The sequence below is a fragment of the Amblyomma maculatum genome, chromosome 8 (assembly GCF_055883805.1).
Source record: "Amblyomma maculatum isolate TAMU_Amacu chromosome 8, ASM5588380v1, whole genome shotgun sequence".
Lineage (NCBI taxonomy): Eukaryota > Metazoa > Arthropoda > Arachnida > Ixodida > Ixodidae > Amblyomma > Amblyomma maculatum.
In genome coordinates this window covers 83,505,462-83,577,550 of record NC_139351.1, presented here as the reverse complement: position 1 = coordinate 83,577,550, position 72,089 = coordinate 83,505,462, and the positions used below count along the sequence as shown (strand labels likewise).

The 72,089-nt window shown below is 46.0% G+C and overlaps 1 protein-coding gene and 1 long non-coding RNA gene across 21 annotated transcripts; one reads left to right on the top strand and one right to left on the bottom strand.

Annotated features, from left to right (window-relative positions):
- Positions 1-25,941: 25,941 nt before the first annotated feature.
- On the bottom strand, positions 25,942-67,377 carry LOC146181662 (uncharacterized). Of its 20 annotated transcripts, none has more exons than XR_014700255.1 (5): positions 66,763-67,054; positions 49,141-49,208; positions 30,071-30,100; positions 29,849-29,897; positions 25,942-26,218 (listed from the first exon to the last, which is right to left on the bottom strand). XR_014700255.1 is itself a non-coding variant. In XM_084576672.1 (5 exons), the coding sequence occupies exons 1-4, from the start codon at positions 67,334-67,336 to the stop codon at positions 29,893-29,895; spliced, it is 186 nt and encodes a 61-aa protein (XP_084432798.1). In that variant the 5' UTR covers positions 67,337-67,377; the 3' UTR covers positions 25,942-26,213; positions 29,849-29,892. The 20 variants fall into 20 exon arrangements, 10 of the variants coding, with proteins under 10 accessions (XP_084432798.1, XP_084432796.1, XP_084432794.1 ...); XM_084576672.1 differs by lacking the exon at positions 66,763-67,054 and adding an exon at positions 67,241-67,377 and having other exon boundaries at positions 25,942-26,213; positions 30,084-30,100; XM_084576670.1 differs by lacking the exon at positions 66,763-67,054 and adding an exon at positions 67,241-67,368 and having other exon boundaries at positions 30,084-30,100.
- Positions 42,431-48,539, top strand: LOC146181663 (uncharacterized). Its single transcript, XR_014700265.1, has 3 exons — positions 42,431-42,833; positions 44,773-44,866; positions 46,626-48,539. It is a non-coding gene; the product is annotated as an uncharacterized LOC146181663 (long non-coding RNA).
- Positions 67,378-72,089: the final 4,712 nt, after the last annotated feature.

Genomic DNA, 72,089 nt, shown 5'->3' with positions numbered 1-72,089 from the left:
TGGAAGTTTGTCAGAGAGCCGTTGGAGATGTTCACCAGCGGCAATACGACGGTCAGGATGGAAAGACCTTATCGACCTTCTCAAGAGGGGTCGTGAAAAGTCAAAAGGTGTGACAGCCTCAGTGACTGGGGCGCCGTTGTCGTGCGCCGCTTTGGCCAGGGCATCCGCTTCTTCATTGCCCTGGACTCCAGTATGTCCTGGAACCCAATGTAGGGCCAGTTGATACCCCGAGTCCTGAAGGGCTAGGAGACGGGCTCGGAGAATGTTCACCGAGAGGTTGGTGCCGTGGTAGATAGTCAGGAGCTGCAGAGCAGATCTGGAGTCGCACAGAACATTCACAGGCCCAGGAGGGACACTGGAAGCGATTAACTGTGCGGCTAGATGTAGACCGGCCAGCTCAGCAGCTGTTGAACAGGCAGGGAATGACAGGCGGCAGGACCTAGACTGGTCTAGCTGCGGTGCTGTCATAGCAGCAGCTGCTTGCAAGGTAGCTGGTCGAACCGAGCCATCCGTAAAGAGGAGTGTAGATCCTCTAAACTCCTCAAGGAGGGCTGCAGTTGTCTGCTGGAAGGCAGCTGCAGGGGTGTGACGTTTGGTGTGACCATCCGTATCCAAAAAGACAGGAATTGGGGGTCGATTGGGTGGAGGGGGTAGGACTGAGAAACCTGGGACAGGACCGATGGTTTCTCTGTACACTGTATACAGCTTACCCATACAGGAATGGGATTTGCTGTGCAGCCGTGCTAGGAGTGAGGCACCATCTGGAGCATGGCTGAGACGATCAATGTGGGTCAGTCCCCTCTGGGCGAGGAGAAGATCCAGAGGATAGATACCAGCTTCCGCAAGGGTAGCGGGAATCTGTGAGGATTGAGGGACTCCGAGGAATCTTCTAATCCAGCGCCTTCGAATCGTGTCGAGACGAATGACTCGAGTTGACCGAAGGGAGATGAAGGGAAGGGCATATAGGATGACCGATGTCGCCGCTGCCTCGAAGAGCTTGATTACCCAAGTGGAAGAACAGCCATTGCCATTTGCAAGGAGACGCTGGACTGCTCTTCCCACACGATCAAGATGGGGAATGAGGGCTTTGTCAGCTGGGATCCAGGTGAGACGGTCGTCAATTGTGAGACCTAGGTATCTCACCTGGCGTTTCCATGGAAGAGGGGTTCCTTCGATATGCAAAGTTGCAAGACGGCGGGAACTCCGTGCTCCTCTGGGATGGTAGACGAGGGCCTCAGACTTAGTAGCCGAGAGGGTCAATCCCTTGGATGATAGGAAGTACTGGACGCCGTCCAGTGCCTGTTGCATAGCCTTCCTAGCGGAGACAATACGTCTCTTAGGAGCTCGGATCCAGAGGGCTATGTCATCTGCATAGATTGAGCAGGAAACTTTGTGGATCCTGATCTGCTGAACGAAGTTCGGTAGCCCAGCTAGGACGAGGTTGAACAGCCAAGGACTGAGGACTGATCCTTGAGGAACCCCAGATGTAACAGGACCAGGAGAGCTAAGTGTTTGCCCAACTCGAACTTGGAAGGAGCGATTGGAGAGGAATGCCGAGACAAAGCGACGCAGTTTCCCAGACACTCCAAGGGCATCCAGAGCCTGCTCAATGATGGTATGGGGCAGGTTGTCAAAAGCGGACTGGACATCCAGAAGAACCAGGAAGACAACGTCGCCTGCATATTTGGCTTCCTCAAGGGTGGAGACCACATCCGCTATAGAGTCTGCAGTACAGCGGTGCTTCCGAAATCCTGTCTGCACCTCTGGAAGGAAGTTGGTTGCTCTGGCGATCCATGTGAGTCGTTCCAGGGCAATGAACTCCATAGTCTTGCAGGCTGCAGATGTGAGAGATACAGGACGGTAGGAAGATAGTTGTTTAGCCGGCTTACGGGGCTTAAGGATGGGAACAACAATGGCATTTCTCCAGTTGTCCGGTAGTATGCTGCTGTCCCATGTGTCGTTGAAGACTGCGAGGAGGCGCTTCTTCTCCGCGGCATCCAGATTACGGAGCATCTGGAGTGTAAGTCCGTCAGCGCCAGGAGCTGATTTCTTCTTCGAGCGGTTGAGGGCACGGTGAAGCTCATGAGGGGCAATGGGTTCATTGCAGAGGGCAGAGATGGTCTGTGCCAAAGCTGCTGGTGGTGAAGGGGTAGCCCGAAGGGGCGAAGGGGGATTCGCCACTGGAAGTCCAGCGGATGGAGGGGGCGTGACTGACTTGGAAAGGAAGTCGGCAAGTTGCTCTGCCAAGTCTTGAAAGGAAATGCCTCTTGCGATGGCTGCTCCCAGGACAGGTTGTCGATTGGCGGCAACCTGCAAAAGGGATTTGAGGATACGCCAGGCAGCAGAGGACTGTCTGGTTGACTGTATGGACCGGCAAATGCTGGCCCAGCTTTCCCGGGAACGACGATTGGCCTGACGACGGCAGCAAGCATCGATCCTGCGGAAGGCCTTCCAATGTTCGGGATGGTGGGTGCGCTCGGCCACTCGCTCAGCCCTTCGTCTGGAGGCCCTAAGTCCGAGTAGACGTAGGTCCGGGACTGGTGCATGTAGTGGTACTGCGCAGGTGATTGTGGAGTTCTTGGCGCAACGTCCAAGAAAATCCAGGAAGTCACCTGCAAGTGGGATGTCTTTCACTCGTTCTCTGAACTCGGCCCATTTGGTAATGGGGTAGAGCTTTTCCCTCCTCCTACCCCTCACAGAGGGGTTAAGGAAGATGGGAAAATGATCCGATCCCAAAGAGTCAGGTGCTCTGGCCCACGAATAGTGGCAGGCATCAGAGATGAGAGCCAGGTCGATGAAAGAAGATCGTCCTGGCCGAATGAAGGTTGGGGAGGTAGGCTGTAGGAAACGAAGGCCAGCCGCGTTGATGGCGTCCAAGAGCTTTTTGCCTCGGGTGGTGCTGGACTGGTTGCCCCATGCCCTGTGGTGGGAGTTGAAATCCCCGCAGATAAGGACATCCTTACCTAGACGGGAATGAAGGGCAATGAGGCAGGAGGGGTCCCAAGGAACTCCTGGAGGGACATATACTGAAGCAACTGTAGTGTCCGTGTCACCCATACGGACGCGCACGGCACAGATCTCCAGTTGTCCTAGGTCAGGTTGGGCAACATCCATCAGTGTGTGGGGTATGTCACTTCTCACATAGATGGCTGTGCGGGGCCTGTGTTGTGGATGCGAAGGATCCAGGCAGGGGGCATCATTGCAGTCCTGGTTGGAGCAGCATAAGCGGCCAGAGTACCCGGTGAATCCTGGTAGTCGGAGGTTCTCCGCTGGGACTCGGGTCTCCTGTAAAGCAAAGACATCAAATGCCAGAGATTTCTGGAGGATTAGATCTTTGAGGTCCGCGTGTCGTACTCGCAGGGAGTTGGTATTCCACTGCAAGACACGCGGTCTTCTGGGAACAGGGTTGCGTCTGTTCCTACGTCTGGCCATGATGGCGAGTGGTAGGGCTCCCAGTAATGAGAGCAGCAGCTTCTCCCAATCGGCGAGCGCCAGAGTTGGGTGGGAGCTGGGTCATGAGCGCTTGGACAGCAAGTCGTAGCGCTTCGGTTACCGAAGTAAGTGTGGCTTGGATATCCACCGCCACAGGTTGCTGAGGGGGCTCCCTAGCTGGTTCGCTGGGGTGCTTGGGACTCCGTGACTGGAGGGCCTTTGAGTAGGATTCGAACTGGGTAGACCCAGACCCAGTGGGCTGAAGAGGGCGGAGCTCGTTGAGCACTTGCCGCCGATCTTCTGGTGTTGTCTTGCGGAGAGCCGTGGTTAGCTGCTGTTGATGTCGCCACTTGGGACACGAGGGATCAGCAGCCCGGTGCCGACCTCCGCAATGAGAACACTTGGGAGTGCTAGAAGTGCACTTCCGAGTGTGGTGTGATCCGCCGCAGATGGAGCAGCGATCAGGCCTGGTGCAAGCGGCGGAGACATGATTAAAGGCTCCGTAGCGTGTGCACTGGAGAGGACGAGCTTTCAGTGGTCGAACAGCAAACTTCATCCCATTGATGTAGACATGGTCAGGTGGAGGGGCAGCGAAGCGGACGGAGACAGGGCGGCCTCGACGATGGACGCCGAGTATCTCAACATCAGCCTCAATGCCCTCGGCAATGTCCTGTTCCCGGACCTCGCGATCGACGCCGAAGATAGTGCCCACATGGAAGTCCATGCGGGAAGCCTCGAACGAGCGAACGGGAATATCGAGGAGGGACTTGAGGGTCAGGAGGTGATCGCGGGCTTCATGCGATGACACATCAGCAGCCACGATGTTTCGTTTCCGGTTGAGCCGGACCTCGATGACCCCTGGCTGGCCATACAGATAGGCACTCATGTGTTCCTTGATGGTTGCCCTGAAAGAAGTGTTCTTCTCTCGAGGGGTGAACAGCACCGTGGACACACGAGTCACCTTGGGGCGGTTGATTCGGCGTGTGACCGTAGTCCAACCACCGGTATCCCGATCGTGATCAGGAGCCGGATGGTTGGAGCGGGAAGGCTGTTGTGCCGTGGTGGAGTTGTTTGCCTGGTCCTGAGTTAAATCAGAGGAGGTAAACCAGGGAACCTCAGGAGGCGAACCGGAGGATGGTAGGGCAGCGGTCTTGTCAGAATCTTGATGTTCACGATCCTCGGCTAAGGCTGCAAACGAGTTATGCAGAGTTACTTCACCTTGGGAAGTGAGCTCTTGCGAGGGTCCGGAGGAACGAGGCTTGCGGAGGCGGCTCGCAGTTGCGAGCACATCGTCCAGCGCGACAAAGTGCGCTATATTGGTACCAACAGACTCCTTCGCCATAACATGTTCCACACGAGAGCGGACACCTCGGGTGCACGCAGGAGCACGCAAACCCACAGGCCCACACACTATTCCTGAATAATAAGAGGTGAAAACAAAGACGATAATTGAGCAGTGCACCCCAAAACTACAATTTGCCACAAAATACTTATATAGTGTTTTGCGAAAACAAGGAGTTGGTTGCAGTATTTTTGGCTTATTAAAATACCAAAGAGTAACTCACGTCTGATCAATTGTACGCGTGGTAGATATGATACAGTAGCGAACCTTTACTCGCTGTCTAAAATACATCATCCACTTCGTTTTCGGCGCACTGTGTCGCTGTAATCTTATATCTGGGGAAATGAAGTACGAGAAAATTTTCCTGGTTATTAACTTCTGAGTACAAAATTCTACTTACCATCGACATCATGAAGCACGGTGCCCAAAAGTCTCCGGTTTCGTTATTGATGGCTGCGTGTAATAACCATATTTGCTGCATAAGGAACGCCTTCGCCTAATTCATAGAATCGAAATCACCGCCCACCCACTAGGCTCCCTCACCATTGCCGCTTTCATGCGATATGCGACAGTGTTGGATGGAAGTTTGTCGGCCAAAATATACTTCGTACGTACCTGCATTGCGGGGCGGTGATGCCGCCCATATGATGAACTGCACAGTTCGAGAATAGCGCGCCAAATACACGGAACGGCTTCTGACGCAGTCTCTTCGACATGATTTTGCTTTCACCCTTTCCCCGACCTGATTTCTTTTCTCCCAAAATACATATTTGTTTTACAAAAACGTGATCAAGATGAAGTCGTCTCAAAAAATTAGTTATATTTAAAATGTGCCTTCAGCGACTGATGCGATAGCGACGCGTGAACACTGCGTAAAAATAAGATTGCTAAGTGCATAGCAACCAGAAATGTGGCGCGACAAACACAACTGCGCCACATTTCTGGGTACTATGCACCACCAACTAGCCCCTCAAGCTGGTATTGCTAAGTGCGTCGATCCGCGCCGCCTTTCTTCACATTATGGACAACCGAATCGTTTGCTGCGGAAATCATCATTCTCGCTTCCCCTGCAAGTGGGCAAACTGCTCGGGAGTACTGTTTCTGGTTTAGTGCAATCTGTGAGTGTCTAGATTACGAGGACAGAGAAATGTTTTGCTCTGCAACTTTTGATCAAGGACAAAGGAACGGCACGGGACACTTCCTTTGCCGAAACGTTTTCTTTGAAAGAAGGGCAAAGCAGAGACAAGGCACTGACAACAAAAGCTATCTTGAAAGCACATATCCACTTCACGCATCATCGTCAGTAATGACGACTGCAGCATGCTAGAATACGATAGACGTTCTGATAGTGTGCAATGCAGTTTGCTTGCATGCCTTAGCTGCGCCGAGTTATGTTGCACGAGAACAGAAAACAATGTAGCTCTAAGTTCCCAATCTTACAATGTCGGCGACAGCTGTTCCGGCCAAGATATCACTGTAACTTATGTGTAAAGCTGATGTGAAAACCTGATTCCCAAAGGACACTTACTACGAGACTGCCTAATCACTGAAATCTGAGGTAACCGTGGCTTCGCGTAATAAATCTACTAACCTCAAACTGGACGGTGCCCTTCAGCCCGCCTACATACCTGGGCTGTTGTCGCTCCTTTGGCGCAGATATGTTTTAGTATAATGGATGATAGTGCTCTCAGTGGACAAGAGATATACGACTACCTTGCATTTCAATTTATACATTTATTGCCAATTCGGTTTACGCCAAAATTGAATTGCAGTTACTGCGTGTCTGGGAGCCTTTAACGTTTAGAAAACGCAAGAAAGCAAACAAGACTTATTGATGTGAATGGGAACATATTTATGTGCACGTGACCATACGAGCGTAGACTCATGCGATTCTGCAACCTAAATGAGAGTGCTTGTAGTTGCTAAGACATGGCAAGGAACACCACAGCACAAACGACAGGCCCGGTGTTGTCTTTCTGCCTCTGTCTTGCTGTTTACGTAGTTGCTGTCATCGTGAACACGGAAAACACCCACTGCAGGGCGAAGTCCTTTCCCACACTCCTCCAATTAGACCGGTCCTGTGCTAGTTGCAACCACTTGACACCTGCGAACTCAACTTCATCCACCCACCTGACACTCTCCCACCCCTTCCTACGTTTTTCGTGGTGGTGTCGTACCATTTCTGCATGACCCCTCATTCTTGCTTGCCTGTAATCGCGTACGTAGGCGATTTCTTGCTTGCGTGCATACTTGTGTTTGTGCTCACGTAAGCCTTTGTGTTTGCGTGAATATGTGTGAGCGCGCTCGCGTCATGTTTGGCTAAGAATCGTTGCATAGGGCATGTTCAGAGCTGAAAAACCTATGACAATATCTCCACTTAAATCTGAAAATGCTCACGAGTAATAGGTATGCAATCAATTTTGACAGCAAAGCAAAAATATTCAAACTACGTTCAATAACACCGAACATGTGGGCGATCGAAAATGATGCTCATCGTCTCTCCCCTGAACAAGGCCACACAGGCAAGCAAGGCAAAGAAAGCAAGTCACGACGGCGCCTTGCCACGGCCGATCGCGACCTCGTAACGTGGGTGTATCCAATGAGGAACTGCACCCAGAAAACCTCAGTGACCTCGTAACAGAGGTATATGCGCGGTGGGGGAGGGAATTTAGACTTTTAGATTGGTTGAGCGCGTTTGCCATGAGCACCTTTCAAGATTTTTTTTGTAAATTGTCTGCTACACAAAAACACTTTCAATTTTGATTGGAATACTCAAATCTAACGCTTTTATAAATTTCTTACATTACATAATTCTTAGACCATTTTCGTGGCTCCATAAAACTTTTTACTCCAGACCGAGCCTATAAATTTTCTTTACTTGGACGTATAATTTGCTGTACCGATCCAAGGGCCATGAGTGACACTATGGTATAATGTGCCTCGAAATGTTATGTCACGAGGCTATGTCTAAGGTGTCCTGACATCAAAAAAGTGGTATTTATTATTTATTTTCATTTTGTGACGGTTTAAATGATGCCGTTTCAGCAGAAATTCTGCATCCCGCGATTTTGAAATCAGTATCGCTGCTTGTAGCGACCCTTGCTTTGTAAGCTGGGTGTTCATATAACGTTTATAAAACGCTTGAGATCAAGATGGTGGAAATAAATAAAAGAGATGAGAATTGGAAACATCGTCCAGGCAATATGTTCCTCACATGCAAGTGACTATATCCTCCTGGCATCGCTAGCACTACAAAGTAAGCAAACACGTTTTAGGCGATTGTAAATATAATAAATGGTGTAATTTATTCTATTGGTTTTCTTTTCCCGATTCCTGCTGGCGCTTCACACATTGATATGTGTGCAGCAATAGCAAGAAAAAAAAACTATGCAGGGCACATAAAGGAACAGTCTACTGATTTTTTTCAATAAATTTTTTCTTTGTTCACTGGAAACCTCCATCCCGAAATGAAGGAATACCCAGCTGGAAAGGTGAGAAACATGACAAAACCACATAAATTTCATAATTTTAAAATTAAACTTTAGAGCACCAAAATGGCTTGAAACAAAATGAAGCGAATAAAGCACTGATCCAGAACTAGTCACCCGGGTGACATCTGCCGCAGATACCAAAATTCATTAGTGCGTATAGCAACGCTGCCGATGGAACCACTCAAAGATGCCGCCGTACGCCATCGTATAGCGGCGCTGCCGATGGCAGCGCCGCTATGGCAGCGCCGCTGCCGATGGCAGCGCCGCTATACGATGGCGTACGACGGCATCTTTGAGTGGCTTTAACTTTTGATGGATTTTGAAAAGCGAATGAAGCGGGAGAAATTAATAAATGTAGCTATAATCTACTGAGAGCAAAAAAGTGGTTTCCTTAATGAGGACTAATGGACAATAATGAGGACGATGAAGGATGGTGATGGTGTGACAATATTGTAAAAGTACGGAAGAAGATGAAGTTTAGAAGACAAGTGAAGGAGAAAGACGTTGAAAAAGGACTCTCGTGCCGGACGCGCTGCCGTTGACCAGCTGAGCTCCCTACCCTATCGTCTTGTAGTTCAGCGCTCCGACGTCTTACCCCCTTCGTAACAAATTGGTGGAGGTGCTGGGCGCGACTACCCTCAAGACGCATCCTCAATCGCTGGAGCTTCGTCGGAGCCGTCGCCTCGCTGGTCTCCCACCCTTTTCAAAGGGAATGCAGCAGACTACCGAGCAGCCCCGAACATCAACACGGGACCCTCTACCCTCGTCTCGCGATGCGCCGCCGACCACCACGAATGCGACGCTACCATTTCGCGAGCCTCGTTCCTTTGCCGGCCAAGCAGGGGAAGATGTTGATGACTGGCTCACTCATTATGAACGTGTGAGCCGCTATAACCGCTGGGATTCAGTGGCTAAGCTAGCCAATGTAGTCTTTTTTTGACGCAAACCGCCTTGATGTGGTATGAGAACCACGAGGACTCCCTGACAACTTGGGAAAGCTTTGTCGAAGCCATCAAGGAATGTTTCGGTGACCTAGCTGCAAAGAAGAAACAGGCAGAGCAGACACTTGCTCAGAGGGCCCAGGCAGCCGGAGAAACCTGCACCACCTACATAGAGGCCATACTCAAGTTGTGCAAGACCGTCGACAGCAGGATGACTGAAGATGATAAGGTCGGCCATCTGCTCAAGGGCATTGCGGAAGATGTCTACCACTGCCTAATTGCCAAGGAAAACTTGAGTTCGGTCTCTGACGTTATCCGGCACTGCCGAACATTCGAGGCCCGAAAGACTCGCCGCATTACACCGAAATTTGGACGGCTCGCAAATGTGACTACAGTGGCTAGCACTGAAGAGTCGCCATCTCAAAGCCTCCTGTGCGCCATCCGTGAAATTGTTCGAGATGAGATGTCACGACGTGAGCAGCTTGTCCGGCCCAATGGCTTCGGAGGGGACGTATATGCTCGTCCAACTTGTGGGGGTGCGTGCCCGCCGATGTCCGCGAATGTCACCGACTTTGTCTGCCGCGAAGACCTATACACTCCGCGACCAAGGCCTGAAGAGAATTTCCAACAATTCTCTTGCCATCAGCGTACAGATCCTCGCTCTTACTCCAGTCGTACATTGTGCCGACCGCCGGACAACTACATCGTTCCGGAACCACCATCCGGATATTCGTCGCGGCCTACCATGCAGGAACCAGCTGACACGCCACTTTTTCAGCGACCTCTTCCGGTGTGCTACCGGTGTGGCGCCGCGGGTCACATTTCCCGCTACTGTAATCGGCGCACATCGTTTCGGAATCCCCCGACGGCACCGAACCGACGCATCGTCCAGCCCTACATCGACAACTATCGGCCAGAACATCCTTCCCGGAGGGGCCGTTTTCAAAACGAAGGGTACCGCAGCCATTCGCCAGCGTCTGACCGTAGTGTGACACCACCTCCGTCATTTCGTGTGCGCCGCTCCCCGTCTCCACGGCGCTGATCTCCACCACCAACGCAGGAAAACTAGCCAGCGCGGCCAATGGAGGTGAGGTCGCTGGACAATGTGCGCTGCTACCTATTATTCCTCCGTCTGTGTTCATGTTAAAGAACAAGGTCAATGTGATTGTTGATGGTTTGCCAAAGATGGCGTTGGTAGACACTGGTGCTACAGTTTCAGTAATGAGTTTAAATTTTAAGAACCTTTTGAAGAACAAAGTTATGTTTGTTTGGGACAAAACTTCAAATTTTTATGGAGTAAGTGGAGAGTTATTGTATCCGGTTGGGGTATGCAGCGTTAAAGTTTCCTTGGGGGGCACAGTGTTTCCGGCGGAGTTTGCAGTACTGCCCCTATCTACACATGACGTAATCTTGGGAATTGACTTCCTGCGTATGTGCGGCGCTACAGTTGACTGTCGAACGGGAGAGCTATGTGTTAGTGGTTCTCTTCCTCGTGAACTTTTGGAAGAGACATCAAATTATGAAGACGTTTTGTGTGTGTGTGATGAAGTCGTCATACCGCCACATTCAGCAGTGTGTGTCCAGGTGTCCTGCTCCCGTCCTATTAACGACTCTTTTGAGGCTACTGTGGCGCCTCTTAATTTACAGTGCGTAAAGAAAAATGCGTTAGTGCCGCATTGTTTGGTTCGCGTGAAAGAGGGCCGTACCGGACTGTGGACTATAAATTGCTCATCGGAACCAGTTGTTTTTTCAGCGAGTTCCAAACTAGCTTCATGTAGCGCAACTCTCCCGAATTGTGTAGCTCTCGTTACTCCTTCCCTAGACAACCCCGCTACTAACTCACCTGCTGACGAAAAGCTTCTTCCGATGATCAGCGCATCGTTGAACAGCTCACAACGACAGATATTGAAGAACCTCTTGTCCCAGCACCTATCCGTCTTTGATTTCACGCAGTCCAACGGCTCGCAACATTTTCCGCTGTCGCGCGCACGCCACAGGATTGACACGGGATCTGCCCATCCGATCCGTCAAAAGCCGTTCCGTGTGTCACCATCAGAGCGTAAGATCATCACTGAGCAAGTCCAAGACATGCTGAACAGGGGCATAATACAGGAATCCTCCAGTCCTTGGGCTGCTCCCGTGATATTGGTGAAGAAAAAAGACGGAACATGGAGGTTCTGCATTGACTACCGTCGCCTCAACTCCATCACTAAAAAGGATGTGTATCCTCTACCACACATCGACGATGCCATATATTGCCTTTTTTCCGCGTCTTATTTCTCTTCAGTTGATTTGCGATCGGGTTATTGGCAGATTCCGATGAATCCTGCTGACAAGAAAAAAAACTGCATTTGTTACCCCGGACGGCCTATTTGAATTTAACGTGATGCCCTTCGGCCTATGTAATGCGCCGGCCACATTTGAAAGATTTATGGACACAATACTTCGTGGCCTCAAGTGGCAAATCTGCATGTGCTATTTAGACGATGTTGTTATTTTTGGCCGGACTTTTACTGAACATAACACGCGACTCGCTGTTGTGTTAGATTGCCTACAGAAGGCTGGCCTTGTCCTGAATTCTAAAAAGTGCCGTTTTGGTGAACGCCAAGCGCTGGTACTCGGGCATCTCGTCGACCGCGATGGAGTTCGGCCAGATCCACAGAAGACAGCAGCAGTTGCAGCATTTCAACGACCACAGACTCAAAAGGAGCTCCGCAGTTTTCTGGGCCTGTGTTCCTACTTTCGACGATTTATTCCAAGGTTTGCCGACGTCGCCTACCCTCTGACATCCCTTCTACAAAAGGACGTCCCTTTCGACTGGACCTCAGATTGCGACGCGTCTTTCCGCCGACTAAAGTTTCTGCTAACGTCACATCCCATACTACGGCACTTCAACCCCTCCGCTCCGACTGAAGTCCACACTGATGCAAGTGGGATTGGTGTTGGCGCTGTGCTTGTGCAACGTTCGACAACAGGCGAGCATGTAATTGCGTATGCAAGCCGTTCCCTCAGCAAACCTGAGCGTAACTACACTGTTACGGAGCAGGAGTGTCTCGCTGTAGTTTTCGCTGTTCAGCGGTTTCGGTGCTACCTATATGGACGCCATTTCACGGTTGTGACGGACCATCATGCCCTGTGTTGGCTTGTCAACCTTCGTGATCCATCTGGTCGTCTGGCACGCTGGGCCCTTCGTCTGCAAGAGTACGACTTCACTGTTTCGTACAAGAGTGGCCGCAAACACGCCGATGCAGACTGTCTTTCACGCCTTCCTCTTCCTACGACCGAATGTGACTCTGGTGATTTCGATCATTACATCGCCTCCGTCGTGCCCGAGTTTCCCGACGCCTCGGCTCTGCGGACTGCGCAAGAGACCGACATAAGCCTCGAGCCCCTGCTTGCGGAGGCGCGGGATTCCACTGCTTCCAGCCCATTTTGTCTCCGTGATGGTCTTTTGTACAAAAAGGCTTACTCAAGCACCGGTACGAATTTTCTGCTTGTGGTTCCCGAGAGCTACCGCTCGTGCATCTTACGCGCCATGCACGACGACCCCACTTCCGGTCACCTGGGCTCTGCAAGAACGCTCCATCGTGCCCGCGACCGGTTTTATTGGCCAAAGATGCGCCAGACAACTGAGCGATATGTGGCGAGCTGCACTGAGTGCCAACGACACAAACACCCTACGTCCACGCCACAGGGTCTGCTGCATCCTGTGACTCCACCACGTGGCGCATTTGAGAAAATCGGAATCGACCTTATGGGTCCCTTCCCGAAGTCATCCGACGGAAATCGTTGGATCGTGGTTTGTGCCGACTACTTCACCCGCTACTGCGAAACGGCAGCTCTTCCTTCAGCCACCGCTCACCACGTGTCCCTGTTCTTACTCCGTTCTGTGATCCTCCGCCACGGACCTCCGCGAGTGATCATCAGTGACCGAGGTCACCAGTTTATGGCAGATGTTGTGGAAAAGCTTCTTCGTTTGTGTGCGTCGCATTTTAGGCATTCCACACCATATCACCCTCAAACCAACGGCTTGACGGAGCGCACAAACCGCACACTCACAAACATGCTATCTATGTACATCGCATCTGACCACAAAAATTGGGATACTATACTTCCATTTATAACGTTTGCATTCAACACCGCAACCCATAAGACTACTGGCTACAGCCCATTCTTCCTGCTATATGCCCGTCCTCCTCAGTATTGTCTAGATACCATTCTTCCTTACTCCGTCCATGATGAACCGTGCATTGCGGAAACTCTTTGTCGAGCCGAAGAAGCTCGCCGTCTCGCCCGTTTGCGAATTCTCGCTTCTCAAGAGCGTTCAAAAGCTCGGTACGACAGCCGGCATAACCATGTGTCTTACGCCCCTGGAGATTTAGTGTGGCTTTGGTGACCTCTCCGAAAGCGTGGTTTAGCGCAGAAAACGTTGGCGCATTACGCTGGCCCTTACGTTGTGCTTGAACGCGTCAGTGAAGTGAACTACCAAATAGCACGTATGACAGCAAGTGGTCGTCGTTCAGTCAGAACTGAAGTTGCCCATGTCGCCCGGATGAAGCCGTGTCACTCTCGTGGAAACGAATAACTACCTCGCCCGGGGGGCTTCGTCTGCAAAGGGGGAAAATGTAACAGTACGGAAGAAGATGAAGTTTAGAAGACAAGTGAAGGAGAAAGACGTTGAAAAAGGACTCTCGTGCCGGACGCGCTGCCGTTGACCAGCTGAGCTCCCTACCCTATCGTCTTGTAGTTCAGCGCTCCGACGTCTTACCCCCTTCGTAGCAATATATATGATCACAATGATCTGTCTCTATAACGCTGAAGTATAGTGCTAAAATGCAGTATATTCGCTACAGAATACCCCAAAAAGATGAAATATAAGTAGCGATGAAATGGCACAGTATTGCGTCATCACGTTTTAAACCCTCACATTCCTGATGAATTTAAAATGTAAATTTCTAGTAATACCGCTAGTTCCCCAAAAAATATTACCACAAAGTGGGAAGAACTACAAGAATATGGAAATATTTTTAACTTGCTCCAGCAGTAGACTGTCGCTATAAGTACCTTTGCGTGTGTGAAGGCTTAATAATTAGGTGCTACTGTTGCGCTTCCACTGCATATTTTTGAACAGAGTTGAACACGCGTTAGCTCGAATAATGCTCGGTATTACAAGAATTTTACATGCCTTAGCGTTTTCTTTTAGATTAAATTCGCCGCGACCTTTTCTATGCTGTATTACGATGTTGTAGGATAACGTTCCATCATTGAACAGAAAATAATAAATTTCGGTTAATAATTACGCCTTTCAATTGTGCAGTGCAATCATATATGATGAAAGCTATGCAATTAAAATTCATTGATGCATAGTCGAGAATCACATTTTTCCTAGCACATTTCTCGTTAAATTTCTTTATTACGTGCGATTGCTCATGCATATTTCTGCTATACATAAGCTATCCTAAAATGTCATATAATACTGTAGTGTAAAGTTCAACTTTTCATTACAAATGACGAATAAAATACAGTATACAATCCGGGTGCCTGCAGTTAGTCCAGCACAACTGTACTAGACCAAAGCTACTCAACGATATAACATACCTGGCTTTTATACTCGAAGCAAACAATTTCCGAAGTCCTCCACTACGGCGTCTCTCATAGCCTGAGTCGCTTTGGGACGTTTAACCCAACAAAACAACGAATACTCGAACCAAACGACACAGATACGGTAGACACATTTTGGACAAGTATTCAGTACGCGGCATTTATGACCCAAGGAATGCTGCGTGTTCAGAACAGTTCTGATTCAATGGTCGTGTTAGTGCGTCCTTTGCGGTCGCGTATCAATTGACGTTGTGTTTTGACACGCCTTCAGTTTTCCGCAGAACTATGGCTGCAATATCTACAGTCGATATCGTAATAATGATAAGCAGTTCTTCTTATAAACCTAGAACCGAGGGGAAACCCACAGAAATAAGTGTTTATGACCAAACATTCACTTCGAACCATTTTTTTTTCAGCTTCTTCAAATACAAAACCTTCAGCAATTAGTAGGGTCGTTAGATTGCTGAGAAACACAACGTCCTAGTATTTTATGTGCAGCAAAGCAATGCTAATGCTGCAGCTTTCCGCGTACGGGAGGTGGAATATTTTTGGCGCGAGAATATTGATCCTCTTGAGCTCACATTAATTTGATAATAGTGCCCAAGTAGTTCGCAGCTGCGTATCAGGGGGCAGACGATGTCTGAAACCATAGTCATGACCACCCCATAACAAGCGATGTCTCAGGAAATTCCCACCAAAACTGAAAGTTGAGAGGTCTTAGGAACACGCCACTTAGTACGATGCATGCAATCAGGCATTTCATGAAGAAGTCAAAAACGTCTTGATGTAGAAATCTTCGCATATTACTGAGGACAGAATGTCTATTAGTTTTTTACTTTTTGCCTCAGCAATGCAATTTATCTCATGGTATCCTGAGGGCAGAGAATGTCGCACCCCCCCATACTAAATTATTAAAAAATAATAATACCTCTACAATTGCTCGCTTAAGTTGCCTTTTTGACACGAGCAGGGTGTTGGATTCTTTTTGATTGATGATTGACAAGTTTTGTACCAAAAATATTCTTTGAGCAACAGGTGTTGCAGATTTTTAGGGCGCTACATTTTTATGCCACAAGTTAGTGGCGCCACCTCAACTTCGTAATAATAATCACTTAAAGGTAACGCCATCTCGCGAAATTTCAATTCCAAATAATAGTCGGAGTTTCCTTTTACCGAATTCCGAAATTAAAATTGCAAACCAAATCTCGAAGCTCAGCAACGAGCTTTGCTCACCTTATTTTAACCTGCGGAAAGTATGTAACAGTTGCATATTAACAGTACATACCCATCGAATGGAAACGTTGGTGCTAACCAAAAGGATTCTACTTAATTTGGGTACAACTTATAACATGTAACGAAAATGGTAGGCGTAATATTTAGAGAGAGGAAGAGTGCAGAGTGCGTCAGGAATATACCTCAACAATATTCTAGTGCAAATCAAGTAGAAATAGAACGGGTAGGACATGTAGTGCGAAGAGAGGATTACCAATGATCGCTACGGGGAACAAATTCGATTCCCAGGGACGGAAAGCGTAGCAGGGGTGGCAAGAATTTAGAGGGTGGAGGAGATTAAAAGGTTTGAAGGTTCAAGTGGATGCATCATGCGCAAGACTGGGTAAATTGGCAGAGTATGAGATAGGCTTTCGGGCTGCAGTAGGCACAGTCAGGCTGATAATGATGATGAGAATTGCTTATGAATCAGGAAGGAACTAGTTTAAAAAATGTGAAATTTATTGTCAGAAATATCAACTTTTTTACAACAAAAAGCATACTGAAGGCCTCTAGAATTATTAAGATCACCTGTAGTAACTTCTCACACCCTTTCATGGCTTGATCATTTATTTTGTCAAATTACGTCCCCCATGCGCGGCAAAATTGAGAGCCAATTTTGAGCAGGAATCTTTAGGAAGCAAATGTTCCCATCACATCCGTGTTAATATGAAATTAATGCATTAAAAATTGACCAAGCGTTTCTAAGCCACAACTCTGTTTAAATCAAAGGGTAAAATATACAAGCTAAAAGGAACATTGAAGAAGTTCTCAAATGAGTTATGAGAGTACGTTAAAGGCTATTGTATTTTAAAATTTGAGCTATCTTAATTTGTAATTTTGCCGTAGAGCTGCAGGTACTACTTAGTGCAACTGCGCCATTCCGGTGGCGGTAGACTATCGTCTTAGGCTATTTTATATTTGTTACTCGTGTAAATGCTTCGCTGCTTTTAAAAAGGATTTTTTTTCCTGCACTGTTCAAGGCATAATTTTCACTGCAACCACTGGAGACTGTAGTATGCGCAAATAAAATTATAGAGAGCTGCCAAGGTATGGGTGTCATCAGTATTTAAAGTTATCGGCATTGTTGCGCGTAAAGGTTTTTCGAAACACTATGGTCGTCTGGCACACTTCTCTCTATCTAACAACTACACAATTCTCTTTTTAGTTTAGAACTCACAGCAGAGTAGGGCAACACTGCGGACCAGACTGCGCTTGCGTGGAGCCACCCCCAGGAGCTCCTCGAAGGCCACTTCCTTGTTTGTGGTCTCCAGCGAGAGGATTGACACGATATCAGCCATCACATGAAAAAGCATTGACGTAAAAAGACGTTAAGGACAAAACATCTTACCTAAAAGGCCGGTTTCGTGCTTGTGTTACGTTGTGAAAATAAACTCCTGCTAGTCTCACGCCCCTACTATTGAGGAATATTATATGATTTGTGCAAAAGTATAGAGGGGTTGAGCACGCAGTATGTTGAGCGCAGCTCCGACATTGCAATATTGGCGAAGAGACCTGACTGCCCTCCAGATGTTTTCGAGAGAATATTTTCCCCCTTGATATTATTTTCTGGCCTGTATATCCTAATAAATGTAGCAACAGGCATGGATATTCACTGTAATTCCATGGATTCCACAGTTGTGGCTCCGCACATAACATCGCTCTTTTATTTATCTACAATTAGCAATTACAAGAGCATCACGCCTCTACTGGTACTATTGTAAAGTTAGATTTAAATTGCTGGTAGCGCTACACAGGCACACCAACATTTGCGCTGACAAACGGACACCAAGGGACAAGTTCACACAATTTCCACCGCTTCACATTTCACGGATGCTGTAAACAAGTGTTATTTACTCTGTACAATGCAAAATATACCGATTGAACACACTAGTTTCCCCCGCCCTACACGTACGCAATGTAAAAGTTGCAGAAAAGTCTTCACTGGCTAACACGTTACTAATGTAGTGTAAATAAAATTTCCACCCGCTGAAATTAAACCATTTTGCAAAGCGCGACGTTGGTGAACCCCATCCTCAGATTTTTAAAAATCTACTCCACCTTGGGGGATTATTCTAAATATTTGACCAACACCATTCCCACTTCGAGTCATAGATCAATTCGCTCTCGCCCTACCATCTGCTCTGCTGGCCGTCCTGGTTAGCTCCGTCGGTAGAGCGAATGCCCCGGAAAGGCGGTGGTGCCGGGTCCCCGGATCAGGACGAATTTCTTTTTTAACTACAATGTTTCTGAGGAAGCTGTATGAGTTTACTTCGTAGCCGTATGGCTGCGCTTGGGTGAATGAATAAGTAATTTCTCCCTTAATAAAAATCCTCTAAGAGTATAACGTGAGGACGTAACTTACTAGTCTTCTTTTTCTGCTCCTCTTCCGCTTCCTCCTCGGCTGTTCAAGGTCAAGCGTGGAGTCCGCCGAGGATACGCGACGCCTTGGAACCTTACGCAGTATTCATATTGCAATAAAACACCACATGCATCATAACGATCAGCATCCATCTCCAGATTATAACCACTCCAGGACGAAGTCGCCTCTCAGGTTAGTCAACAAACCCGGCCCTCAGCTAGCTGCATCCACTTGGCCTCTATGAACGTCTCAATCTCATCCACCCAGCTAAATTTCTCTCACCCGCTGATACGCTTCCCTTTCCCTCGAATCCTAATTGTTATCCTTAGCGACCAGCGGCTCTACTCTAATTGCACTACATGCCCTGCCTATGCACACTTCTTGAATTCCACCATAATGTATTCAACTCTAGTTATTTTTCTGACCCGCTCTTTAAGCTTCCTATATTCTATTTTCCGTTCCATAGCTCTGCGTTATCCTCAGTGTAAGTAGAACCATCTTCGCTAGGCTTCACGTTTGAGGCCCTCACGTATAAGTACAGGTAAGATGAAATTGTTATATGCTTTCCTCTTGAACTATACAGATAAGCTGCTAGTCATAGTCTTTGTGTACTTTCCAAATGCGCTCCATCCTAATCTTGTTTTTCTAGTTATTTCCCTTTGATAATAAGGATCTGCGGTTATTGCCTAACCTAAGTATGCGTATTCGCCTACCACCTCCAGTGTTTCGCTACGTATTCTAGAGAGCTGTGCCTTCTTGAGGCTGTTAAAAATTTCCTGCCTCCTGAATATTATTATTTAAGGCCTACAGCTCGGGTTTTTCTATGTCGGTCGCCAATCATTCGTTGCATTTCATCCCCTGAGATACTTAGAAAGGCAATGTCGTCAGCGAATCGAAGATTACTGAGGTGTCCTCCATTAACCCTTATTGTTAGCTGCCCTCACTCTATGTCTCTGTGGCTTGGCGAAGCAAAATCAACCATGTTGTTGACGAGACCTATGCCTTTCGTTACTCAGGTGCTTGCGCTCGATGGTGTCCTTGTTGTCCCTGCTGGTTCGTCGCCGTTGCTGCTACCCCTGGATCCAACGCCCCTCAAGCCGCCATCTTCTTGCATGCCCGCATCTTTCTGCCAGATGCTTCACCTTCTCCCCGACGATATAATCGTGGCGCTCCGATCTGTGACGTCACCTTCTGCACAACATATAAGCAGCTGTCCCCGTCCCCTCGACATCAGTGGGCTTGGCGAAGCAAAATCAATCATGTTGTTGACGAGACCTATGCCTTTCGTTATTCAGGTTAGTTATACATATTCCATCAAATCTAGTAACAGATTCATTGTTATTTTGCCAAGCCCACATACATGCTTGTGTATTATGCATGACTGCCTATATGTGTGCAATTTACTGCTCTTTGGCAACGTTGAGATGAACCCTGGACCGAGCTCTGGCCTTACCTTCGCAAATGTTTTAGAGGGACAGGCTGCAGTACTTAAAGGCACTGACGAACTAAAATCGCAGTTGTCTGTTTCCAATGCATCAATAGCTGCCCTCAGTGTTAAACTATGTGAAATAGAAAAAACTGTGGATTACATAAGCTCGTCCACATGTAAAATTGATAGCCTAGACCAATCTTCACATCATGTCCAATCTGCCATAACACTGCATTCAGAGAAACTCGTTGACCTAGAAGATTACACCCGCCGCTCGAACTTGGTTATTTATGGAATTCCGGAAGATGAAAATGAAACAGTATTCCAGCTTAAAGTTAAAGTAATCGCCGATCTGTTTGAAAACAAGCTCGCTGTGCAATGCCATTCTGTTGGAAGAATTCATAGGCTAGGAAGGACGGGAGTAAACCGTCCTGTTATTTTTTATCTTCAGAACTATAGCGAAAAGCAAGCAGTGCTGAAGAACGCTAAAAAACTGAAGGGAACTAATGTGTTCATTGAAAATGACTATTCACGCTGCACACTTCGAAGGCGGAGATTACTTTGGGAAAGTGCTAAGGGCGAAAAAGACAGTGGGAAAAAGATGTTTTTGCTGAATTATAAGCTGCGGATAGATAACGACATATTTGTATGGGACGACCAAAGTAACACTCGGGTAAAAATTACGCGCTCACCTGCATTAACGGAACATGCATGAACAGTCCCTTCATCTGCACCAGACTATCTGCGCCTTCTAAACATTAACACTCGAAGTATAGTAAATAAAACTACTGAACTTGAAAGTATTCTTTTATGCTATGACCCTCATGTGACCGTAATTACTGAAATGTGGCTTCACGAAGAAATAAGCGACAAGACGTTGTCCCGGATTCATATTCCATTTTTAGACGAGACAGACCTTCTCGTGGTGGTGGGGTTGATGTCATACTATCCAATGGCACAAAAGGTACATTGTTAGAGCAAATAGATGATTATGAAAGTCTGTGTCTTCGAGCTGACTGCTATTGAGATTTTTTTATATTGTTTGCGACGTACCGCCCTCCTTCCGCCGGCATTGATTTTCTGACTAAAATGCATGACCTTCTTGTGATGTACAACAGAAAGTGTATAATAATTGCCGGAGATCTTAACTTACCTGAATTCCCTTGGCCCAACCTTTCATCGAACTCACCTCATAAAAGCGTTGTCTCGGACATTATGTTGGCTTGTGTTCTCACGCAAGCTGTTAATATTCCAACGAGAGTACAGGGCACATCATCCTCTGTATTAGATCTAATTTTCCACAGCCGATCACTTAGTGATGTTAGTGTTGAAGTAGCAGATGGCATCTCCGATCACAAGTTGGTACTGTTTACATGCAATATGCGTATAGCTAATTGCCCACCAGTTCGGTGCAGGAAGACCGTTAGGGATTTTACCAGGGCTAACGATGAATCTGTTCTATATTACCTCGAAATGGCCCTAGATAACTTTTCTGAGGGCGATGTCAATGACCTATGGAAATAATTTAAATCATATTGCCACTTTTGCACAGATAACGTTATCCCAAGTAAAGGTAAAACTGTTTGCCGAAAAACTCCGTGGATTACTCGCGAAATAATTCATTTAATTCGCAAAGTCAAACGGCCTAGAAAACGCTAGACTAATAATTGTGTACTTCTAAACCTAAGGCGTGCATTGGCAGAAAAACTTCGTGTCAGCAAACAATATCTTTATTCCAATACATTAGCTGAATTCATGAAAAGTAAGCCTGCCAAATTTTGGCGCCACCTTAATCATGAAGGACGCAGAACCGTCGATCGTGTCAAGATCGGCGAAAACGTTGTTCGCGACAGGTCACAAATAGCCCAGGAGTTCAATCACTTCTTTCAGTCAGTTTTTTTAAATCCCCGTCCCCACCCTAGTTCTTACAATAACACGACCAGCGTTAGCTCGGAATTCATAACATATGAAGGAATTTTTTCAATGCTTCTCAATTGGAAGCCAAAATTGTCTCGTGGCCCTGATGGCATCCCAAACGTATTCCTTCGACGTTACGCTGAATCACTAGCACACTTTCTTGTTATTATATTTCGTTCATCACTTTCTACTGGCTATGTTACATCTGACTGGGGGCTTGCCCGTGTTGTGCCTGTTTTCAAGAAAGGCAACCGCGATCAGTTAACCAACTACCGTCCGATATCTCTCACCAGCACTGCATGCAAACTTATGGAGCATATTATTTCGAACTACATATCTGACTTCCTAGATGAGAACAACGTTCTCTCCCCATTTCAGCATGGTTTTCGCAAAGGGTTGTCGACAACTACTCAACTGGTTTCCACAATACATTCCTTTTCTTCGGTACTCGATAATGCTGGCCAAATTGATGTAATATTTCTCGATTTTAGCAAAGCATTCGACATGGTTACGCATTCCGGTCTATTATATAAACTTGACGAGCTGGGTATACCTCAAACTGTGCTTAATTGGATTTCATCATATCTAGACATGCGCCAGCAGTTTGTCAATTTTGAAGGCCATTATTCAGACTGCCTTTCCGTAACCTCCGGTGTTCCGCAAGGAAGCGCGATAGGTCCTCTTCTTTTTTTAATTTATGTGAATGACTTGACTGCCTCTATCCATGAAAGTGTGAATATTCGTTTATTTGCGGACGACTGCCTGCTCTTCAGGGCTATTAATAATACAAGTGATCAAGTAGTTTTAAATCAAAGTATTAACGCTGTTTCTGACTGGTGTGAAAAGTGGGATATGAAACTTGACGTCAATAAAACCGTGTTTATGCGCATCACGAACAAAAAATCGTACCATTCTTACAGATACACTATCAAGGACACCCTTATAACTGAAACCGACAGCTTCAAATATTTAGGAGTTACAATTAACAATCACTTGAACTGGTCCCCCCATATTCAGAACATCTGCTTATCTGCCCGTCGCAAACTAGGCCAACTGAGACATGGGCTCAAGCACTGCACCTCCGATGTAAAGCGTCTAGCATACAATTGTTTAGTCCGTTCCAAGCTAGAATATGCCTGCGAAGTTTGGGATCCTTATACAAAGCAGGATATTAATAAGTTAGAGCAAGTACAAAGATCAGCAGTACGCTTCATATATGACCGCTTCCGCAGACATGATTCACCATCACAGTTGATAAGAATAAATGAAATCGAATCATTAGCATCTCGGAGAAGGCTAGCAAGAATAAAATTCCTCTTCAGCATCTATTATCGCACGCTCCGTATGAATCCTTCGTTCTATTTTCAACCCTCATCGTCCAGAGTTACGAAGCGTCCTCATCCTCATAAACTAACTCCTATATTTGCCCGCACAAACCAATTCAAATATTCATTTTTCCCAAGGACTTTAACCGAGTGGAATGGTTTGCCTTCGCATGTGTTTGAAGGTACAAATGTCATGTCCGCAATTCAACAATTTTTGAAGAAATAACGTCTATTTTTTGTAATATATCAAAATGTGTTCTTGTTCTTTCCTTCTGCTCTCTTCTTTCCACGAAAAAATTTACTGTACATAGGTGTGTATAACGATGCTCGATTGTGCCCCATTCTTGCCAGGGCCTTTTTTATGGCCTGCAGTATTGTATAAATAAATAAATAAAACACCTTTTCACCGCCTACATATATGTAGAAAGGTAGGCAGAGGCTACTTTTCATTTCAAAATTTTTTGATGCTCACTTATGATCACCTTTATAAATGTGACTCGCGCATTCAAAACCTAAAGGAAATGTCAATGCGGGCGACATTTGTTTGCTTGCTGATTTTACATGTCCTGTGAAATAAGAACGTCAGAAAGGCAGGCAGCTTCCAATACAGAAGTGGTTGTTTGGCTGCCGAAATATGTTACGCGATATAACATGGCTTTTATATTTGGAAACATGCAGCCCAACAGTACGCTTTCGACCAAGTACTTTGCAGGCAACTCGAATATGCCTCTTATATTTGATTACTCTGCATGAAATATTGAAAGAATTTCGTATTTTCCTCTAATTACCCGAGCATGACTTAAACAAAGAGGTGTGAAAATGGGCGAAATGTGGACCAGAGCACAGAGGCCGAACCAAGTCTTCGCTACGCCAAAACAAGTAGACTCCAAACTAAGGGCGTCACTTCAGGACTCGTCTTCTTTTGCTGATAAGCTTTCCGCAGCTAGTGCACTATGACGATGAGGTCAGCTTACGATGTTTTGTTCTTTTACAGAAACGATAGTAGCCACGTACCTCAGTCAAATGTCACCTATTCCTCTGAAGCGTGAATTACATTCGCTAGCCCTAAACGCCTTAGATGGATGATATTTGGCAGTAAATTACTAGATTCAGCACTATAGATTGCACCAGGGCGAAGGAACTTGCCTACAGTGGAAGACGATTTAGATATGGTGTACTCTTCTGTATGCCACGCACGCCTGTCTCTACAGTCAACGGAGGCTCGGGATCCCCTTTACGGTTACCCGCCGTCCCTCTATGAGGTTTGAGGACGCAGCTAAATGTTAGGCCGGTCAGCCCGTGAGGTACATGTGGCGATGAGTGATTGAGGAATAAGTTCAAGAAAGTCACTTTTTTTACAAACAATATGATATTCATAGTTAGTAGTCCAAAGTAAACTGCCTAATAATCGATCACAAAAAAGAACGCCACGGTACGATATCGATAAAAGACAGCTCGCTAGATGACAAGGAGTAAAACCGAAAATGAACATCACACTGCGATAAAATAACACTATAAAGTTAACAAAGCAAGTATTCCAGGTATAATGAGTAGAGGGAAGAGTCACCTAGAAAACACAGTGTAAAATAGTAAATCGGATCAAATGTTTAACGAAAAACGAAACCAATATTCAGTTAACCAACAGTCTGTCGCAAAAAAGAATTCCCACTGTTTTCTTGTTCAATGAATCGTCGTAGTCGCAGAGTTGATCGCTAGCTGCTACCGTACAAGATGGGGAAGAAACTACGAGTTGATCGCGGGCTCGGCAAGAAAATATCACTTCCCAGAGCGAGCGGCCGAGTGAGTTGCTCGAGAGACTACATCTCCCCAGAGCGCACTGCCGCGGGCGTGCTGCGGTCTGCTTTTTTATACCCTACGCTACGGCCCATCGTTAGGACGCTCGCCGGCCACTCGCTGCACCGGAGAGTCATTTCGAAGCATGCTCGGAGGAGATGGTAGATCCTGTAACTTCCGCTCTACATGTGAGGCAGCTTGTGACAGTGTAACATTACCAAAAGTAAAATTGAAATATTTATTTTCGGTTTAGTTTTCTGAGTCTGATAAAACACCAATTGATTTCGTCTCCTATTGCAATGTTTTCTTTCTGTTCTCTTCCAGCACTTCATTAAATATGTAGTCAATGCTTCTCATGCTGATCCTGGAAATGTTTTAAAATTGGCCATGAGAATGTAATGATTACTGCGTTTGTTCGTACTTGTTATTTTATTAACTGGGATGCTGGTGACTTCCTGAAGGTGATGAAATAAAATGTATTTAATTCGCGAGCTGTGGTGTGTGCGCAATGTACATTTTTTCGATTGGCCAGTCGAGCTCATTTCGTTTTATTTTCCCTCAATAGTAAAAACAAACTTCAAAATATCTCATAAATAAAAGGTGATGATGCAAAATACTTTACTACTAGTTTTTTGACAGCCTAGATATTTCCACATTCGGTTAAATTGAGAATTTTGCCGATAGCGTGAAAATGTAATGAAGATAGACATAAGTTTAATATCTGAATACATGCCTTACTCCTGATTTAGCCCTTCCTTTCCAATCTACTAGTTAGCTAATAAAAGAGTCGTTCGCGTCTACCGATATGCATTGCCAGGCGAATTATTATGCGGAACGCACTTATAACATTTGGTATACCTTTACACGTGAACATAGCGAAGGCACACACCAACCTATGAAGAGAGTGATACGAGGCAAAATTTAGCAGACACGTAGGTTTCCAATGTTGCTTTTCTGTTTGCTATTCGGTCATTTTTTCTGAGAAAATATACCGGGTGAAAAAGAGTGATGTGCGAAAGGCCAATTGTTATACTCATCTTTCATGATAGGCAGGAGAAATTTATTTCATTTATCTCAAAGAATCCCCACTTTTCTCCTCTCAGACTGATGTGCAGAGAAATGATGTTCATCTTTATTTCCAGTGCCCGCTTTACTAAATTCTGTTCCAGAATTCTTTCGGGGTCGACTGGTATCGCTTGAATTCGCTTGCTGGAGACCATATGCAAGGCAGAGGCCTTTCAGGCTGTCCGTCACCGGCTTTAACGCACAAACAGTCCGGACCGCAGTGATGTCCTACTCGGCTGTATAAACTGCACTGAATGGAGAGAAGAAATCAGGGTTTTTTATCACCTTCCCTGATGTTTTATCTAAACACTACATTTTTCATAAAAAAGTAAAATATCTTCTTGAAATAATTAAGCCATTTAGTGTAATTTCGTGCTATGGTTTGATTTTATGTCAATACTCACAACAGTCCTATGAGTGAATCTAAAATATGGAATTTAATATTTACCACATACAGCTATAGTAAAAAGATATGTTTTCAGCATTTTTAGTCCCACCGACTGGGAAAGTGGGCGCATCTCGGCGTAGCCTCTACATATCGGATATATTACAAAATTCCCTGCTCATAAGTTCTTGATCACAAACTCAGCCTGTGTTTTCCTTTCGAATATGCCTTGTTCATAATACATATTTCAGGCAATAAGGCTTTTTTAGTGCAATAAAAGACATATACCGCAAACTTCTACACGTCGAACTGCTTTCAAGAGAGCTTCATGTCAGGACCCAGAATGAACATGAGGCACGAAACCAATTCATTTGGCCGAGGTGCCTACTATCACTGTGCCAGTCCCACAAACACTTTAGATGGCTGCGGCAGACGCAGTTTCGCGTCTGTGATGGAAATGTAACACTAGTACGAGGGCTGAAGCATGTGGGTGCCACAGCTGGGCCTCTGTGTGTGTCCACAATACCATTCAAACAAGTACGTACATGCTGACATCGGAAGGAAAACAAGAAAAAAAGAAACCTCAAGAACAAAATGAAGGTTTATATCAATGCTGACATCTGAAAAGTCTAGCGCGAATGAATAATCTGAAAATTGTCTGAATAAAATAATCTTCCGAGATAATGTCGTTTTATTTTTTCAAAACTACATTTTTGGAACGGTGGCTATTATTTCATTGGACACTGTCAACTATAAGCTACGAAAGTTTTTGTTTAAATTTTACCTCATATCTTCTCCATAAATCTATTGAATCAATAGTCTACACGCACTTCTCTTTTCATGACTAAAAAAACACCATTCGTGGGCAACAATTTTATTGTATAGCTGATTGACAAAACTTTCACAGACATAATTTTTGCTGGGAACACAAAAAGTTTGCTCGTTTTTGTAAAGCCTTATATACAATTCTCGCAGAAAATTTCAACACAGTCTATTGTAGGTTTTTTAAATAAAGGTACATTAGTATAACAAGGCGCGAAAATTTTTAAATCTACTTCTTGAGTTCTATTGAAAGCTGAGTTTCTCTCAAGAGCTCTAGAAAACTGTACAGCAATGGATTTTATATCTTACAACAGATCTAAAACCGAAATAATAAACTGATTTTCAAGATCACGAAGGTGGGAGAGAAAGTAGAAAGAGAGAAAGGGGAGCCTTAGTGGAGAGCTACGGAATATATTCGACCACCAAGTGAACGATGGCTATTCCTGTCCCTATAGGGTTGGGACTGATAGGTCGACGCCACTTGCTGCGGGGGCTAGCCGGTCATCCAATTTTCGTCTCTTGTAGGCCGTCATTGCACCCGACACCGATTGAGTGGTGGACGACGACTGTTGCGGCGTGCGTCTTTCTCTCCCTCTTCTTTTTCTTCCTTGTGCATTTTTTCTTCTGTCCGCGCGAGGCAGAAAGAGGTGGGTCAGCTACATAGCCACTAGAAGGCCCGCGCATTTTCTTTTCCTTCTGCCTACAGTCACAACAACAACAACATACGCTGACATCGCACAGCACACGAACGCCACTTCGTTTCGCCTCCATTGAAATGCTGGCGCCGTGGTCAGGATCGAACCCGGGAACTCTGACACAGTAGTCGGGCGTCTTAATACTGCACCACCACGGCAGGGCAGAGGGCCATATCCGTGAGCGAGACAACGACGTTCGCCAGCTGGTCGTTGTTGTCTCTTTTTTATAGCGCCTCACTAGTTGGTAGTCTGTTATCTATTCATCTACGTCATGAGGGGCTTTTGGTAATAAAGCCAGGAAATGCCGGGCGCAGCGTAATTGTGACATCTTCGTCCAAAGACATCTCGGGCACATGAGGTAGTAGGCCGGCAAGACGTTAACATGCGGCGAGGCTCAGCCTCATCCGTTATTAATTAGGATGAATCCAGCACACCTTCACCAAGGTGTTACGGCACGAAACCTTCACTCAGAACGGGGCAGCTTCAGATGTGCAAAGTCAAATCTTGGTCATGTTCAGCCAAGCCACTTCCCCCTCTTCCATCACTAACAGACTGTTCATCCAATAGGTTATCATCGCTCCTCCATGACAATATATAACAGCTGTATCATACAGGTACTCAGTTGTCGTGCTGCAACGCGGAGCTTAACAAGAAACGTTCAACCTAAATTAGGGACAGTCTCATGACTTATGGTTGGTGTAACGTTAAGCGATATTAAATGTACCCTTGGGCACGAGAACACAGGTAGGTTAATCACATTGCGAAAGGAATAAAGGAAAATTTGGCACGGGTAGGTTGTTTAATGCGAATAGAACATAACCGGTGATCTGTTAATTGTAAAAACTGGATTCCCAGCGAAGCGAAGCTAAGCAGGGACGGCAGTAAGTTAGATGGTAGTCAGATTAGGATGTTTGGGGGATCACACTAATGCAGCTGGCACAGGACCAGGTTATTTCAGAAACATAGGAGAAGGCTTGGAACTGCAGTGGGTATAATCATGCTGATCATGAATATGATTATGACATAGATGAAAAACCTCGATTCATTCTACTCGTAAAAGCTGGTGTTCGTGGCCTAGTACAGGGTGTAGTAGGAGGAAGCAATGATGCTGGGGTCCTCGTTTTGAATCCCATTCTCGCATTGCAAAGCCGGGGCCCGAATTGGCAGCGCTTGCCAGTTATAAGCCCCTCTTTGAACCCAGCCACACGAAGGCACCTCTGTGGCCTGCGTTCAAGGGTGCTGGAAGGCTAGATTATGATCTTCCAAGTCAAATGCGGAGCCAGAGTTTACAGCTCCTGCCAACTCTACAGCCATAGTCGGTCACGTTATGTCGCGCTGCTAGATCACCAGTATCGGCACGGTCCTGCCACCTGCCAACTGCATGTGCGAGAACCACACCCTTTATATCTCGCTCACAATTCTCACCCCGCAATGGTGGTAACGCTTACGTCATCAAAGACAACACAAAATTTTCTAAAAGCATTGGAGCCTATAGCGCTATAACGTATTTATTGAGTGGTAAAATGTTTGCACGCGAAAGAGGATTGGCAAGGGCAGCCTCAACTGCGAACCTTTAGAGCTCCCGCATCATACCCTTAGATGCAGATTTTACGTTTTCCTTATTTTATGGTTCCCAGGATGAGCAACGTTAAACAATGTACGCTATCTACAACATCGTCTTCAATACGAGGACCTGTTTTGTGGTTTCATGGTGAATGAATAGTTTCTATAAACAATAAAGTAGCAAAGCATAGAAATCAGCCTTGATTTCCGACGAAGCCAGAAATACATATAGTTTAGAACTTATGCATGCTTCATGGTCTCAAAAGCCTGTCATATAATAATACCAATACATGTCTTTGAGGACAAAACTGCTGTCGCCCTGTACAAATAGTGTGAGCAAGTAAGGTCGCGCATTGTTTTGATTAAGCGCTGATTAACGGTTAATTTGCCAAAGTGGACATCAAAATAAATTTACCGTGCGAGGGCAGTACGGTGTCCGTTTATGCTTGGATGGTAAGATCATCCTGAAATTAAAAATAGAAAGCTTCAATTTTTGGTTCAATTCTTGCGGCATTTAAAACTGCTTGAAGTGAGCAAAATGTGCTAAACAGGATATATTTATGATAATGCTTTACTTCGAGTCCAGCTATTCAATTGAAGTAATTTCAATATGTATTAGACATAAAGACATATATACTTGCGAGGTCGACCTTTTGGGCCTTGGCATCTGAAAGTAAAAAGCAGTCATTTTTACCATCAGTTCTGATTAAGCCTGAAGGCCTCGCCTTCAAAAAACGGGCCCGCGAGCCGTGGTCTCGCCCGACGAGTGACAAATCCAGTCTCTTAAAAACGCCGGTTTATTCCGGATAAATGAAAATGCAAAACAACGAAAATTAAGGCGCTGCTGCGCTGAGAACAGGCTGTTCATGCGCGCAACAATAGAACACCAACAGAAAGCGGAAAGAATGTCAGGGCTTTACCGCGGCGAAACAAAACGCACTCCGGAGCGAATAAAACGAGCAATAGGGCCAAAGCGCTAGCGGCGGCACAAGAAACATTGCTCCTGACGGGACAGCAATTCACAGGAATACGCCTAGGCAGTTCCCGCAGGCACAGCTTCCAGCTTCATGTCGACGATCTTCCTTCAGTCGTCCGTGCACACCCTGCTGGTCCATGACGCTCGCAGGCTGCCCCCGGCGGCCTCTCCGCCGGGGCGAGAAAAACCCCGCGCCTTGCTTCCGACGCGCTTATCTACCCTCGTCTGTCACCGCTAACATCACGCACCCCCCCCCCCCCCCCCAACCCAAGATTATCTGCTTGCTCATGCGCACTCGCGCTGCCCGTGCAAACACAATACAAATAGGTAGAGGCGCGCGCGGTTTAAAACACTTAAAGGCCCTGCGGAGCCCCACAAGCCTTGAGAGTTCCAGTAGTGACTACAGATTTTGGAAATGGGTGGAGCGGCTATTGTTACATATGCATGTGCAGTAACAAGAACTATTAACCTAAGAAAAAAATTAGAATAGTAGCACTGAAAACTGCAGAACAAAATGAGAAGAACAAATATGAAAAAATCACACAATACTTACTGAAGCTAAATAAGTATAGTAGATTGGATTACCGAGTTTGTAGCATATATTCATATTCGCTAAGCTCGTGCCCTAGTAGTGGTCGACTTCTTAGCGGGATTACCTTCAACCATGTTGTGTTCAGAGAAGCTACATCATTCTCCGATTTCAATGGGGAAAAAATGGCGGAGTCCCCCAAATGCTCTATGGTGACATAATATATAGAGTTGACATAACCTCAGCAGAGGATAAACGTGTTTCCCGATGGGAAAGAAATTTAAACTGTATTTTCTGAAAGACGAAGTGTTTAGACTTGTCGTTGGAGATGTATACTCGGGGAAAACTTTTTGTCGCAATGTGGTGGAAGCTACGGAGCCGAAATTCACCGGCTCGCTACGCACAAAAATATAGTGCCTTCAGAAATTTCGCGGTTGATGCCCTGGAATGTTAAACCATTACAGAACTATTACTTTATTAATGTATCAGGTTTATACTACAGTACTAGGCAGTACAGCAGGAGTTAAAGAAGCATCGTTCATGTCAATGGCTGCGCGGCCTGTCAGCAGTCTCGGAAAGCACAAGCAGCGTACGCAGGGCTGGGTGGGATGCGTCTGCCACTTATCTCTGCCCATTTTTACGTGCGTTCGTAAGGCCCGTCCGTTTCTGACAGTGTACGTCGTGCACGGTGTTGATTAGTCACGACTTTATCTTCAGAAGCCATCAGCAACGTAATGGAACGTGTTGCTGCCTAATGGGAGGCAAAGAAACTGTTAAAACTGAACACGCATTCACTCCAAGTGCTCGGAGCGATATGGCGTAGTAACACAGTTAGGAAAGCCCCGCCTCCGTACTTTGGCTTTATTGCCTCATAAACGTGTCCAAGAGTATAGTGGTTTGAGGCCGAGAGGTAACATTATACTAGTAGTAATGACTCGAGAGTGATACTGTGAAGTAATAAAGCTAACCACACAGTTCTGGAACGCTTTGTGCGAGTCAATCATGAAGGCGTGGAGAGGGTTCCACATTTCGAGAATGTACTTAAGTTTTTCACAAATGGGGTTTTCACGTCAAATTTGTCTCTTGCCTAGGATGGACATAGAAATTGAGCTCTTGATGAATACAGATGATAATGTAGCTCTAGACGTATTATTATGTAATCTTCTCAAGTTCCGTTTGTAATCTCATTATAAATGTTATCTCGACAAATTAGTCTACGTATTTCTTCTGCAATTACGGTCTGCCAAACAGGCAACAGATGCCCTTTCAAGAGGGATTGCTTCATCATAGCATACATTCAAGCGCAGCCATTTCGATAGATTGTAACTATATATGTGTTCACATGCTTCTCAGATCAAGCTTCTCAAAAAGCTTTTACGCTTTGTAGAGAAAGTGTTAGTAAAGTAATTGTATCTTATCTCGGGTTTGAAAACAATCACCTGGGCAGTCTCGCTACGGACTGATTAAGTCGCTACACCCCCCAGATAGATATTATGGAGGGCAGTCAGTTATCGAATTGGGAAATGGTTTTGTCCAACTCGCGCTACAGTACTTGCAATAGGACAGTGATTACAAACAACCATAAACACAAACACAGCCCCAAGAGTACAATGCAAAACACATAGCTAAAACAAAAACTTCGCAATTGTAAGAGAGGTTCTTCTTCGTCCGTGCTTCGAACACGGGACCTTCACAATCTCCAGACAGTCGCTTCAAAAGGAAATATGATGCCTCTCAAAGTAGAGGACTAGGCGGTATTTACTCACTAGCATAAGCCGTAGCTACGCCTTGTGGCTATAATGGAAAACAATTATGACATTTTTAGGGATGTTACATATTAGAAAATATTCGACTTGCGACAATGTTCACACTGGAGACCAGAGCTTATCCGGATCATTTACTGTACCAGCTAACTACGAGCACAGCTGGTCAGATGGTAGCTTGAAAGCGAATTGATGAATAAATAGAAGTGGGAAAGGTGTTGAAGTATTTTAGCATAATTTTAGGAATTTTAGCAAGGAAGTACATTAGTCATTAGCACCTATTGAGGCGCAGGAGTTTGCAAAATCTAGCACGGGGGATTTACATATGTATTACAGCCAGGATGAGTATCATTAGCCGCAATCACGGGTTTCGCCGGTGTCTGTCCAAAGCAGTGGGTCCACTGTCGCGGCGGGGGATTCCGAAGGGGCGGCCAAGTTTATTTATGACGGTCGCTCAGGCGGTCGCACTTAGGAACGCATGGAAACGGGCAACGCCAGCGATTCGGTCAGTTCCAATTCTCGGAAAAGTCGCGCTTCGACCGTGCCGCGAAGGAGGCAAGCCAGAGCAGTTAAAAAGCAGAGAGTAAGCGCAGTGGTTGTGGGTTCGGCGCTAACTGCTGTCTCTCGTTTTGAGGGGAAAGGGCGCGGAGGCCATAAATCGTGGCGAAACACGGGCTGGGGAGAATGCGCTGCCGAGGGAGCTGCTGTCGGTGTCTTCTCGGGAAGACGCCTGGACATACGTCCCTTTGAAACCGCCGCCCGCGCGCAACCGACCAAGGGCAGCGATCGGAATTTTTGGGCCTTAGGTTTGTGTGTTGTGTGTTTTGTGTTTTGGAAGCGCAACCCTCGGCGCTGTTTGTCTTTGTGACTACTGGCCACCTCTTGCATGAGCTGAGGGAAGATATTGGAGAGAGTGTAAATCGAAGATGTGTGTGGTAATGCATGAAAGGTATAACGGTGATAAGCTGTTCTACGTGCCTACTTCGTATTTGATTAACTATTCAAATCGGCCATATTTTTTGTGACAGCAAGGTTGACGCCAACAATAACAATTCCTCCACCGTGGACGTCTAGGACAATGCCGAATCCGACTCATTCTCACCTTGACCCAGAAGCTTGTTTGCTCAACACATTGATGCTTTTGATGCTTGATGCTCCATTGATGCTTTTTGTAGCCACCTCCACTGCAAAATGTCAGCCTGACGAAAGTGCTAAGCTGCATTTATTATTGTCGCCGCATTTCCTTAAGGTGTTTTCGAAAAGTGCGCTTTTCCCTTTTTGCATCATGAGCTATAACTCCACAGGTTGCATTGATTTCTCTTGGGCGAACAAAGCAGGCACTCATGCAAATCACTCTAAATTTTATTGCCGTGTGACTCTTTCTGTTGTGGATATTGGGCTTTTACGGTGTTGATTTCCGTTCACTGGATTGCCATGCTTTCGAGATGCTGATGAAAATGGTATCCCGATGTTGCCTAAGATAGAGTAAAGAAAACGGCGTGTTTCCTGGGCTCTCACTAGTTCGGACTATCCACAATTTTCTCACATGAACATAATTAACAATAACGTGAAGCTAATATATGACATCACCGCTAGGAACTCAAGCCACGAAGTTCCCACAGTGTAAAGTTGTTCCCCATGTACAAGGCACATAATAAGGCAGAGAACAGAATAGCAGACATGACTTCTCTGTGCCAAAGCGCAACGGCACGAGGCCAGATGAAAAGGACGAGACAAAGAGCTTACTAGCAACCTGAATTGAAGGGCACGTTGGCCTGATGTGATTTCTAGTACAACAGCACAGCTGCATGAGGCCAGAGAAACAGAATTCTCTTGTAGAAAATAAAAGCAAGCGAAGGTGCGAAAATGACTCGAGCCCGAGCAGATCCACTTTTTTAGCCGCAGCAATAGAAAACCAGGCCATCGTCATTGCCTAAGAGCGAACGAGTTAAATTGCCACGCTCTCGTGCAGGGTGTTGGCGTGTATAGGAACTGTAATACGTGGCCAAAGCCGTGTCAAAGCAAGAGTACTAGGGTACTTCCATGCGCAGTGAAAAATAGCCAACCGTGCCAGGCCGATGACCCTAACAACATTTTGAACTGCTGCATGTTATTGCGGTGTGGAAGACAGAAAGGCCTTCACCTGCATTCCCGACCAATCAGAGGCGCACTCAGGCGCCGTGATTTGCCGCACCAAACGACTGGTCAGTCCGCCGCACTTCGTCGACGGCAAGCTACTTTCTGCTTAGATACCGATCGTTGTTGACAACCGCCACACGACTGCCCTTGTAAATACTGGCGCTCACTTGCATAATCCTGACTTTTTCGTATGGAGCGCCAATAAGGATAGCTGGAAGACGTGTGGTAACACCGCACAGTGTGCGCCGCTCGAGTTGAGTTTGGGCACGTAACTTTCTCGTATTGCTTCGCAGCTCTGGCAGAGTGCTCCAAGAACCTGATGCTCGTTCTTGATTTTAGTAAAGAAGACTTTGCAATGATCACCTTTCAGGTCCTCATTGTTACTTTTCTACCCAGCACGCAATTTCTGACGACAACACACTAGGCTGGCCAGTTTTCCGAGTGAGCTATGATTAGGTAACTCTAACTCCACACATCAGCTTTTGGGTAAAATGCAGTGCGACAACCCTGCCTTCTTCAATGCTTTGCGGATAAGAACATGATTTTAATGTTTAGCCTACAAGTCTTCGTCGCTCGGAGGGTCTTTGCCTGGAGTAACAAGTGAACTGAACTGCTTTTAATGAACTTTTGAGCCTAAAACTGCCATTTACCGCAAGGTACAGCCATCGCCTATTTTGACGAAGGCAGTGCGCCCTGCGGCCACTGCGTCCTACCTCTGGTTAAAAAGAACCCTTCCGAGAGTACTGGAAAATAGTGTTCAAACAAATGTGAATTCTGCCTTGCCTCGTGCCCAGGAACACCGCCTTCAAGCAATTCTTGACAGATAACTACTTTGCAGTCACTTCTAAAGTAAAACAGTCGTCGGTACCAAAGCGCTGCCTTAATGTGATCCGCAAACACCCCTACCGACTATAGGCGAAGGAGCGAGAGGCTATTCGGGCGCAGGATGGTGAAATACTCCGCGATGATGTGATCCAGCAGTCCACATGCTCAAGGGCTTTGCAAATTGTGCTCGTCACTAAAAAGGATGGAACACTCAGCATTTCAGTAGGCTACTGTAGACAACAAAAATACTAAAAGGTTGTCTACTCATTGCCTCGAATCAACGACTCGTTTGAAGGACTCTGCAAAGCCCGATACTTTTCATCGCTCCATCTACGCAGTAGGTATGGGCAGATCGAAGTCGATGAAAGTGATCGCACGAAAACCGCGTTTATTACTCTTGACAAACTGTAGCAATTTAAGCTAAATTTTATTTCAGTTCAGTTCAGTCGTTCAGTCATGTTCGACTCTTCGTTACCCTATGGACCATGTCACGCCACGCTTTCCGGTCTCTCACTATATTTCTAACATCACATAACTTCATCTGCAGTGCCTCGAGGATGCCATCTAACCATCGCGTTCACTGCCTACCCCTTCTCCGGCGACCCTCAACCTTTCCCAACATCAAATCTTTCTCCAGCGACTCCTCGGTTCTCATCAGATGTCCAAAGTAGCTGAGCTTTAACTTTAGAATTTGACCCTCCAATGAGCAGTCAGGGTTTATGGTCGACAATATCGACTGATTTAATCTTCTGGCTGTCCAAGGAACTCTCAAGAGTACAAGGTGTAGCAATACACCTTGTACTCTGCTCCCGCCACCTTTCACAGAATGACAAACACTGTCCTAGCCGGTTTCAAATAGTAGACATGTATCGCCAACCGTGGCGACGTCATTTTCTCTGCATCCTAGGAGGCGCATCTCAAGCACTTTATGACCGTAATAAATGCCATCTGCACTGCCGGCCTCTCACTGAAAGTAAAAAGTGCCACTTTTTATTTCAACAGCTCAAGTTTCTGGGCCATGTCGTGAGCGTTGAGGGCATTAGTCCTGATCCAAGGAAAGCAGCTGCCCTTGCTTCTTCCGCTAACCACACTGATAAAATTTCGCAGCGTTAATATTTGGCCTGTGTGCATATTGCGGACGCTTTGTGCGCGACTTCTACCTGATAGTCGAACCACTAAGCTGTCTCACAAAAGAAGAACACCCTTAAATCTGGGACGACGAGCAGCAAAGGACCTTCGAGGACCTTCGAATGTGCTTTAATATAACTCTCATATGCTTGGCCCTTGACGAGGAGGCGGACCAAAGCCCGTAACGTTAGTCTCGTTGCAGTCTTCGTTCAGTGGCAAGATGGTCTTGAGCGGGTGATTGCTTATGCCAGCCGCACCCTGTCTCGCTCGGAAGCGAATTATTCTTCTACTGAAAAGGAGTGCATTGTGATTGGGCGGGCGGTAACAAAATTCCGGCCGTATTTACATGGCGGCCGTTTATAGTGGTCAGCGACCACCACAAACACTTTTGGCTAGCGAACCTTAAATACCTCCCGGACCGGTTAGCCCACTCGAAACTCCGCTTGCAGGAGTTCGATGTCTTTATTGTTTACTTGTCCGGCAAAAAACACAATGACGCTGACTGTCTATCCCGAAATTCTATTCCATGTTCTTCAATTGAAGCAGGTTACTCAGTTTTTCTCGGCGCTCTCCCGATGCCTGATCTCGTTCAACAGCAGCTAGAGGACGCCGAACTGCGGCCCCTCACCGATTACCTGAGGGGAACCCCTCATCATTACCTCGCCTTTCTACACATGGCCTGTCTTTGTCCTGCTTGCGAAACGGCATCCTCTACAGAAACACTACGCTTCCACAGACATTCAGTACATTCTTGTGCTCCCAATGCCACTCTGTCCCGATATTCTGCAGGCATACCACGACAAGCTTTCTGCAGGGCATCTCGGTTTTTCCCTGACCCTGGCACGGATGCGACAAAGTACTAAAGGCCGAAGCTTGCTGCTATTGTCCAGCGATATGTTGACACCTGCTGCAATTCTCAACGACGTTGCCTGTCAAGCTGGCCATGGCCTGCTGCAGCCTATTTGTCCTCCACGAGTACATTTTCACCGAGTTTGTATGGGCTTGCTCTGGACATTTCCTACATCTTTACTGGGCAACCGGGCAACCACAGATTACCTCACCCATTATTGTGTTACAAAAGCTCTTCCCAGCGCACCTCTACTTATATTGTGAACGTTTTCATTTTTAACCTAATCCTTCTTCATGGTGCCCCTGCGGTCGTTTTAAATAGTGGCATGAGATTTACATTTACATGACATGTTGGGAAAGGTTGAGGGTCGCCGGAGAAGGGGTAGGCAGCGAACGCGATGGTTAGATGGCATCCTCGAGGCACTGCAGATGAAGTTATGTGATGTTAGGAAGATAGTGAGAGACCGGAAAGCGTGGCGTGACATGATCCATAGGGTCACGAAGAGTCGGACATGACTGAACGACTGAACTGAACTGAACTGATGACATTTACTTCAGCCGTAACCGAGGAAGTTATGCGGCTCAATGGCACTTGTGATCGTCGAATAGCTTACTAACCTCAGACGAATGGCCTTATTGCGCGACTCAATAAGACGATCGCCGATATCATTTACATGTACTGTATTTGCCAAAAGTATTTCGTCAGTACCACCGAAACTGGGACCAGATACTACCGCATGCAGCATTTCCATACAACACCGCAGTTCAGGAAACGACCCGCTTTACACCATTTTGTTCGGGGTACAGTCGCGAAGCCGTCATCATGCTGGGCGCAATGCTCCTTCCAGATGTTGCCCACACAGAAGTTGCCGGCGTTGACCGATTATTGTGACATGCTTAGACCGCCCCCCTGCTGGCTAGACTGAGAGTTCGGGCACATCAATCTAAAGATGTTCAAAGCTATGCCCTTCCTCACAGGGAGGCAATTTATAACCATGGCGATCAAGGTATGGTGTGGACTCTTGTTCGGCAGCGGGGTCGCTCCCAAAAACTTCTGGTCACTACTTCAGCCCATACGACGTGCTGCATAAACTTAGTGACGTCCCCTACGAAGTGATATTTCGCGTGGAATTGTCCGCTCCTCCCGACGGCAAGCACAATCAGAAGTCATACACGTCCCCAGAATAAAACCCCTCCACGGCCACTTGGTAAAGTCACACGTTTCTTTTTCCTTTATTCATGTGACGCTTCTGACTTCGTATGAACGCTACATTCATGCCGCCAACGGCTCTGCTTGATCTCGCCTCGCGGCATCGCGACGGTGCTTTTTCCACCAGGAGGGGCAATTCGGTAATGTTATTTGCTGGCGCCACCATGTGGTCGAGCTCTGAAACATGCAGCAACTCGTCTTCTTGGCTCGGGGCATTCGCTCGCTAGCAGTCACCCAGCTTTGAGCCATCTTTCGCTGCAGCTTGTGCGTTGGTGCAAGTAAATATGGTTTTTTTAGGTCTACCAGCTATTGTGAAAATATGCTAATAGACAACGTGCTCTAATAGTTTGAAAATATGCACTGTTATGAAACTAGGCCTGAAGTTAGACAATGATTGTACGTCAATAGAATTCAATAGGGACGGAACTTCGGCTAGTTTCCACGAGGAAGGGAAGGCACTGATGTTAGCTATTTTTTAGTGATAACTACAAGGTGCCTTCGTGCCTTCTAGATTAAAGAGAGTAACGAAGAAGAAATGAAGCAGGACTTTCGTCAGGGCCGCTCGGTTCATTGACATCTGAAATAATATCATATTCACATCTTCACTGGGCACTGACACATCGCCGATGGATGAACGTGATTCATAACCAAAAGCTGGAATTACTGAATTGTACCTCGTATACACTGAATGGAAATGGTGGTTAAAAGCAGAAACTATTGTAAGTGGTTCAAAACCTGCGACATCGTTAATGATGAATGTTTCAGCGGCGAGAGTTCCAATGGCAGGAGTTGCATAAAGGATTGAGAATGGACTAAGTTGCCCCGTCCAGCACCGAGTGTGATGATGGTGGCGGGTGTGCAACTGTAATATGTTCATATAACTTCTTACCATGTCCAAGAAGAACTCCTAAATGGTTCGAAAACGATAGTAAGTAGTCCATAATTATTCAGATATGTACGTTCGGCTTGGAGTGTGCATGGCTCTATTACTAATATTCAGGAACTTCATTAAGATATATCATAGTTTCACCTTGATACCGCCATGACGCCAAGTTTGAGATTCCGATTTATTGCACTGTCTTATATCTGTGAATAAGATATGAGTACGTGACCAGAACAGAGATTATTATTGGGTTTCAACAGGCTCAATTATTGGCAAATTATAAAACACTACTGATGCCACGTGACCTGCGTCACTTTTTCTCTGGCAGTGGACACCACTCCACAAAACTACGCGCGAAAGGCAAACGTCCCATTAAAATACTTTGTGAGCCAAGCCGGAAATTCTTTTTTAAGCGAATGTTCGTTTGGGATAGCTGTGGCGCAGTTCGCGTACGACGCAATTTCGCCTTCAGCCGACCTTCATTGCGTGACTAGTGGCATTTGGCCTCATCTCCGCCCGCTTTTCTTCGCACGTGCGATTCACGGAATGGACGGCGTCCAATTCTTCTGCTGCTGCTTCGCTTCTTCATCTACATTGCAGAAATGCCTCTTCACATTTGGCAAACCGTATTCGTACCGGTACAAATTATCACAAATATACATCGCCTGACGCAATGCCACAGAGCCTTCCAGTAGGCTGAATACCGTTTCCCTCCAGCGCCACCACTCCCAATCGGATTTTCCTCCTGAGACCTCTCCCTTCAAATGCCTTCGACACTTTTGCGTCATCAATACCCCGTTGTGTTGTCTTGGAAATCGGCCGATAATTAAATATATTAGGTTCCAAAGTTTAGCTATGTTGTTTCTGCAATAAGCTTCTCAGCAATAATCTGCCTTTTCACAATGTGTTAATCATAATAGGTTAAAAACACCGCAGTTATATGCTTGGTTCATAAAGTTTTGTGAATACCAGTTAAACCACTTTATATTAATCAAGCTTTCAGAAGGCCGAATCACTTCGCAGGCTTGAGCCTACGAAGGATCTGCTGAGAGTCACTTGGCGTACGCAGGGGTAAATTTAAATCCCTCAAACTTTGGACTCTAGGGGGAAAATTAACGACCATTTAACCATTGCATTCTAGAACAAAATATCCTCTCTGTGAAAGAAAATTTTATTTAAAAACACATCACTGAAAAGTTGGCACTAAGCTCTTATTTACATAAAGTCGTACTGACATTCCTGACAAGATAACATGCAGATAAAGATTAAATCAATGTCAATAAGGCTTGTTGAGATGCACACTACGTGTCTGAGAGAACAAAATCCACTGATTACTGGAGCGTCCTTCCGTCGAGACTATGCTAGCGCGCTGGTCGAATGATAACAGCAAACAGCTTGCCATGTAGGAACTGATAAGGATTACCACAGTTCATGACGTTTCCATTGCAACTCCCATCCGCGATTAAAACTTTTCATAACCACAAATCGCTGCGGTATTTACTGTATCCGAAATCAAGAACTGAAACACCTTCAATAATCCTTAATGTAATTGTTGGACATCCCCGGCTTATAGTTAAGCTATAGCATGGTCCCTTTTAGCAGAACATCAGCTAATGCGCCAAGTATGGACCACTGATAGAGAATCTGGGTTATGATTGCAGTTCATTTACACTTGTAAGGTTAAAAAAATATGCCTGTGAAGTTCAGAGTTAGAAACAATATTATATCCTAATGTTGTAGCTTTAGCGTGGTTTCCGCTGTATATGTACTCTTTTTTAAACGAATGGATTGCATTGATGAAATAATAAACTCTCCGGCTTACTCTGAGGCATTGATAACTGCAGACAGGACGCACAAGAACAAAACTATAGACTTCATGTTTTGCCACACTGCACCCAATAATTATGTGTGGTAGCAAATATCTTCATGCTGTAGATATAGCACTTCAAATATGCAGAACATATGTGCTTCTTAATGCTATTGCCGATTGAGTTTCCTATCTCCGCCAACAGAATAAATTTTTGAAATAGACTTAATGCTATTTTGCAAGTCCCAATTTCTGTTGCCTCGTCTTTAACGCATCATTTAAGATTCAAATCTGGGCATCCACAAATTATTTCCATTAAACTATAGCTCCTAAAAATCTAATGCACTCGCTACAGAAAGCGTTATACATAACTAGTAAATCTCATAACAATTTAAGATATTTCGAAGAATTTTGTTCATGTCTGTGGAATGAAAAACATAACTTTTAAAATATGGTAATGATCCTGGAGCCCACTGGAATTAATGCAGCGACAGCTGTACAACAAGATAAAATATTCGCCGGAATTTATAATTATTTCTCTTTTATGATTACAAATTATTCGGGGCTCCTGCAGCAATACAACCTTTTGATCTTTAGCTGTATCAGGAGGTCCTGAAGTATAATATCAGAACATTATCTAGAAAAATTAGTTTTTCTGTTTACTCAAGGCATTTTCTCTTCTGACGCGAGTATTGAATGTTGTGCAAGCAAATTGCAACTAGGATGTAATGAACAAGAAATGTTCCAGTGTAGTCAACACAGAGAAAACCCTTTACTGTAGCCTGGCTAGACACTAAAAAAACGTTTTGTACGTAAATCGCTTTACACTTTAAGATTAACTTATCTGAATTACGAAGTGTGAAGTATGTAGTTGTGGATAGTCTTTCAAACAGCTGGACGCAGCATTGAGGCCATATTGGGCCATTAAGAAAGATTTATTTATGATTCTTAAAATGAATTTCTACATGGCAAGCTGCTTGCTCTTATCCTTCGTCGAGCGCGCTGCACAAATCAATAAATTCAAATCAGTAAAGCATTGGAAAGAGGCACGAGCATTGCTAATACCTCTAGGAGAGAAACTTAGCCCTGAATGTACGTAGAGCTGAACGGAAAGTTTAGCGTTGGCAAGTTTGATTCCTTCATTTTTTTACCAAACCAATAACTGCAAGAAATTTCAAGGAAAAGAAATCTGAGCCTCTCTCAGCAAATAATTTACAGGGAGTGCTGGCTGGCGGATATAGTTCCCTCTAGCGGCATCCGTCGGCAGACACGATATGGCGGAGACCACACGGTATGAATATAGTATTTTATAACCAGGCTTCTTGAATCCCAATGCACATTCCTTCTTGCTCCGTAATACGTTGCTACGCACAGATGTGCCCTAATGCAACAAACCACGGTCTGACATGGCACCGTGGCGCATTATGCTCTTGATATTATAGACTATTATAGAAAATTTCTGAAAATCTTTGTAAAATATTTAGAATTCTCCGCACAGAACATATATTGCAAATAAAGCTGAATACTAAGTATTCTTTCTGGATGATTTACAATCTTTTTGCGGCTACGGTGAGAAGTTAAATAAAACCTCTGAAAGTAAACCGCCTCGCTATGAAAAATATGTGTTTGCTCCTAAAGAGCCTGCCCCAACAGGAAAAGAGGCACTACCCAAGACAACAGATAACAGCGTCTAAACCAAGCGGCAAGGTCCACGGTAATGTTTTGTGGAGACAAGGGGATTGTTCAAATCAATTTCACTCACTCACTTCCAAAGACCACACCGACTCAGGAACAGGTGACTGCAACTAAACAGGAAACCTTACATAGGAAAAAGTCTGAGGTCCTTCAACTAGAGTCAGTTCGCACATCCGATCAGGAAACATTAGGACTATTAGCCATACTAGTTACTTCCGAGCTGATCAAGCGCGCGTTTTCCCGTTTGGAAAATTACATGTTACTTAGAGGCAAGAGCACAGAATTGAGAGCAATATGCCTTAAATGCCGGGGATCTTCTAGTTCAACAATGGCGTGTGCTAGCACGAAAACGCATTACACTTTTGCTCATGTTTTTGCTGTCTAGTTCTTGTCACGGAAGTGCCTGAAAATTCGACGCACAAACACAGCTTCAGAGCAGACTTTTCATCACACCGTCGCTTCTACTAGCTTGCTCGCTTCAGGATACTTGCATTAACAGCCCTATTATAATAAGGTTATAAACATTACTGTATTAATTTTAGAAAGCATGCCGCCCTGGTCCAGGAACGCGAAGTCAACGGTTAGGCAAACATACTTGTTCTTCACGCACCCCGCACACCGAGATGGACACTTCCTCGTGGTGCACGCAAACGCTGGTTTTATGATTGCTTCTTAGCCTAGTCGCTGACGAACAAGCTGTGGTAATTTCGTTTCAGGCCTGATATCTTGGTTCTATACGCATCGAGTGGATAAGTGATTTGTGGAACACTACCCATGGATATATCGCCCCGATTACGCTATATTCTGGAGTACTTTTGACAGCTACACATACCCGTTGGAATATCACTATTTAGGTGCTCGGAGGAGACACTATAATAGCACATTGTCAAAGCCAAGATGGCTGCCGCCAGCGAACTACAACTGCTTACAAAGTTTGGCCACACATAGGCCAACAACGCTCTCAAAACCTGGCACTTGTTTTTTGTCCCAAAGATTTCCCATGCACGAGTGTTCGAGATGAGATTGATAGCGGCCATTGCGGTGTAATGGCATCACGATCTGTCGCGGATGACAACATCCACAATATTAAGAAGACTTTTGAGTGGTGAAGCATGTGTCAGAGGATAATTTTAGTCAGATGCTTGATGACGTCCATGTTTTTACAGGATTGGACGAGATAAGCAGACATATTATTAATGCCAAGAGGAACGCCAAAAGAAAGCTTTCACTGAAATTCAATGCCTTGAAGCCGCGCTCTCACCTTTTGAGTCTATGGGATCTTAGGCATCATGCTCTGAAAGCCTATCATAAATATGGTCGCAAGTGCCGTCGTAAGAGTGCACACTCTTGCATTTCCGAGGAAGTTGAATGGCATGCTACGCACCTGGCTTGCAGAAATTGGCAGCAGCTATGTCATTAAATCAATAAAACATGCAATGTTTCGAAAGCTTGACACATATTTCACGCTATCCTTGTAAGCAAGCCGTCGAATCCTCCAACCCAAGGTATAGCTCTGAATTTGAACCTCTTTCCAGATGGCCTGATCTCGTACAAGCAAGGAAGGTTTTCTCCCCAGTATGAAAATGTGGACGTTTTGCCTACAGACGCGCCATCACCGACTTCATCTGAGTACGACATTCTCACCCAATATATGAACTAGAGGAAGCCGTGTATCACTATAACCAAAGTAGCACCACGGCACCTAGAGACGTACGCTATTCAAGTTTTGAACGCCCCCAATTTCGCATGAACTAGCGCTTTGTTAGCGATCACTGAATGATGGTCAAATGTTGATATACCTGCCTCTTGAAAGGAATCTGTGGTGATACATATAAAAATCTATTACGACACCTTATGCCCATTTTGCTAATGTACAACGATTATAAGTGATTGAACGTATGGCTTTACATAGAGCTAAGTGGATCTCATATAATTGTAATGTAAAATTTTATTGTAGAAAAATTACAACTAAAAAACAGTGTATTTAAGAAACGTATGATTGGTGCCTAATTGAATGCGTAAACATGAGCGCGGGCCGCCAAAATACACTTGGTCGTCGATTACGTATGGATTTCAAATCCAACACTTTCTGTTGGGAGTGAGTAATTGTGGGACATGTAGATTGGCAGCGCGCCTCCAAGCAGCGGCCAACGGGAGCAACTTTTCAGCATTTCTTAAGTGCGTAAGAAAAGTTAAAAATGTAAGTAATAGAGAAATGACGAAGAAGCAATTATTGTCCTGGAGACAGTCTGGAGATTCCGACCGTCCTGCACTTCAACCAAAATACGTTTATAGCCATAACGTTCAGTCGCGGCATCGCTACTTCGCAAGTCAATTTCTCACAGTACGTTAAGCAGCATAGAATAAGTATTTGTGCAGCATTTCAACGTGCTTCGAACTACATGCGCGACACGAAAAAAACTTTATTACCACAATACACCGCAGTTGCGGTCCCGCGGCAGGCCCTGTGAAATATGCTGAACCTTTTACCAGCTACGGCACTAGACGCCCAGATTTAAAATACCAGCACTTCGCTCTCAGCATCCTGGAGAGTCTGCATTTAGCCAGTGAACGCATGTCACTCCTACTGCTTTCACAATTTTTGTACTAAAATGTCAGCATCAGCTAAAACTATATTTGAATCTCTGAAAGTACTGGTTAGAGGTAGCTTTTGTGGTACTAATACGCATCCCTCTGCATGAGGTTTGCAGCAATTGGGCTAATTGAAATTCTTAAATCGTAGCTATTAGGAACAAACTGAGCCGTATATATGCCGGACGCGTTCGGTGTTTGCACGCACGCTAAGAGGAACAGTCTTGTTTGAAAAGCTTGCCTACCTTCTTTTCAATTCTACATTGTGTGAGAAAGAAGGTGCAGACAATACACATAATATTCGCAACTTTCGTACGGTGCTCTCAGTGGGAACCGACGCGTCGTGATAACCTGTTTTTTTTTTTTTTCAATAAACATTGGCGCATAAGGTTTTGCTCACTTGTTCGTATGCCAGCTAGCCTCGCATTTTATCTTTTTGGAACTGCAAACCATTTCTTGTTATTATTGGCACCTATTAAGCTCTTAGTTCTCTCTTTCTTTATGTATCCGCATCGACTGGACAGATCCATGAATTGTCTCTATGGGGATTTCTTAAAAAGGTTGCGAACACCTGCAATTTCCTCATGGCGCGCATTTCTTTCGATTACCTTTATAGCCTATCCAGAAGGCAGGTGACTGAGGTTCCCACTGCCTCTTTCTTCCCAATACCATTGTATCGGCAACCTAATCAGTTATTTGACACCACCGTTTTAAAGCGTGTTATGCACACATCAATTCAGTCTGCCGCAAAAAAAAATTCTTTTGAAAATCGCACTAAGCGTCTAAGCGTTCGCAGGAGGACGCCGCTGATGCCTGGGCGCTTCAAGTGGAGACCAAGCAGTGGGGAGTCGCCGACAAAGGCTGCTCCGAAACTTCGACCTATTTTGCGCTCGCGGCCGAACTTGCCTCCAGACCGGAGGCAGGTGGCGGCGACACCGATAACGTAACCCTCCTCCGTGACTGCGAGGTGCCTCAGAGGCACACCTGACAGCTTGACGTGCCAACGACGATGGCGTCTTCCAATGCATTGTGCCGGCTGCCGTGCCGGTGTGGTGCTGTCATGATGTATCTTGTCATGTTACGATCCAAATTCGTAGGCCTGTCTGTTGTGTGCTTGAAAGGGTCACAATGTGGCCCGTCTGGTCTAGCACCCTAACCCCATAGCAATGGCGGCTCCATTAAGAATCACTACGCTAAAAACTAGAGGATTGGCTGCCAGACAGCGGCAGTACCAACTTAGCCTTTTCTTGCTTGAAAATGATGTGGAAGTTATAGGTATGAAAGAAACAAAAGTTGAATGTTAGGATCAGACAGCCTGCGTGGTGCTACATTTCCGATCGCAGTGTGAGACTTGTGTGCGCCATGTTTTAGCTAAATCAGCGGGGTGTCTTGTCCTCCTACGGCACTCAGTCGGCATTAACGTGGAGAGTGTCACAGTATGACAAAGTGGTCGCTTTATAGTAGGTGACTACCTTTTCTGATTCACAGTGGAGCGTTATTTGTGTGTAAGAGCTTAACGAGAGCAGGAACGCAAACAGTTATTCGAGCGGATTGTTCCTTATGTAAGGTGTGACCGGAATATAACCTTCCTTGGAGATTTCAATTTTGTGTGTGCATCACAGGATAGAGCTAAAAAGCAACCTGTTCGCGACAGCAAGTGTCGTTTTTTATACGAGCTCATCCAGGAGTGTTAACTCGAGGTTGTTTCAAAATTACAGTCGAATTCTGATTTGCCGCAATTCACACATTTCCGGAGAGACAGCCGCGCAAGGCTAGTTAGAGCATATGTTTCTGCTCAACTTGCGCTACTCTGTAGCAACTATATGATAAAGCCTGTTTCGTTTAGTGACTACAGCATGGTCGTATTTACCATTGCATCCAAGGAAGCGAAGTCGCGGTTTACCTGGGAATTATGGAACCTTAATGACAATCTACTCACAGACTAAAGTTTTGTAGATACTGTGCAAGAACGCATAAAACTTGTTAAAAGTGTAACCTGGAGCAGTTTTTGAGTCATGGGAGCATTTTAAAGAGGAGGTTAAGATACACGCGATTGAGCGATCGGGTTCCTTATTTAGAGAACAAAGGAGTTGCACGGTGAGCTTGACGTTTTGTTCAGCTTAGAAAGTACAAACCCACCTAGAGGCTACCGATATACGCACGTTCATAGGGGCTGTCGCCTGCGCACGTGCAGAATGATTATTTTCCCAAGACGCGCCTAACAGTGTGTATTAGGAGAGCAAAAAAGGTACGCGATGAAGAGCGAAATAAAAGATAAACAGCAGCAATGGGGTCACAAGCAAAAGGGTGGAAATAGAACGTGCATTCGTAGGCTATTTTCGCTCATTGCTAGGCCGGCCGAGTACAAGAAAGATTTGAAAAAGCATTTTTCCACTGATGCCAAGCCTCGATGACACTGTGAAAGTAAGCCCATCAGCATGCGAGAGACAGCAAATGCGATAGATGACGTTACCGCTGGAACATCTCCTGGTCCTGATCGATTGGGCGCAGCTAGTTACAAAGCTGTTAAGGGTGAAGTTTCTCAGGTATGCATCGAGTTTTGAGCGAGGCATATGACAAGAAACGCGACCGTCGTTTAGGACATGCGTGGTGTTGATACCAAAGAGCGATGAACCCGTCAGATTGCTCTCAGTAAAGTTATACCAGCCTATAACACATGCCAATGTGCACTACAAAATCTTCATGAAATTCCTGGCGAAACAGTTGCAAATCGTAATAAACGATATTCTAGGTCCACATCAAACATATAGGCAAAGCATATATACAAACATTCACGTAGCTATAAGCATTTTGGAATGCTGTTGCATGTTTGAAGATTACGTTGCAATGCTGTAACTAGACCTAAAGAAAGCTTTTGACTAAATAAAGCACGAAATTTTATTTTCAATACTGGATTATGTAAATGTAGGCTCACCCATATTAGGGGGAGTTCAAATGGGTTAAGAAAATTGCTTCATTAGCATTAGTGTAAATAAGGAAGCCGCAGAAAGCTTTCAGATAAGATCGTCCGTTATAGAAGGATGTCCGCTTTCGCCTCTGTTATTTGTCACATATATACAACCTTTTTGCTTAAAGGTGAACAAAAATGAAATTATCCGATGATTTAGACTTATGAAAAGCGAAGTAAAGATATTGTCATACGCTGACGACACAGCCTTTTTGTGTCAAGATAAAGAAAGCGGTTCAGAAGCAATCAAGTATGCTACTCGAGTTTGTAAGCAAACGGCCAGCGAAGTCCCCTGCATGCGACAATTTTTGGGGGCTGTGGCATGGGGTCTGGTGCTGCGTACCTTCCGCTTTTCAAAAATATTTCTTGATCTGTCACAACTGCGAGGTACCTTGGTGTGCCGCTGGAACACTGCAAGGATGCGAAAGATTACTGGGATGATGAACGTGAGCGCGTCCACTCGAAAACAACAAAATGGGGTGGCCTTCATTTATCAATGTTTGCACATTCAACTTTATGCAATTTGTTTCTTGTTGCGAAAGTCTGGTATGCATTGCAATTATTCTCCATGTGAAGGGTTAGCGTCCAGAACTTTCACAGATTACTAGCGGTTTTTGTCTGGGGTTCGGTTTGAGAGAGAACAAGTCGTACAAATTTATCTCGCTCGGTGCAAAGTGAAGGACTTGGTTCGCCCATTTGTTCACGGTTTTCCAAGTTAGACTGAGCAAGACACCCTAAATTTTGGTGTCTTCTAGTAACATCAAACGCAGTAGACTGATTGTTTTGAGCGAAATTTAGGCGTCCTTTCACATTTTAAAAGGTAGATTCTCATAATAATGCCTACGGGCTGTAACCCAAAAACATCTGTATAAGGGCCTGCTTGATGTATTTATGCAGGTGCCCTTGTATCGATCATCACAATGTGGAGGGGAACATCAGGATGCCTTATGCCACTACGGTATTCAGCAAAAAATGATTTTTTCTTCCTCTTACACAGAGGTTCATTGCCTATTAAACCATGGCTGAGCGAAAAAGGTGTCTTTGTCACGTGGTCGGTGGACTGATTGATTTGCCATAAACTGTAAACCATAGACCATATTTTGCTTCACTGCTGGGAGGAAGTTCTTGTGTGGGATATCCTGCAGAGGGCTCTAAGAAAGGACTTGCCAATTACATCATATGGTATACGGTTCTTGCCTATCGATAATCAAGGTGTGCCATACAACTTATTCACTTTGATTTAGCGCTACAGAGTATGGAAAACGAGAATGGCTGTCAGACACGCGGACGTGAAAGCTCACTCTTTGAGGGGGTATTTTATTAAAAGCATACACTACCTGATTCTCATCTCTAATGCCCAAAGGGAGAAACCTGAATGGGTGCCAGTTTTGAGCGAGCTGGCAATCCTAAACCATTTTTGAAACTTTGCGAAGCCATAATTTTGTTAGAGCTCTCGTATTATTCTACTTTGACTGCCTGACAGTATTTTTTGTTGTTAACAGGAAATAGAAAAAAAAGTCTTGTTAACTGCCACATCTCGATGTTTTTGTGTGCGTGCGTGAATTTTGACACTTGTTACGGTGTTGAATTACTGAGTTATGACGGTCTTTTATTATGCAGCTCGGTGTTTTAGGCATGAGCTGTATTAGCTTCTATTCCTCGCCATTCTTCACATGCAATAAAAAAAAATTAAAAGCTTTTGTGGTGCAGCGCTTGTCGCAGTTGACTTGGAGCGAGATGGCCTAAGTGCCACCCGCACACAATGGTAAGATTTTTTTTTATTCTTTTTTTCTCTTTTTATTTCTACTGCCCTTATCTGCCGCGAACTGTTTTATTCTTTCTAACACTGCATTTCTGACCTAGAAACCGGAGGCATGAAATACTGGGCAGTATCCAGTCTAGGCCGATAATGACGACTGGTGCGGCTCTTCTTCCGTACGGCCGCATTTATGAAACAAAATTAAAAACAAAGCGGCTTCGGAAGTGACTATAAAACCCTACTTAGGCATGGCAGAAGAGAAAGAAAAAGTTTACCAAAAAAGAACACTATAATGACACAATGAGAGAGTAAGAACGAGAGTGGCGAGTCAGAGGGAAGTTTCGGATGTTGTCTCGTGTGGGTGCCAGTATTTCGGCCGCTGTCGGTCGACAGCCGTCTTGTGAGCGACGGGACGCCCACACTGTCAGTCTGCCGACTATTTCAGTCGGCACAGTGTTACATAGACGAAGAAATCAAGAACAAACAATATTGGCAGACCGCATCGGTGTCATGTCATTTTAGCGTGACAAGCCTTTGTAAGTTTGTAAGCCTACTTTTTTAGTTCCCAGCACGGCATTTTATCCAGCTTGAGTGAACGTCCAAGACACCTTTTGTACCAAGTACTTGTGAGTATTGCCGCAGACTATATAATGTTTATTTGTTGCTGCCAACAGCCACAGACATGCTAGATTATCAGTTTGCTTTTAACGTGCAGAATGATCCACGCAATGCCAAAAAGGTTTAGATTCGTTTGTGAGTGCTCAAAGACGCCTCACACGACCTTATCATTATTGATGGTCGCCTGTAAGGGACCGACGGGCACAACAGATTAGCGCGGAAAGTCGGGGAACGTGTGTGGCTACCAGCCCAGCTTCTCTTTGTTCCCGTAGCATGCGTAGGCGCAGGTGATACACACATTCACGCGGGCCCCGATGGAACGCTGTGGCGAACGCCTAACAATAGCACTACACTCGTGACGTTCTTGATGTTGGGGCTGTAGGAATAAGGAAGAGAAAATGCACGGGCCTACTACTGGCTCTGTAGCTGAGCCCCCTCCTCTGCCTCGTGCAGACAGAAGAGAAACTGATTAATTTATAGGAAGGGAAAGGCGCGGTAACTGCCTCACTTGTTTTCTGTGGGCACCTCAACCGTCCCGTAAGGGAAGGGAGGAAGGTGGAAGAAAAAGTGGAAAGAGACAAAGAGGAGCCGTAGTGGAGGGCTACGGAGTAATTTCGACCACCTCGGGATCTTTAGCGTGCGCTGACATCGCACAGCACACGGACGCCTCTTCGTTTCGCCTCCATCGAAACGCAGCTGCCGAGGTCGGGTTCGAACCCGGGTACTCCGGCACACTAGTCGGGCGTCTTACCACTGCACCACCCCGGCGGGGCAGACAGAAGACCTTACAAATTGGCTGGCTAACCTCAACAAGGAAGTGAACATGGCCACATCGGAAATGCCGTGCAAACAATCCTCGGAGGTGATTGACAGCCGATTACTCCACATGTGGGAAGCTCACTCGAGCTTACAGAAGCGATGGCTTAAAAACAAACACAATCGTGCCCTGAAGCTACGCATCTTCGCTCTCATAAGGGAAATGGAGACGCACGCGGCACACCTCAGTCACCAGCAATGGGGTCAAGTATGCGACCGCCTTGCTGGAAACCTAGGACCTAAGGACACGTGGCGGTTGCTACGATGCCTTCTTGAACCCGATCACGCCAAGAATTTACAGCAGAAAAATGTGACGCGTCTTATCCATGACATAGACATGGACAACGACAACATTATTCAATCCTTAAAAGATACATACCTCACAACCACACCGAAGACACCCTTACCACAATACCTTGGAACCCAAAACCATGAGCTAGACGAAGACATCACAAAGTATGAAGTCAGAGCAGCCATGCTCCAACTCCGCACTACGTCTGCTCCAGGAGCCAATCAGGTCACGAACAAAACACTTAGAAACCTCGATGAAAACTCCATCCAGGCAATAACGGAACTCTCTAACAAACACTGGCAAGAGGGAACGCTTCCCTCAGAGTGGACGCACGCTCAGGTTACCTTTATACATAAACCCGGCAAACCGCTCACTCTTTCAAACCTTAGGCCCATTTCGCTAACTTCATGCCTTGGTAAACTTTTTGAACACGTTGTCTTGAATCGGCTACATACACACATGCAAACCCGCGACCTTTTTCCTCACACAATGCTGGGTTTCCGCAGCCACCTATGCACCCAAGATGTCATGCTACAGATATCAGAAGAAATTCTACATCGCCGACACTGCAAACGCACAAGAGCATTGCTGGCTCTAGACTTGCAAAAGGCATTTGACAATGTCTGTCACTCCTCTATATTGGATGCACTATCCACTCTGAATGTGGGAAACCGAACACATGCTTACATTTCAGGATTTCTCCGGGATCGCACAGCAGAAATTCGGTTCGGTGTTCTAAAATCCCCCACTTTTACCCTCGGTAATAGAGGCACCCCGCAGGGATCACTCCTTTCCCCTTTTTTATTTAACATCACACACATTCCCATGGCTAAAAAGCTGTCACAGATCCCAAACCTCTCTCATTCTCTATATGCTGATGATATCACCCTGTGGACCACCACTGGGAATGTAGGTAGTATGGAAGAAACTCTTCAGGAGGGGGCAGACATGGTGTCAAGATGCGCGGCCTCAATAGGCCTTTGATGTTCCTCCACCAAATCCGAGCTCCTGATACTCCATCCAAGCCCGCGGAAACACCACCAACCCCCTATGCTCATCACCGTAGATGGTCAGCCAGTACCACAAGTTCACAAACTTCGAATACTAGGTATGTTCATACAAGACAACGGCCTTAACACGGATACACTATCCAGACTGACTAACACAACACATCAGATCACCCGCCTAATCAAACGTATAGCCAACAAGCACTGTGGAATGCGCGAGCATGACCTCAGACACTTAGTACGGGCATTTATTATAAGCCGCATTCTTTACTCGATTCCGTATTTATATCTAACAAAAACAGAGACAGACAAGGTGGATGCTCTCATCAGACACGCTTATAAGGCAGCTCTCGGCTTACCTAAGCGCACCCAACCTATCGACTCTTAGGCATGGGAGTTCATAACACCCTCAGCGAACTGGTGGAAGCCCACCGCATCGCCCAACTAGGACGGCTCTCCACTACCACAACTGGTCGCCACATTCTTTCCTTTCTCCAACTTAGACCGTTAGGTGCCCCTCCAGTAGAAACTTATGCAGTTCCAAAGACAGTCCGCGATCACCTCACTGTCCACCCACTTCTGAAAAACATGCATCCCCTTCATAACCAGGCCAGACGGAACGCGAGAGCACGTGCCCTACACAGAGCACATGCGAACAAACCCGACACGGTCTACGTGGACGCCGCCGAATATCCACACCGCTCAGATTATGCGAAATGCGCGGTATCCAGCCGCTTCGAACACATCACATCAGCCTCTTTCATTACCCGAACGTCCGTAGAAGCGGAAGAATCCGCTATAGCCATCGCGATAGTCTCTTCCACTGCCACCCTTATCCTCAGCGATTCTAAAACTGCCATACAAAATTTCGCCCGAGGCCAGCTACATGCTGCCTCTCACAAAATCTTAACTACCAACGTTCAAACACCCCCACCCATAGACCTTGTCTGGGTACCAGCCCATTCGGGCAACCCGGGTAACGAAGCAGCAAATTCTGCTGCTCGAGCATACGTCGACCGAGCAACAGATACCGAGGACCTAGGCAGTGCCAGAGATCGGTTGGTCACCTACAACGACATTACACTACACTACCGGTTTGAAAGACTTCACTGCCCTCCCCCACACCCCTCCTTGACTAAACCACAACAAATAACATGGAGACACCTTCAAGACCGCACCTTTTCCTCCCCAGCACTGCTGGCACTCTCCTCCCCCTCTACTCATCAGTCCGAATGTTCCCTCTGCGAGGCCCCGAGAGCTACATTCGAACATATTATGTTCAGATGCCCGGAATTTCAACCACCGGCCGAATGGCTCCTTACGGACAACGAGGCTTGGGAGATCGCGGTCTCCAGCTCAGAACCGGTTCCAAAAAGGAGGCTGGTCGACTGGGCTGAAGCGGTCGCCGTCAGGCACTGCCTGCTGGCCACCACCCGTGATCAGGAGCCGGCCTAGCCCTTGTAACGAGTATCGGCTCCACAAAATAAAGTTTTTCACCACCACCAGAAAACAGAGAATAAAGAAAAGGAAGAGGGAAAGACACGCGCCGCAACAACAGCCGTCGTCCATCACCGAAGCGGTGGCGGGTGCAATGACGGCCTACAACAGATAAAAATTCAGTGGCAGGCTGGCCCCCGCCGCAAGCGGCGGTGACCTCCCTGCCCCAGCCCCATGCACTAGTGACGACAGGCGGGTCGTGACCGGACCGCTGGCCCCTCTGTTCTTTTCTGTTCTTTTGTTCTTTTTGTACACCGGGTTGAGCGCGCTGTCTCGACCTCGCGGGGGCAGGTGAGACGCTCATTCAATGCAAGCGCCCAATGGAAGGACGTGACCCTAGGAGTTTTGCCTTTCCTTTTTTGTGAGAAAGTTTAGTTCTATTAAAGTGGCAGGGGGAGCTGGACGTCGGAAACAACAAATCCGGTTGATGTTTTGTGGTGATTGGTCGTTGCGAAAATTAGGGCTGGACCTAAGGGGGTTAAGAGCAAGCCCGAGGGCCCAGTCCAGCGTTCCGAAGTAGGTTTTGATGCTCGGCATCGTCGGCTATGCCGAGGTGAAAATATTTCCCTTTTAGCCGGTTCGAACCTGTATCTCTGCTGAAAATGTTGTAAAGATTTGGTGTGTATAAAATTCAGTTTTCTTCTCGTCAACTCCTGCCCTCAAGTCTTCGCTCATACCGTCTACGACGGGGCGTCTCTGGCGCAAGGAACTTCCGCTGCAACACGGTATACCGTCTCTGACGGCGCACCCCTTGCGCACAGGGCTAAAGAACCACCAACGGAACTTTGAGAAAGCACCACAATTGCATTCTTAAGACACGATTACACTACTACAGACATATTTCGGGTTAGTTTTGAGCGTATGGCTGTACTTTTTACATTTCTGAGTGGCCGCCGGGTCAGAGGTAGTGCGCTCCCGACCTGTTAGCCGGCGGGTGTGACGTCACAACTACCCTCAGCAACGTCATGGCCTCGCGATCCCACCGCCGCCGTCCCCGCACCTGAAGTTGGTTGACCGGCTACACGCAGTGTCTGTGGAATTGTGGAATACCGCATACAAGGGAGGTCGAGGTAGTGGTGGTGGTGACAAACGTTTATTGATTTAAAAGGGGTGGGCGTATGCATCGGCCGGATCTATATATTTCTACGCAGGGAGCGTATTGCGGGCAATTGTTTGCGATTGCGCCCTGGGAGGGAACGATGAATTGTGCGCAGGAACATCAGCATCAAAACATTACCGACGATTACAGTACTTCCTAATGCAAAATTTGAGCGCAGCAAATGAGCTGTTTCACCTTTTCGACAGATTGAGGCAAAGAAATCGAGCAACACATGTATGCGCTATGACAGAATTTTTTCTCTGGCAGCTCGTTTAGCAGCAGCAGCAGCAGCAGACGGAGGACTTCCACCGGTCGTCTCGCTCATGGCTCAGAAAGTCTGGCAGATAATTTCGCAGTGGCGAACGGCAGCCATATACAAATCCGTGGGCGGTGCAAATATACAGATCCGCCGCCACCGATCTGGCTCTCTGATTGCCACCGCACAGGGGTTGCAATGGAGGAGGAGCGAAGAAAGGAATTAAGATCGAGCCGGCGCTTTGACAACCGGAGACTCGCAGGAAGAGCGGGGAGGGGGGCGGCGTGTACACCCAGCGGCAAACGATGGGGGCAGAAGCGCGCGCAGCAAGCGGACAACGCGATAAAGGGAGGAGGGAAGAGATAGCAGCGACTGACTGATGCTGCTGACGCCGATAGTGAGTCAACCCCAGCTGCGGAGTTGGTTTCAGGGACAACGCCGCCGATGCCGACGCAAACAATATGATACCCTCGCTTCCGCAGCGCCAAGAACCAGGTCTAGCCGTGGGAAGGTGGTCACGTATTCGTCGACGTGCCGGGCCTACGTGAATGAATGAATGAATGAAAAACTTTATTTACACAAAGGGAATTCTCCCGGCGTTGGTGGGGCCCTCAGTCCAAGGACCCAGTGGCCTTTGCCGTCTTGCGCGCTCTGTCAATCAGCTTGAGCTGGTTGTCAGGCGTCGAGCAGGACAGCGCAGCCTCCCACTGCTCCGGTGTTGGTGTGGTGTTTATTGGTGCTACCTGTGTTTTTTGACAGGCCCATGTGACATGGTAGAGTGTAGGGGGTTCTCCGCATAGTGGGCATTTATTTTCATTAGTAGTGAGGTGGATTTTACTGAGTAGACTCAGATTGGGGTATGTGTTAGTCTGTAGCTGTCTCCAGGCAACCGACTGCTCTCTATTGAGGTCTTCGTGGGGAGGTGGATAGATCCTCCTTAAGGCTCTTTGATGTTCAAGGATGGCTCCATAGCGTCTAGTGACTGCGTCCGGTTCCGCGTCGTTGTGCGCTCCCCGGTTGGCGTATGCTCGGGCATTGGCGTCGGCACGTTGGTTACCTTTGACAGTCCCATGGCCTGGTGTCCACGTTATGAAGCATCTCGAAAAGGTGATTTTTCTTGCCTTGAGTATGCGGATGGTCAGAGTGGATATGCGTCCGCTGCTATACCTTCTGCTAGCTCCTTGCGAGTCCGTAATTATTTTTGTGGTAGCCTCCTCACCCTGGTGGGTGATAGCGAGAGCGATTGCCGCTTCCTCAGCCTCGAGAATGTTGTTGCTCTTGATCGAGGCGCAGTTGACTTCTTTAAACTGGTGATCAACCACACTGTCTACCGCTCCGCGTTGTTCTTTGTATGTGGTCGCGTCGACGTACAATATGTTTTTTTTTTCCCTGCGAGGCTTCTTTCGTGGGCCTCGGATCTTGCCTCTCTTCTGGCCTTGTGTATTTTCGGATGCATGTTTTTCGGAATCGGGTTGACCATAATGATCTCTCTTATTTCTTTCTGTATGCTGCCCATGCTGTTTATTTCTCTGCAAGCATCTCTCATGCCCAATATATTTAGCGTGTTCCTTCCCGTTTGCGTCTGCATGAGTCTTATTTGCTGCGCTAGAAGGTGGGCCTCGATGTGCTCTTGCACTGTGTTGTTTATGCCCAGTTTATTGAATTTTTCGGTCGAGGTGTCGACCGCTAGTCCAAGAGCGCATTTGTAGGCTTTCCTCAGGATTGCCTCCAGTTGTTCTTTTTCCTGTTCGAACGAAATTTGGTAGGGGACGCCATATATAATTCGGCTTACAACGAGGGCCTATACTAGCCTACATGTGTCCTCCTCGGACATGCCTCGTCTTCTGTCGGAGATTCTTGCTATCATTCGCGTGATCTTCTTTTCCCCTATGTAGATGTCTATGGAGTTGTGCAGATCGTACCCTCTTCTGTGGACTCTGAGCACCTCAGATTTCTCCGGAGAACATTTCTATGCTGATGACATCACGATCTGGGTGACCAGGGGATCCTTAGGAGAAAAGCAAGACTGTCTGCAGAGAGCAGCAGACGCTGTCATACGCCTACGTGAAATAACCGGCGCGTCGGCAACCGAAGAGCGCCCTATCCGCCACACAGGAACAGGGGGGGGGGGGGGACCCTCCCCTCCTCTTTCTGCATGGCGGCGACGGCGTTCTACGCAGTCACGTTATCTTGACTCTCTAGCGGCGTCAGCGGCATCCAGCGGTATCAGTCGGTCGCTGCTAGCGCTGGGGGGGGGGGGGGGGGGTGAAAGGGGGCGGAGCTGGTTACGAGGCCAACGACGACGCCGACGCGAAACCTAGGAACGGACGCCAAAGAGCTGCGCTCTAAAACATGAAAACACACGTATGTCCGTGCGCTTGTTGAGTGCCACGGGGGAAGGAAACATAAACAGTCGCGACCGCTCGCGATGGAGGTGGCGAGGGAGGCAGATAGTTGTGACGTGATATCCGGTTTTTTCAGAGCTATCACAGGAGCCCGCTAGGTGCGATGATCATGAATATTCAATAAAATACTTACTTTCCGCTCAATAATGTTCATAAATTGGATTGTTTTGTCGCTCCTAATGCGATATCTGCCATCTGCGCTGGAAATCTCGGCGGCAATTTTTTTATTCAGTATAACTTTATTTGCGTAAATGCTCAACGAAGCGTTGAACAAAACCTGCTCGGTTAGTTAATATTACGAAACGCGACACTGAATCAAACATGAGGAAATGTGTAAATCAGCCTGTCCTCAGTATTTTACACCGTAGATCGTTTCTTGGCGTTTACCTTAATCTAATATTTCTACTGCATCATTGCAAGAGTGTATTTGGCACAACACATTCGTGCCCTACGTCGCGTCAGATGCTGCTAACAGTGCATGGGTAGTGGTCTCCACGGTTTTGTGCTTTCGATCCGGCATATGTTTCGTGACACTGGTGAAACGTTATACGCATGCTGGCAATTTGCCTTGCCAGCTGCACATTACTCACTCATATGAATGCGCACCACAATTTCGGACAAGTTGAAGTAATCCTGAATTCTATTTAGCGCATACGTTCGAGGGAAATAACGCACAAATAGCAAGGCTATTAGCTTACGTATAGCTATATTACGCAATAAATAGTATTTGTAAAGTAACGAACGTACTTCATAAATATGGAATATGTTATTCTATAGTATGTTTTCTTCACAGTCATGAGTGCACTTTCCCGTGAAATAAAATCCGCGAGTTCAAATTTTGCAGACCAAGAGCATCCGCTCGGTGCATTTGTTTGACTACAGGGGTTTGTCCAATTTAATGTTCAAGTAAACTTGTCTGCCCTGTTTCCTCTCCAAACAATACTACTTCACTTGGTTAAAGCTCCGAACGGAACATAATCTGTCCATTTTGAACTGCAAACCGGATGTATAGGCTCCATACCGCCTCGATCTGTCTGGATTAATATCCAGACCGGATACGGACTGTCGAATTTGATAGTAATATCTTGCGTTCCTTCGGGATTCACATCTTACTCGACATGGTCTGTCCGTTTTCAACTCCACACCTCACTAGTGTGTGCGATTTCCGCGCTGTATTTTAATTCTAAACACCTGTTTGAGCTTAATGTATCTACTAAGGGCCAAGAAACGTTTAACCGGGATACGATTTTCCAAATAGGCCTTTTCTTGATGTAATACATAATGCTTAGATTCGTGAATGCATGTAGAACGCATTTTGCATATGATTTCTATAGGGTTGAATGCGCCAGTACTGAAAATACACAGGAAGATCATTGAGGGTGAGGCTCTAGGAGTATTCGTTATTGATATAAGCCTACTCTCTAAGTCCAAACCATTTCACTTTCTTTCCTATTACAAACGACGTCTTGTCAAGCAAATTCTATACAAATGCTTTCTATGAACAAGTGGGAAACGTGTTACGATTCTTATTGGCATCAATGAAACGATAAACAAACATGTCTTTTATTTGAAGTTTCTTTTATTTTGAACATTTTTATTTCAAAAATAAAAATTATAAATAATAATTAGTTAACAGGAAAGGAAAGGCGCAGTATCTGTCACACTTGTTCTGTGGACACCTGAACCCCACAGTAAGGGTGGAGAGGAACGTGGAAGGGAAAGTGGAACGAGAAAAAGGGGTGCCGGTAGGATGGATGGAAACAACATTATTTATTAAAAAAAAGTCTTCCAGGGTGGTCCCCTACTAGTACAGGAGTCCACGGGCTTTTGCTTCACATAGAGCCCGATCTACCAGCCATTTCTGACCGGCGGGTTGAGCTGTCCGCAAAGCAGCCTCCCAGGAAGAAAAGGTGGGACGGGGGATGGGGGGCACTGCCTGGGGGGAAGGAAATTCCCACAGGTAGTGGAAAAGTGAGGATTTGGGTTCGCCACAGGTGTCGCAGTGAGGGGGCAAGCCAGGGTGAAGGCATGAGAGACGGTAGGGGGACATCAAACAACCCGTCCGCAATTGTCGCCATGTAGCCGGTAGTGGAAGGCCGCGGAGTAATTCCGACCACCTGGGGATCTTTAACGTGCACTGACACCGTACAGCACACAGCCAGATATTTTGAAATTGTATTGCAAAAAACACAACTTCAAAATGTCTGGTCGGCTAACAAGTTTCTCTGTCGTTGAGCTTCCGGTGGCAGCGGAATACAACCTCGCAGAACCAGAATCCCGAGTTCGACACTCAGCCTCTAAGCCGTGCTGACACATTTTTGTGCGGCATCGATAATAAATTCTAAATTGGTTCACAGGAAGGGAAAGGCGCAGTAACTGTCACACTTGCTCTGTGGACACCCGAACCGCGCCGTAAGGGAAGGGAGGAAGGTGGGAATGAAAGTGGAAAGAGAGAAAGAGGAGCCGTAGTGAAGGGCTACGGAGTAATTTCGACCACCTGGGGATCTTTAACGTGAATAATAATTGGTTCAAAGGAAAGGAAGGCGCAGTGTCTGTCACACTTGCTCTGTGGACACCTGACACCCGCGCCATAAGGGAAGGGAGGCAGGTTGGAGCGAACGTGGACAGAGAGAAAGGGGAGCCGTAGTACAGAGCTAAGGAGTAGTTTCGACCACCTGGGGATCTTTAACGTGCGCTGACAACGCACAGCACACGAACGCCACTTAGGTTCGCCTCCATCGAAACGCAGCCGCTGCGGTCGGGATAAAGTGGAGCTTGATTGATTGAATGTCCTTTATTGAATAGAAAGGCTCCTGGCCATGGATGATGGAGCTTTATATCTGTGTTTCTTCTATTAAACTCCGCCAACCTACACCGCGGTTCTCCTGAGCAGGTTTTCTCTGGCGAGTGATGTTGACACTACAATCACGGCACAATTTGCATCTCCCATCAAATAAGGTAAAGAACACTAAACAAACAATACAAAGCTTTGCTAAGCTAAACCTCTGAAATGTTTTCGAGCGAAGTTGATATTTAAATAGAGTTGACATTTTGTCGGCTTAGCTGCGTCATTGAAATCACTAGCAACGTACTAACAATGGCAGTAAGATGGCTACAAATCTCACAAGCGAAAGATCAAATTCTAGGGACTGTTCAAATTTCCAAATGCTGTTCCTGTCACCATTTGTAAACGAAATGATAAATGGTGCAATTTATCTTAACTCATATTCATTTGAATATGCTAAATAAAAGCAGTGTATGCGTTTTAACGTATTTAAATTTTTTGGCAGTCCTTCAGCTACGTGGGTATTAATTAGTTTCTACATTGTTGCACAAAATCTAATAATCTCGAATTAAATGTTCATAAAACCGTACGTGGTCTTCATATTCGTGTCTAATAACTTGCCCGAAACGAAAGCGTTTCTCTACCATAATCCATAAAACAACTCCTTTTCATTAAAATGGATGATAGATATATTCGAGGCCGGCACATATCACTCTTATTTAAAGAGCAACTGCGGCGATATTTCGATGCTCACAAATTTTAACAAAATTTGCGTCATATTTTGTTCTCAATCTCAAGATTGCGTGCTCCAGTAAGTACAGTTGAGGACGCTTCAATTTTCCTACAAAGAAATTTTAAAGATAGCGCTCCAGGACTCACATCTTGCACGGCCAGACATGAAAATTTTGCGGCCAGCACTGTGCTTGATGACGTCATAGTCGTGCAAGGGTTGTTGTGGCGTCGCCTGAAAGGTAGTATGGGGTGCTACTGGCGCGGGACAGTAGGCGGCGGCGCTGCTCTAAAACGGCCTGGCACGACGCAGGCATGGCCACCAACTTGCCTGAAAACGGCATGCATATCATGGAATCTCTGATGTATGCCATTTGCAAGCAAGCTGGCAGCCATGTCTGCATCGTGCAAGGCAGTTTCTGAGCAGTGCCACCGCCGTCCTCCCCCGTGCCAGTATCACGGCCTACGGCATGGAATCCCTGCCCCTCTGGGGTGGTGCAGTATCCATGGTTTCGGTTTGGTTTGGTTGGAACCAAACCAAACCAACCAACCATGGCTTCCTCTCATTGGTAATGAGGTTAAAGGGCTTACATATGGGCATGATCTTGCGTTTACTTGCACTGACAAACCAAGCATAGGAAACGTTATATCCAGCACAGAACAATTTGGCATTGTTTCGGAGCTCAGATGAATCACTCCAAGAGTTCCGGTCTCTGGTTTGGTTCGTGGGGCTCAACTCCGCCCCTATATGCAGGCGTTGAATGGTCATGTGTGCCCCTTAAGTATCTCGGTGTTCCACTGCATGCATTTAGGTCAAGTGGAAATTACTGGAAATAGCGAGTTCCAGTCGTCCAGCGTTATGCTAACGCATTTGTCCCCTATCGGCTCTCAATCTTCCGTAGGGCTCAGGTCTGCAACATGTTTTTGGCGACAAAACTTTATTACGTGCTTCAGGTCTTCCACTGTGCTAGACATTATATCCAGCGGTTTCACAGAATATTTCACAGAAGAACCAATTATTATTATCATGGAATCCCTGTCTTGTAGTTTCAGCTGATACATTAATGCATTCCCTTGCATCCATGGACGGTACCGAGTCTGGTGTTGTTGGCTGCACGATTTATTCCACAAAAGCAACACAGTGATTTCCGACTGATTTCACGAGAAAAAAAAGGAGCTTCACAAATAATTGTAACCTGCGATCCGGCGTCTCATTTCATCCGAGAACGCATGTATGCTCCGAGCATTTCAAGCGGGACAGCTATCACCAGAGGCTTGTTCTGATACAGGAGTTTGGTCTCACAAGTTCTAGGTGATGGTTGAAATCTGATTCTGTGTCGACAATTTTACCGCTACACGATATAAGCTTTAGCACCCACCGCAGTCCGCCGGTGGCCGCAAGGCGAGCCTCAGTCAGAAAAAGCATGCTAAAACTTTTAATCTGTGAACTAATATGCGACTGGACAAATGTGAAAACACCCTTACTGAGCATTGCTGATCTGCATCGATATTCTGGTGATAACTGCGATAAAGCTACTTTTCGCTCGCAGCACAAAACTGGCGATGCGTGGCTGAGCTCATCCGATCTCGTACTCCTGGTTGGTTGGTTTGTGGGGTTTAACGTCCCAAAGCAACTCAGGCTATGAGAGACGCCGTAGTGAAGGACTCCGGAAATTTCGACCACCTGGGGTTCTTTAACGTGCACTGACATCGCACAGCACACGGGCGCCTTGCTTTTCGCCTGCACCGAAAAGCTGCCGCCGAGGCCGGGATTCGATCCCGCGTCCTTGGGAACAGTAGTCGAGCGCCGTAACCACTGCGCCACCCAGGCGGGTAGATCTCGTACTCCTGCTCCGCTTCAAAAGCTTCTGCGAAATTACATCTTTTACTCTGAGACAGCATGTTTGACGTAAGGCTATTTCACGAAGACACTATTGATCGATTTGCTCATCGATTCCGAAGCACCGTTCTATGCGGCTTCGGTGTGAACCAGTTCAGGCCTAGCGACAACTATGGCGCAGCGCACGGCCACAGTGCAGTTGTCCACCGCTCTCGCGGGTAGCAACGCTGCGGTATGCATTCAATGCGGCAAGTCTTGCAAATTTTTCACATGATTTCTTGATGCGGCTGGGGGCGATAATATTTTGGATGTACCGCTTAACATATAAGATAGGATAAATATTTACTTCCAGTGGACATGATAGAGACGAGGTAAATAGCCGCTTTTTGCAGCTTCCCGCCGATCAAAAGATCCCGCGATGTGATCTGTCGGAGGTTGCAGCCGTCGGACGGCCCACTAGGCAATGCCTATATGACTTGCTCTCGAAACTTACGTTTTCGAAGTGTACGTAGTTGAAACCGCATGGCCAGCATGTGGGCTTTAAAATTTTGTACCCAACCTCTGCGCACCTCCGTTACCTTTCCTTCAACAAACGCCGACACCGCCACTGCTCTTTGTAATGGATAGTCTGGAGAGGCAGATTGCTTACGTGTGGCATGAAAGACATCAACATGAATTTTAAAGTTGCTTTCGCTCAGAGCACAAGCATTTCTGCGAAATATCGAAGCCCTGTAATAATTTATGTACGTCCGATGTTTCCCATCGCGTGATTGCCATTATTTGCAAAATGCATTAGTTTTGGGCGTGTAGCAGTGCGCAGAAAAAAATTACATTAAATTGAAATAATGCCATTCGAAGAAATTGACGTCAACTGTACCATGGATATTGCTATAGCGACAATAAGCTCACTCGCCGCGAGGCCGGAATCGAGGAAAAAAAATGCAAATTTCATATTAACAATCGGTCGCCCTCATACATGCTGGCCACTTGCATCGGGCTTTGTCATAAATTACTTACAGATTCTAGGTAATCAATGATTCATAAACCAATAACTTAGATGCAATTAGGATCGTTCACTCGGTCTGCCCTCATTGGCCATGCATGCCAAATATTGCTTACGCTTTTGCAATTGAATTTGAATGTCTTGTCCTCGCTCTCACTTCCCGATGAAACCGAGGGTGACTTACCGACATTGAAGTTTTTTGCTTATTGAAAATTATGCTTGCATATTGTAAAAAAATGGAAGCGGGTACTGTGGTGACAGATATCAGCATTATAAATAAATCAACTCAGCACGGACGACAAAAGGGGGTTGGCTTAGATCAGCTACGCCAGGATATACGTAGCGAAGGGAATGTTTCCCACTTCGAGCGCGTTGTCATGTATGTTCAGCATTTGGAGACATTGGATATACACATGTTTTATTCATTTTGCTTAACAGACACGAAGACTGCTCGATGATCTGTGAAATAGCATGCAGCAATTTCTATTTCAATACTACAGTATTGCGATTTGGCAGCATCTCTAAACGAAAAGTCGCCCACATTGGATTACTCACCGCTGTCAAGTCCATTTGGAGCCACAGTCTCAAAGTCTGCATCAAATGTCTGGTTCGCAGATGCACTTTTGGAAACTCGAATAGAGTGATCAATGACACGACGTACCTTCAGATCCACTTCTTTTGGTTCCCGTTGACTGGACTCTTCCATACGCCCCATCTCGGCGGTTATGCTCCGTCTATTACGCTCGTCATTGTTCTGCACCCCCCCCCCCCTTATGCCACGTCACCTGCGCCACTTTGGCCCTTTGGACCAAATGCACACCTAATAGTAAAATGCTTTGTCAGGAATCCCAACATTCTTTTTAAGCTACGGCTTCACAGAGATAGCTGCGGCGGTATTCGCGTACGCCGGAGTTTGAACTTCAGCCGACCTTCAGTCATGTGACTAGAGGACGCGTGGCCTGATCACCAGTCGCTTTTTCTTCCACATGGCACAAACGCTTATTCGCGTTTGGCAAACTACATTCGTACCACTACATATCTTCACAAATGTACAATGGCACCTGACACAATACCCCAGAGCCTTCCAGTCCACTGAATACCCTTTTCCTCCAGTGCCACCACTTCCCATCGGGTTCTTCTCTTGAGGCCTCTACTTTCTAAATGCCTTCGACACCTTCTAGTCATCAAGACCAAGTTGTGGTGTCCTTGAGGTCTACAGATTTCCAATGAGAAGTCGCGCGCTTTAGTTTTGTCTACTTAGGTTTAGCTGTGTTAAACCTTTCCCAAATTTGCTTAAAACTTCCTGCACTTGAATCTTTGGTAAGAGATTGAAAAGAGCTAAAACCGCCACTACTAAATAGATTTAGGTTCCAAGCTCAGTTCTTCCTGTATTAAGAGCCTCAGAAATGCTCTGTCTTTTCGCAATGTGCTAATCATTTATATGTTAAAAAACCGCGATTCTATGTTTAGTTCATAAAGCTTTGTGGATGCCAGTTAGACCGCATCATTTTATTCAGGCTATCAAGAAGGCGCAGTCACTTTGCAGGCTAAAGCCTACCGTGATCGGTTGAGAGTCATTTGGCATAGGCAGGAGTAAATTTAAACGCCTCTAAACAATGCAATTAAGGCGAAAATTAAAGAGAATTTATTGATTGCCTCCTAGAACAGAATATTATCGCTTTGACTGGGAATTTTATTTAAAAACAGATCACTGAGATGTTCGCACTAAGTTCTTATTTCCATAAAGTCCTACTGGCTATCCCGAGAAGATAACGTGCAAAATAAAGGATATTTAAGGTGACAGTGAGGCCGGATGAGCGGCACATCACGTGTCTGAGATAATAAAAGCCACTGCTTACTGTGGCGCTCTTGCCGTCGAAATTATGCTTGCGTGCTGGGCGAAGAGCAAGCAGCTTGCCACGTAGGAAATTATAAGGAGTACCATAGTTGATGACGTTTCCTTCGCAACTCCAAGCCGTGATTAAAAGTTTTCATCAGAATCATAAACCGATACGGTAACTAATGTATCCGCAATTAGGAACTGGAACGGCTTCAAAAAATTCGTTACATAAATTTTGTTAATTCAAAGATTATACCTAATTTATAACGTGCGCCCGTTTATATGAGCATCAGCTAACGTGTCACACATAGACCAGAGAATCTGTGTGGCGATGGTAGATAATTTACACATGTAAAGTAATATAGAATATTCCCGTGAAGTTCAGAGTTAGTATGAATATTATAGTCAAATTTTGTTGCTTTAGCGTGGTTTCCGCTATATGAACTGTTTTTTTAAAACGCATGCATTGAATTGCAACAGTAAAATCTCCGGCTTACTCTGAGGTATTGATCACTGCCGACAAGATACACAGAAACAAAACTGTAGACTTCATGTTGACAAATTTTATGCCTGCCTTCACCCAATAATTTCATGTGGTAGCAAATATTGTCATGCTGTAGATTTACCTCTTCTTATATGCAGAAGATATGGCTTCGTATTGGTATTGCGCATTTAATTTCCTATCTCCGCAAAGATAACTTCTTGCAATAGATTTATTTCTGCTTCGCAAGTCCCAATTACTGTCGCTGCTTTCAATGCATCACTTAAAATTCAAAACTGGGCATCTACAAATTATTTCCATTACACTAGAGCTCCTCAAAATCTAATGCACTTGCATCACGCCACACATAATTAGTATATATTATCACGACCTAAGACCTTCCGGAAGAATTTGTTCATGGCGTTAGAATTTAAAGAAAACATCATAAGATATGGTATCAATGCTAACGTGTGCTAAAAATGATCTTTTAGCCCACTGGCATTCACGCATTGACAGCTCTAAAGCCGGATGGAATATTCGCCCGAGCTTGTAATTATTTCGCTTTTAGGGATAAGAATTTATGGGTGGCTGCAGCAGCAAGACAGACTTCTGAATTTTAATTGCATCAGGAGGTTTTAGTGAGAAATTTCTAACAATTCTCTTAGAATGTTTATTTTGCTATATTCTAAGGGTATGTTCTCTTCTGACGCGAGTATTGAATGTTGTGCAAACAAATTGTAACTAGGATGTAATGAACAAGAAATGTTCCAGTGTAGTCAAACATAGAGACTGTACCGTGACCTACACATTAAAATAATGTTTCGTACGTAAATTACTTAACACTGAAGGGTTAACATATGTGAATTACGAGGAGTGAAATATGTAGTTGTGGATAGTCTTTAAAACATCTGGACGCAGCATTGATACCATTGTGCCAATAAGAAGGAGTTATTCATGATACTTATTTTAAATCGCCACATGGCAAGCTGCTTGCTCTTGTCCTTCGCCCAGCGCCCCGCATAGTCTCGACAGAAAGAACGCTCCAGTAGGCACTGATTTTGTTCTGTGAGACACGTAGCGTTCCTCTCAAGAAGACTTACGCTCACCTATATCTAGTTATTCAGCGAATTACCTGGTGAGGCTTTTGCATACGTGTTTATGCAAACACAAAAACTCAGCTACAACTTTGCAGTTGTTTGGGTTTAACTAAAATCAACACTCACTGAGGTGCTACTGTGTTCTAGAAGCTAATTATTAAATTTCAACCCATTTACCACTTGAGTAGTAATGTTTGAAGAAACTAAATATACTCGAGCTTAACCAAGAAGATCCCAAACGCTGTTTGTACGCTTTCGGTTGCTAAGTCACTCTATTTTTTTAGATATTGGCTACTGTCAGCTGTGTAAACTTTTATTCAGTTTGGTTCATCAACGAAACGCGTAAAATTGTGGTTGTCTTAATATATAAATCAATAAACATTATGAAAGGCCACGAGCATTGTTAATGCATCTAGGAAAAAAAGTAGGCCCTGATTGTAGAACCGAACGGAAAGATTACTGTTGCAAAGTTTCATTTTTTAAATCGCTTGCCAGGCAACAAGTGGAAGAAATTGCAAGTGAATGAAATTTGAGCTTCTGTAAGCAAATAATTTACAGAGAGGGCTGGCCGGCGGACTTAGTTCTCTCTAGCGGCATCCGTCGTCATATCCAAGTGGCGCAGACCACGCGGTCTGACCATAGTGCTTCATAAGTAGGCGTCTCTAAATCCAATATACATTTTGTTTCGATCTTATGACGGGTTGACACTCAAAAATATGCCTTGCTGCAACAACGCACGGCCCTACATATCGCCATGGCGGCATTAAGCTCTGAATATTATATGCTAATATGAAAAATTCTTCAAGAATTACATAAACAAATAAAATTCTCCACGCAAAGAAAGTTGAATGCAACGTGTACTTTCTGGAGGGTTGAAAATTTTTCGTGATCACGGTGAGAATTAAATAATAATAAAATAAGAGCTCTCATAGTAAGCCGCCTCGCCCTGAAGAAAACGGGTTTGGTACTAAGGAGTCTACTCCAATACAAAGGGAGGCGCTACCTAACACTAAAAGTAACAGCTTTTAAGCCAAGCTGCAAGATTCGCGGAAATGTTTTCTGAAGACACGGGGATGGTTGAAATCAATTTCCCTCATTCACTTCCACACTTCCACATTCACTTCGAAGCAGGTGAACCTATATAGGGCCAAAGCTTTGGCCCTATGTAGCGCGCAAAAACGCATCCTGCTAGAATCAGCTCGCGCACTTCATCAGGAAAAATTAGGCGATTAGTTGCACTAGTTACTTCTGAGGTGATCAAGTACATGCTATCCCTCTTGGAAACTTATATGTTTCTCCAAGACAAAACCTCGGAATTTAGAGCAATACGCCCTAAAAAACCGGGCATATTCTAGTTCAATAACTATGTGTACTAGTGCAAAAATGCATTACACTTTTGCTCCCGATCCTACTGTCTGGTTTTAGTAATGGAAGTGCCTACGCACAAGAACAACTTCAGAGGAGTATGTCCATCACAGCAACGCTTCTGCTATCTTTCTCGCTTCAGGATGCTTGCACTAACACCCTTATATATCTACTGTAAGGGTGCGTTGAAGCTCAGGTCGGTGTTCGGGTCAACCGTTTAACTAGCGCGTCAGTCTCTTGCGTCTTCGTCTTTTGTCTGCCGTCTTCTTTTTCAGCACGCGCCTTCCGACATACGCTCGTCGTCTTTGTCACTGTCGACAATCACCGAGCGTTGGTGTGACACTACAATTATCCCCGGGAGAAAAAAGAGGCATCCTGCCGACTCATGGTGTGGACACAACAGGCGGGTCGTAACAGGGCTTGAGGCGGTCAACGTGCACTGTTTCACGCCCGCGGCGACGCATATCCGGTGTCGGTACAAGCGGTTCTATAACGTAGTTCACCGGAAAGGTCTGGCAAATAACCCGATATGGGCCATGGTATTTGGACGCTAGTTTGGTAGAGAGGCCGGAAGGGGTAGCAGGAACCCAAAGCCACACGAGGGAGTCTGTGCTGTATGAAGGAGCTGGACAAGACGGTGCGCGAAGGAACTGCTGGTGACCTTGGTTCTGGGTTGTAAATGAGCGGGCCAACTGGCGACATTCTTCTGCATATGCTGTTGCTTGAGAGACGGTGGTCGCTTCGGAGGTGTCAGGGCGATAAGGAAGTATCGTGTCCATAGTTGAGGTGGGTTCACGGCCGTATAGAAGGAAAAAGGGGGGGAAGCCGGTCGTGCTTTGTATGGCAGTATTATAAGCGTACGTGACGAATGGGAGAAGCCGGTCCCAGTTTGAGTGGTCGGACGCGACATACATGGCCAGCATGTCACTTAAGGTACGGTTAAAACGTTCCGTCATGCCATTGGTCTGCGGATGGTAGGCCGAGGTAGAACGGTGGACAATGCGGCACTGCTGAAGAAGGGCTTCAATGGTCTCGGAAAGAAAAACACGGCCACGGTCACTGAGCAATTCTTTAGGTGAACCGTGGCGCAGAACGAGATGGTGCAGGACGAAAGACGCAACGTCTGGCGCCGACGCAGAAGGTAAGGAAGATGTTTCTGCGTAGCGGGTAAGGTGGTCAACAGCGACGATGACCCAACGGTTACCAGCTGGAGTGACTGGTAGTGGCCCGTAAAGATCAATACCAACACGATCGAATGGTCGGCTGGGGCAGGGCAAGGGCTGCATCGGAACGCTGGAGTGGTGTGGAGGGTTTTTGCGGCGTTGGCATTGCTGGCATGCGCGAACGTAATGACGCACAAAGCGGTACATACCCTGCCAGTAATAGCGGAGGCGAAGACGAGTGTAAGTTTTCAACACTCCGGCGTGGGCACACTGAGGATCGGCGTGAAAAGCGGCGCATATTTCCGAACGGAGATGCCGAGGAATGACAAGCAGCCACTTTCGTCCGTCGGAGAGGTAATTTCGGCGGTAAAGCATGCCGTCGCGGATGGAAAAATGACGAGCTTTGCGGTGAAGCGTTCGTGAAGCTGGGCGCAGAGAAGGTGTAGACAAAAGCGTGAGAAGAGAAGCGATCCAAGGGTCTTGCCTTTGTTCATTGGGCATGTCGGCAATTTCTAGCGAAAATGAGTCACTTATGGTGATAGCTGTCGAGTCAGAGCCACATTGAAGAGGTGACCTAGACAGGGCGTCGGCATCAGAATGCTTACGGCCAGACCGGTAGGTGACCTGAATGTCGTACTCTTGTAAGCGGAGGGCCCAACGAGCAAGACGGCCGGATGGGTCTTTAAGGGTGGACAACCAGCAGAGTGCGTGATGGTCCGTAACAACAGAAAAGGGACGACCGTAGAGATATGGGCGGAACTTCCCAATGACCCAAATGATGGCCAAGCACTCCTTTTCGGTTACAGAATAATTCTTTTCGGCCTTTGTTAAGGTACGGCTGGCATAAGCAACAACGTACTCTGGGTTGCCGGGCTTTCGTTGTGCAAGGACAGCGCCGAGACCTACACCGCTGGCATCAGTGTGAATTTCGGTAGGCGCCGTAGGGTCAAAATGGCGGAGAATCGGAGGCGACACTAGAAGGCGCCGAAGTGTCGAAAAGGCCTCATCACAGTCGGATGTCCAAGACGAAAGAATGGCGTCACCGGCAAGGAGATCAGTCAGCGGCGAGATGATCGAAGCGAAATTGCGGACGAAGCGACGAAAATACGAGCACAGCCCGATAAAACTACGCAGCTCCTTTAGAGAAGTTGGGCGTGGAAACTAAGCTACTGCACGGAGTTTCGCAGGATCTGGACGAACACCGTCTTTCGAAACAACGTGTCCCAATATAGGAAGCTGG

What these genes read in the sequence shown, in the direction of transcription:
- LOC146181662 (XM_084576662.1), bottom strand. Translation starts at nt 67,336, where the DNA reads ATGAAATTATTGGGTGAAGGCAGGCATAAAATTTGTCAACATGAAGTC. An exon ending in ATATTTTTGAAAAGCGGAAG is followed by an intron (nt 30,101 to 49,140) that starts GTACGCAGCACC and finishes TTTTACTTTCAG; the next exon opens with ATGCCAAGGCCCAAAAGGTC. An exon ending in CCAAAAGGTCGACCTCGCAA is followed by an intron (nt 29,898 to 30,070) that starts GTATATATGTCT and finishes TTTTAATTTCAG; the next exon opens with GATGATCTTACCATCCAAGC.